At 47.2% G+C, this 72,089-nt stretch overlaps 2 protein-coding genes and 1 non-coding gene across 3 annotated transcripts in view; 2 read left to right on the top strand and 1 right to left on the bottom strand.

Moving 5' to 3' along the window:
* Positions 1-21,291: 21,291 nt before the first annotated feature.
* TRNAR-UCU (transfer RNA arginine (anticodon UCU)) lies at positions 21,292-21,382 on the top strand. Its single transcript is given in 2 exon segments — positions 21,292-21,328; positions 21,347-21,382. It is a non-coding gene; the product is annotated as a tRNA-Arg (tRNA).
* Positions 21,383-40,705: 19,323 nt separating this feature from the next.
* Positions 40,706-52,508, bottom strand: SWI5 (SWI5 homologous recombination repair protein). The gene is made up of 5 exons (XM_068249801.1): positions 52,305-52,508; positions 48,307-48,355; positions 46,481-46,602; positions 43,641-43,735; positions 40,706-41,059 (listed from the first exon to the last, which is right to left on the bottom strand). The coding sequence occupies exons 3-5, from the start codon at positions 46,555-46,557 to the stop codon at positions 40,995-40,997; spliced, it is 237 nt and encodes a 78-aa protein (XP_068105902.1). The 5' UTR covers positions 46,558-46,602; positions 48,307-48,355; positions 52,305-52,508; the 3' UTR covers positions 40,706-40,994.
* An 18,576-nt stretch (positions 52,509-71,084) lies between these two features.
* GOLGA2 (golgin A2) overlaps positions 71,085-72,089 on the top strand; it is an 81,210-nt gene continuing 80,205 nt past the window's right edge. Inside the window, exon 1 of the mRNA XM_068247961.1 lies at positions 71,085-71,186. Coding sequence (XP_068104062.1) covers positions 71,142-71,186 — 45 coding nt within the window. The 5' untranslated portion in view covers positions 71,085-71,141. The remainder of the gene's footprint in view (positions 71,187-72,089) is intronic.

Here is a 72,089-nt window from a genome sequence, read left to right as displayed (position 1 = left end):
ATCGAGATCAAGCCACATTTCCAGGTGACAAAGAGGGTGGGGAGAGCGGTCCCGGGGGAGGGAAAGCCCACACAGGGAACCCCATTCACACCACACGGGTCACAACAGGGGACGATATTACACAGTCCATATGCAACAGCTTATCCTCATGATAGTTGGGTAAGTGAAGAGGTACTCTTAATCGAACGATTGCAGAGAGTACAATCTTCCCGACCTCAGGTACATAGTGTGCCTCAGGAGATAAGGGGGGAAGAGGTCCAATCAGGACAGCTGGGGACATATTTTGTCAGCGAGAGATTGGACAAGGGGAGGTATATTAATTTTTCTGGAGAAGGATCTTTTGCATGGCAGCTTCGAGATGTTTGGGTGAACAAATGGAAACGGTGCAACATTCCTTTAGGCACCGCCACTTCCTTAGTTCCCACCTCAACCCGGGTCTTACACCAGGACCTGAGAGGTCAACCTTTTTTGGTGCTAGACGGGGAGGTGAAGCAAGTAGAGTTGTCCTCATGCGGGCAATTCTTGCAGAAGTACCTGTGTTGGCCGGGGCAAGTCAAATTTAGTGAAGAAGCCTGCAGGCTCAATAACGCAGAATGCGAGGCTACCATTCAAAAGATCCACCCTGAAGCCCAACCGATAGTTCCGGTGGCTGAAGGAAAGGTTTGGTTTTTTAACATAAGTTCTAATGATACATTCAAGGTATATTCTCATAATTGTTCCGATAAGGGGGAGTTTCCAAGGGGAACATATTGTGGGAGCGGAGATCCCATATGGATCCAGTCATCCAGGTTGGATGACGTTGTTTCTCAAATTGTTAAGAGAACTCTAAAGTGCAAAGTTTCACGGGTAGTTCCCGTCCTGAAAGAGAACATGACATGGGACAAAGGGGAACAGGTTTTGATCCAAGACGACCACATTTTGTTACAAAGGTTAAACAAACAGTACACCAAGTTAGAGGTAAGATTTCACCATGATCCCGGTGATCTTCACGAGGTAGAATACAAAAATGAGCAGGTGAGTTCCAGTCTGACCTGGTGGACAAAGGTTCCGGTGATGTTCCAGGGACACTCGGACTGGGCCTCTGCGGTTCCAAAGTTCTTTCTACACCCACTGGTCGTCTGGATGGGGATGACAACTTTAGGCATCATTATCCAGGTGAGGTTGCGTGTTAAAATTACGTAAAACAAATTAACCTGGTTCAGAGATTGGTGCCTCATAAACAATCTCCTGAACCAATAGTTTAAATTAAGGGATATACAGGGTTACGGGTATAGGTTTAGTAGTACCTGTGATGGAGCTGATTGTATAAAGGCGCTCTTTTAGAAGGCACCTGGCACTGCTCCGTTTTGTAACAACCAAACGAGTTTCACTTTTCTGTGGTCATGCAAGTTTGTGAGGGATACGTGAGTGACGCAAATGCTGAGCATGTGGTATAGAGGGACTTAGAAGTAGGGCCTCCCCAGAGAGCCTGGTTACAGGAAGACCAAGAGGTCTTGCTCTCTCTCTCTTCCAGGGGTAATCGCCTAGAGCAGAGAAGTTGTGTGAGCACGAACATCGAAAAGTGAAACATAAAAGAAAAGAAACCAGGTACTGGGAGGTTCAGACGCTGGGATCTGCGGGTCAAGCCGTTTTAGGGGGGATTGTTATAATTTAAGTAGGCCTCAGTTACTTGGCCTGAGTTTTATGTAAAAGGCTTGTCCGCAGTGTATGCCATTAAAATAAATAGAGGTTTTGTGATGCAGGCAGAGGCATCTCAGGGTCTGCGTGTAGCAGAGGATACACGCAGATACTGAGAACATGTTCCTAAAAGAAGGCCATCGGACTACTCTGACCTCAACCACAGGAACAGAAAACATTGGCCATGTTTACTAAACATCCACGGTCCTGCATATAGGCCAAATGCCTCATTGATTATTAATCAAGTAGGTGTGTATGATGACACCACGAGTGAGTCCACCAATAATCTGGTCTAGGGGGTGGTGAAGATGATGTCATATTTAACTCTTTCCTAGTCAGTATTAAAGGCTGAGGGAGCTATGATAGCTCACTTCTACTTCTGCTTCTTCCTTCTGCACTAGCTAGCAAGGCTGACTGGGACGACTTCTAAGCATGTTCTTCCTTTCTGTAATCTGATATAATGTATGCTGTACATAGGTAGTTTAGTGTAACGTAGTTAGGAAGAAGGTACCTGATAGACTCCAGCAGGGAGTCTAATCACGAGCTTGTAATGCAACATGAAGATTGGCATGGCTAGGATATGATGAATGTATCTATCTGTATTCCTGTTTCCTGAATAAATAACGTAAACATTGAAGAAGCCTGAGAAAGTCTATATCCTGTTTGCGGTGTGGAGAGTCAAGTGATCTCACAGTCTGTGAGACGATGGTGTCGAAGCAAGGTGATTAGAACAGTTTATAACATATAGTGTGGCTGAGCGAGGTACACAGAGTGGCAGTAAACACAATGCTATATAGTGTAGCTGAGTGAGCGGTGTACTACTATTCCCAGCAGACACAGAGTGGCAGTAAACAGAATGCTATATAGTGTGGCTGAGCGAGGTACACAGAGTGGCAGTAAACACAATGCTATATAGTGTGGCTGAGCGAGCGGTGTACTACTATTCCCAGCAGACACAGAGTGGCAGTAAACAGAATGCTATATAGTGTGGCTGAGCGAGGTACACAGAGTGGCAGTAAACACAATGCTATATAGTGTGGCTGAGCGAGCGGTGTACTACTATTCCCAGCAGACACAGAGTGGCAGTAAACAGAATGCTATATAGTGTGGCTGAGCGAGGTACACAGAGTGGCAGTAAACACAATGCTATATAGTGTGGCTGAGCGAGCGGTGTACTACTATTCCCAGCAGACACAGAGTGGCAGTAAACAGAATGCTATATAGTGTGGCTGAGCGAGGTACACAGAGTGGCAGTAAACACAATGCTCTATAGTGTGGCTGAGCGAGCGGTGTACTACTATTCCCAGCAGACACAGAGTGGCAGTAAACAGAATGCTATATAGTGTGGCTGAGCGAGGTACACAGAGTGGCAGTAAACACAATGCTATATAGTGTGGCTGAGCGAGCGGTGTACTACTATTCCCAGCAGACACAGAGTGGCAGTAAACAGAATGCTATATAGTGTGGCTGAGCGAGGTACACAGAGTGGCAGTAAACACAATGCTATATAGTGTGGCTGAGCGAGCGGTGTACTACTATTCCCAGCAGACACAGAACAGTAAACAGAATGTTATATAGTGTGGCTGAGCGAGGTACACAGAGTGGCAGTAAACAGAATGCTATATAGTGTGGCTGAGTGAGCGGTGTACTACTATTCCCAGCAGCGACACAATGACTGGGGGGACCCTGGCTAGCGTGGCTGGAGCACGAACTACCCTGCCTGCCTACCCAAAGCTAAACCCACAGACAAATGGCGGAGATATGACGTGGTTCGGGTATTTATTTACCCGAACCACGTGACAGTTCGGCCAATCAGAGCGCGTTCGGGTCCGAACCACGTGACCCGTTTGGCCAATCACAGCGCTAGCCGAACGTTCGGGGAACGTTCGGCCATGCGCTCTTAGTTCGGCATGTGGCCGAACGGTTTGGCCGAACACCATCAGGTGTTCGGCCGAACTCGAACATCACCCGAACAGGGTGATGTTCTGCAGAACCCGAACAGTGGCGAACACTGTTCGCCCAACACTACTGCCGGTCACCGGTAATTATTTGGCTAATCAGCCGAATAATAGCAGAGTATACTGCGGCTGCGAGCATCCTCGCTCCCGATCGAATCATCGGGATCTTACTGCGCAGGCGCTGTGCAAAAATCTTTGTACTGTGCCTGCGCAGTAAGCTCCCGATGACGTGATCGGGAGCGAGGACGCGTGGCGCAGCCGCAGTATCAATAACTACAGGTGACCGGCGGCGGCCAACAGAGGAAGGTAGAGGACGACGTGGACCCGTGACAGCTGCAGGGGGCGGTAGTAGTCCCAGGTAAGTGTCAGTTTTTATTTTTAAACAACCATCATTCTTCTTGAAGGAATGTACAGTGCAGGGAAAGTCGAGTCCTGCTAGTCACTCACTAGTAAGCTGCTTGTAATAAACTAGCTATGCTGTGCAAGGGAAGGGCGATTCTAGTAGTGTGGAGGGGGCGGGGAGAGGGGGGTGACAAAAACCCAACAGATTAGTGATGGGAAGTCCGGATCTTTTCAAGGAATCGGATCATTTGATTCGGTTCATTGGAAAGATCCGGATCTTGAATAAATCATTTTACTAAAATGAATCAAATGATTTATTCGAGATCCCCAGTAAAATGACAGTCCCCTGTAAAATGAATCAATTGATTTATTTAAGATCCGGATCTTTTCAATGAACCGAATCGAATTATCCGAATCCTTGAAAAGATCCGGACTTCCCATCACTAACCCCTCTCTCCTCACCCCCTCCACACTGTACTAGAATCGCCTATCCCTTGTGCAGCATAGCTAGTTTATTACAAGCAGCTTACTAGTGCCTCCCATCTGCAGTGACGGAGAGGATCGTCCCCGTGCGGGAGTAGCACAGCTCTACTGCAGGCTTAGGCCTCTTGCACACTGCAAGCAATTCCGATTCCGATTTTTAATCAGTTTTTATATCCGATTCCGATTTGCAGTTTGCTCCCTGCACACTGCAAATCGGAATCTGAATCGGATGTAAAAAACGATTAAAAAGCGGAATCTGAATCGGAATCGCTTGTAGTGTGCAAGAGGCCTTATAGTGAATGATGTATATCTGCAGTGGAGATGCGCACCCAACAAGAGGGAAACTTTAACCACAATAATATACACATGAATTCTGGAAACCATCAACCGTAGCTCACCGAAACTGCACTGCACAGCGCGCCACCTGACTGCATTCTAGTGTTGTCTGGATCATGAACGATTCGGATCTTTGATCAGAATCTCTTTTGTGAGTCGAATCATCCAAATCATCAAAATGAGTTATTCGGATCACAAAGGGGGCAGGGCCAGGAGCAGCACGCCCTCCTCTCAGCGGGCAGAGGGGTCCTGAAATCAGAGCAGAAATGGATCGCTCTGTTGGAGGGGAGCCAGCCTCGCAGGGACAGGTAGATGAGAGAGAGGGGACATCGGTGCCACTGCCAGCAGTGGCGGCTCCAGCTTCAGATTTTTGGGGGGGCTCAAGAGGGGCACAATGGCTGGCAGGCGGGGCTCATGGGGGGAATTTGCGGCGCGCAAAGCGCGCCGCGGCGACCATGTGGGCGTGGTCATGACATTATGTGGGAGGGGCTAACTAATGTATTTGTACCAGCTAATGTATTTGCATAAAAAAAAATATAAAGTAAATGCACATAATGACAGACAGCGTTTCCCCAGCAAATGCACGTAATGACAGACAGGGTTTTTCCAGTAAATGCATGTAATAAGAGACAGCGTTTCACCAGTAAATGCACGTAATGACAGACAGGGTTTTTCCAGTAAATGCATGTAATAAGAGACAGCGTTTCACCAGTAAATGCACGTAATGACAGACAGCCTTTCACCAGTAAATGCATGTAAGGAGGGACAGCGTTTCCCCAGACAGCATTTCACCAGTAAATGCACGTAATGAGAGACAGCGTTTCACCAGTAAATGCACATAAGAGACAGCTTTTCACCAGTAAATGTATGCTGAGGAAATCGAGGGACAGGGGTGTCATGCTGGGAGGACAGGGGGTATTGTGAGCTGGGGAGATCCCAAGCACATGACACCCATGTCCCCTCCAGCACAAAACCCCTGTACTCCCAGAAAATCACACCCCTGTCCTCTCCAGAACATGCCAATACTGTCCCTCTCAGCACATCACACCCCAGTCCCCTCCAGCACATCACACCCCAGTCCCCTCCAGCACCTCACTTCACTGTCCCCTCCAGCACATCACACACCTGTCCCCTCCAGTACATCACACATCTGTCCCCTCCAGTACATCACACACCTGTCCCCCCAAAAACATCACACTCCAGCCACCCCCCCCCCTCCCCCAGCATATCACACCCCTGTCCCTCTGTAACCCCTGCAGCACATCTCATTCCTCCCTCTAGCACTGACCCCATCCTTCAGCCCAGGACCCCAGAGCAGCTGGTACTTGAGTGGCAGCGAGAGAAGTATGTAGCTCCCATGGTCCTGGGTCCGTCTGGGGGTGTGGAGGAGGAAGAAGCCATCTACTGCTGTTGCATTTCTGCTTAAATATACCCCCCACCCTCATTCTCCCCTGTGGTGGTGCTGCTGCTGACGCTAACACACCTCAGATTGGCGGCGAGCAGGATATAAGAGTCAGCCAGAACAGCGCATTGCAGCCACGCGGTGAAATCAAATGCAGGAAGTTATATCATCGGTCACGTCCAGCATTTAAAGTCCACCGTGCGGCTGCTATGCGCTGGTCTGGCTGATTCCTATCTACTGCTCGCCGCCGATCTGAGGTGTGTTAGCGTCAGCAGCAGCACCACCACAGGGGAGAATAAGGGGCAGGTGCGTTGCCAGCATCCCAAAAGATTCGGGGCACTTCTGGGCACCAATAAAAAGAAACCGTGTGACATGCTGTGGTGTTTGTGGGCATGGCAATGACAGGTTATATGTCACCATAATAAAAAAGAATAAGGCTAGAAGTCTCAGAGCTAGTCTACTTTAGGAGACCCAGCAGGAAACCTCATAGGGAACAACTCTCCAATCACAGCACCCTTTACCGCACAGAGCATTGTGATTGGCTGAACAACGTGGGCGTAGTTTATTACAACCTATCTGAAACCTACAAGTTCAAGAGCATGCCATCCACCCAATCACGTTAGCTAGATTTCCTGCTGGGTCCCCTAAAGTAGATTAGCTCCGAAGTCTCCTATAGAATCTTCCCACATAACAGCCAAAATATCTCACACATAGCAATTTTTAGGCAGCAAATCCCCCATTTAGCAGCTAGGCACTACATCTACCACATAGTAATACAGCTGCATATGTCCCACATAGTACAGTAATTAGGCATCCATCACATAGCAATAGGACTGCATGTATCCCCCATTTATACCCCTGCATGGCAGTTAGGCAGCATAACCCTCTGCACAGTAGTAAGGTAGCAGATGGATAGTAGGAAGTAGGATAGTAGGAAGTAGAAAGGTAGCAGATGGATAGTAGGAAGTAGTAAGGTAGCAGAGCACACAGCAATTAGTGACACATACCACTTAATAAGTAGACGTTTCCCATATAGCAATTAGGCACCCTGATTTTGCACCATATCATTCATATAATAGGCAACAGGTTAGCTATTAAGCAGTCAGGTAAAGTGCATTATTTTCAGTGTATGGTGAAGATGTGTGACTCCCTTCCCTGCACAGCAGAGTAACATGCTAAGAGACATTCACTTGGTGATCTGTTATCCTAATGTATGCCCAGAATCCCTGCTTGCTTTCACAGTATCTATCCTGCTGCTGCTTTCCCCTAGACGTCATAGACTCACACTAGTCACTAGTAATCCCTCCATGTCTGCTTCTCTCCGTGGTGTCAGTTATCAGACATTCATGATCTGCCTTTTAGTTCACTGGTGGTGTGAGTGAAGTCGTGGGGGAGAAACACTCACAGACACCGCTGATTTCTGACTACTGCAGCATCAGACATTCCTCCAGCCTCCTGCTTCTCCTCCTCTCTTCTTCAATTCTTCTTAGCTTTTCAAACACCCGCACTTGCTGTCAGCTGAAACTGTATCCTTCCGCCCTGCAGCTGCAAAATCCTATATCCTTACGCCTTTGAGTCAGCTAGTGTAAATATGCAGCGATCGGGACTATTTTGAACAGTGGAAATGCCCGTTCGGGGCACAGTCGGGCTGATACCGGCACGTGCTACAAATAAATTGAGCTTAACAACGACACTGATGAGGGCAGAACATTTAAGCAGCAGCAGCATGAGGGAAAGGTTTTTTTTTTAAAGTACACTCAGCTCTGGGGGGGCTTTGGGGGAGGCTTACAGTTTGTCAGCTGGGGCTTCAGCCCCGGCAAGCCCCAGTGTAGCGCCGCCCCTGACTGCCAGATATGTGTAGAGCACACATACTGGCTGCAATGTGCTGTTCATTATAGGCTGTCTGTTTCTAGTTGTGCACAGTGAACAAATTGGAAACTTTTGGCTCAGCTCAGTAACTTTGCAGGCAGCGTGCTGGGCTAGAAGGGCAGGCACTGTGATTGCAGGGCAATATGATCCTCCTGCACTGCTCTAAACAGCTGCACTTTACTTCTGGGAATGCTTTGGGGAATGCTTTCTTTCACTGTGCTACTTTACATTCAAAGTATACAGATGAACATAGAGGTGAAATATATGTAAAGCATATGATTGCAGCATGTGGGTATTGTGTGCAAACAAACATTTCTGCTTTCTTCTCATCCCTCCTCCCTTCTCTGTCCACTCCCTGCCCGTCTGTCCATCTTCTCCCCTTCTCTGTGTGTCCACCCCCTCCCCTTCTCTGTCCACCGCAGGGAAAGTCCTGTCCTGCTAGTCATTTCACTCCCGAATGCTTCCCTAGTAAAATGATCCGAGATTCGGATCAAAGATCCGGATCTTTTCAATGATCCGATTCGAATCATCCAAATCATTGAAAAGATCCGAACTTCCTATCTCTACTGCATTCAATCAAGCCGAGCCGGCACAATACCAAGCTATGTATGGGTACAGCGGGTCATGTTGGCGCCTTTTTTTTTGGCGCGCTTTTTTTTTTTTTTTTTTTTTACAGTCATGTGACTGATCGGGCAAATTTTTACAATGTTTAAAATCACTTCTTAAGGTGGATGACTTCATTTATCTCTGTACATAAGCAGAGTTTTAATATGAAAGCCGTAAATTCAAGGGGGGGGGGGGGGGGAAGAAGTACGCTAGACCTCATGCCCCGCCCACGAAGCTTTAGCCAATCTCCAGCCACGGGACTCTCAGTGACCCAGCAGCACGGGAAGGCTTTGGAAATGTAATGTAAATGTACTGAGTGACCTCTGGCTGCATGGAAAATTACAGCACGGTGAAGCTGCTGGATTTGCTTTGCACAGAATGTAGTGAAATGCTAGGTACGCAAGATACAATTTTCTGGCAGATTTACCCGCCAGATTGATTGTTTGCAACATGTCCGATCTGATTTCTGATCAATTTTCCATAGAATTTAAAGGAAAATTGGTTGGAAAGTCGATAGGATTGGACATGTTGCAAATAATCGATCTGGCTGGTAAATCTGCTAGAAAACTGTATCATACAGTATATACCTTGCATAAAGGAACTGTCGTGTCCTGAATATAGCAGACCTGGGTAAAAGGCGGCCACCCAACCTCTGCAGGACATCACAAGATAACGTACATCGTGGTGCTCCTTTTTTTTTCCATTAGCGTGCTTTGATTTTTCCTGAATCTTGTTTTGTTTCTGATGGCTTTATGGCGCAATCGTGGTGAGTGGAAATTGCAGGTTGTGTGATCGGAGATGCAGTGCGCTTGCGATGGCGCTTTCAAGTGGTAAAGGACCGTCAGGCTGTTCAGGGAAGCTCTACTAGCTGTATATTCTTCATAGCACAGCAATAATGTTCTTTAGGGCTTGTTCACACTAGGCGGTTGTCATATTTTTTTTAAGCGCTGGCGATTTTCAAAATCGCTCTGAAAGCGCTTGTGCAATTATTCTCTATGAGAACGTTCACATCTGGATGGTTTGTTTCTGATCCGCTCAGATAAGCGGTACATGGGCCATTTTTGAGGCAATTCTGCCTCAAGGGAAGGTATAGAAAAACGCTCACAAAATCGCTTTGTGCAATGATTACGTTAGCGTTTTTAAGAATAAATACATTGTATTTATTCTTTTCCGAATCAAAGAGATCACTTCCTGACTAAAGTCAGGAAGTGAAAAACGCAATCGCTTTGCAAAAGTGCTTAGAAAAACGCTTAACAAAAATGTGCAGCGCACAGAAATAATAAAAAAAAGCCTCAAAACACGGCCAACGCGGACGGCCATGCGAACGGAACGCAATGTGAACAAGCCCTAAAGGACAACTGAAGGGAGAAGGATATGAAGGCTGCCAAATTGACTTCCGTGTAAGCAATGCCAGTTGCCTGGCTGTCCTGCTGATCCTCTGCCTTTAATACCTTTATTATTATTATTATTATTATTTATTGTATTTATATAGCGCCAACATATTACGCAGCGCTGCACAATAGATAAAAGGGGTAACATACAAGGTAGAACATACAGGAAACTCACAACAAAACAAGATCATGCAAATGATTTGATAATACAGTGTCATAGGTCAGAATAGAGACTGTTCTAGTCCACAAGAGGGGTGGTTGTCAGTAAGATTGCAGAATCAAGCTGGAAACACTAAGGGAGATGGCCCTGCCAGAGGCTTACAATCTAAAGGGTGGGGGTGGAGACAATAGGTGCATCTGTTGAGAGGGTGTCTAACAGAACATGTTATGGTGCTGGTGTAGGGGGGTATGTGAGCATGAAAGGGTGAGTCTTGAGAGCTTGTGTGAAGGTATTAAAAGTGGGGTGAGTCTGGTGGCTGGAGGGAGCGATTTCCAGAGAGCAGCTAATTGCGAGTGGACCTGGCATTCCAGAGGCCACAGGAAACACGGAGCGAATGCCTAGGGGTAGGATGGATAGGAATAAGGTTATGCCGAGGGGGTGTGTGGGTAGAGTTTGGGGGGGAGGGAAGGGAGGTGCATGGGGATTGAGGGCCAAAAGGGAGTCTAAGGACAAAAGGGGAGAGGGTGCGGGGAAACAGAAGGGGGACAAGGTGTAGAAGGAGGTGGAGGTAGAGCATGTGGTGATGGGGGAGAGCGAGATGGGGAGGGAGATGGCTAGGAAATGGTGGAGGGGTAAGGGAGTGAATAGGAGGAAATATTTTGTACTGATGGGATAAGGTAGGATGGGGTGTGGAGAGCGGAAGCATAGACAGGGGGACAGCAGTTAGACCAAAATGAGGTAAATGTCACCAATGATGTGGCTGAAGGGGTTCAGCAAAGTTGCATCAATAATCAATCTGGTAAGGAGCAGTCCGCAGGAGATCAGCAGGGAAGTTGGCAGAACATCAATGATGGCAAAAAAATCCAGCTGTGTGTGATTGGTAGATGGGGTGTCTGGATGGTAATGAAGTAGCTTGTCTGGAGGTAGGCGATGGATCAGTTGATGGGGAGTTCAGCAGTGGAGCAGCCAGCGAAGATCAGCAGTAGTGTGGTTGGTGAGGCACGGTGAAACCATCAGTAGTTTGGTAAGCGGGTGTGCAGTGCTTAACCACTTGAGGACCCACCCTTTACCCCCCCTTAAGGACCAGCGCTGTTGATGGGATCTGTGCTGGGTGGGCTCTGCAGCCCCCAGCACAGATCAGAGGGCCATAGACCCTGAACAAACATGCAGCAGATCAGTTGTTTCTGACATTATTGTCAGGCCCGACAAGGTTAGCTGCATGCTTGTTTCTGGTGTTATTCAAACCCTGATTCAGCCAGAAACAACAGAAGCGAGGTAAACATTTACCTACCATGATCCAGTACAGTAGCGGCTCTCCGTTCGAGCTCAGGCAGAAATAGCCTAGCCCAATGGGGTCTGCTCTACTTCGCAAGCACGAGTCGCCTGTACAGCAGAGAAGACCCGATCGAACTCGGCTATTTCTGCCTGCGCAGTACTTAGAGGAAGTTTTGGGTTTGCCAGCACTGGATCCCCCAGGCTACAGATGACTGGGAAGCCACATTGGGACTCTGAGGCTTCCCCCTCCCGAGGTAAGCATCTCCCAGAGGAGTTTTTTTTTTGTTACATAACCCCTTTAAAGGAGTCATCAGGCAATATAAACCAACCCCCGATCTACTTACCTGGGGCTTCCTCCAGCCCCTTGCAGCTGACGTCCAATGCCGCATCTCCGATCACAGCCGCCAGCCCGGGGTCCGCGCCATGTGCAGAGGCCGACCTCCTCTACTGCGCATGCTTGAGTGCCGCTGTCAGTCAACGTGGACTTGATTAACAGCGGCTTTTCACGCAGGCGCAGTAAGGACGACCTCTGCACCAGTGAGGACCCCGGGCCAGCGGCTGAGAGCGTAGCTGCGGCGTGGGACGTCAGCTGCAAGGGGCTGGAGGAAACCCCAGGTAAGGTCAGAGGGTAGTTTATATTGCTTGATGACTCCTTTAAAGGGAATATTAAAGGATCCCTGAGGCAAAGTCGCTTGTCCAAACCGAGGGAGCAGGCATGTATGGGCAGCAGTCCTCATGCCTTCCGCTCCCCCCATTCTCCTCCTCACCCTTCCATTTTCTCGTAAATACTATTGCATGGCTGGCTTAGCAAGTGCTGGCTTAGCGCTTCGCATCCTTGATTATGCTCCTGCGGCCGGGAGGTCTTTTAATGCACATGCACAAAGCTCTCCTGCCCAAGGGGGTGTGATCAAGGTTGCTCTCCACCGGACCAGTGCTTGCACAAAAGTGCATGATCTGGAGTGAGGTACAGGGGCATTTACGAGGTAACAATCGAGCGGTGGGCATAAGGACTGCTGCCCATAAATGCCTGCTTCCTACATTTGTAAAAATTAGTATGTCTTGGGTATTCTTTAGGTGAAAATGTTAGTGCCCAGTTACTCCTTCCAGCCCCCTGAAATCTTTCTAGTCCCTCGCTGTTATTCCACGCTGCTCTGTTGCCCCACTGTCCCCCTCTGTATGCTGCACGACCCAGTGAGTTGCTGGCCACTGCGCAGGAGCACACTGGTCGTGCGCCTCCTTGATCATGTTTCGTAGCAGTTTTTACTTAGAGTATATATGCAGTAAGCTCCCAGCGATGGGAGCAAAATGGAGAAGACGTGTTGCGTTTAGTGGGGGACAGCAGAGGAATGGAGAATCGAGGAACCAGGGGGCTGGAAGAAGCCCCAGGCAAGTAAGGGCCCATTTCCACTATCGCGAATTCGCATGCGATTTTTTACTGCGGCGATTCGCACCACACAAGTGGAAATGCAGCCTGACTGAGCACTAAAACTTTCACTTAAAATTCACTTTTAGTCTACGTTCACAGTGACCATTGCGTTACGTGTAGCAGCAGGCAACTGATCAGGAAGGTGGCACCGAACGTTATCCGTGCGTTGCGCCGGATACAGTGAAGCACCCAGTCAACGAAAAGTGTTCTTCACTTTTACTTAATGCACGTGCAACATCACAATGCACCAACCTCACTGTGACCGTCGCTATATATGGTGCATTGCAGTTTGGCAAGCCACTTTACAAGGCAGTCGTTATGCCTCACCACAGTGCACCAATGTTAACCTAGCCTTAAAAAAGTGTCCCTGTAGAGGGAAAAGTGCCCAGGGTAGGTATTTACCTCAGTAGAGAGCTTCTAGGTAATACAAAGGCTTCCACTGTCCTCTTAAAGAGACTCTGTAACAAAAATTTCATCCTGTTTTCTACCATCCTACAAGTTCCTAAACCTATTCTAATGTGCTCTGGCTTACTGCAGCACTTTCTACTATCACCATCTCTGTAATAAATCAATGTATCTTTCCCCGTCGGACTTGTCACCCTGTGTCTGGAAGGCTGCCAACTCTTCCGTGCTGATCTGTTATGCACACCCCTCTCCAGGCCCCTCTATGCACACTCCAGTGTGTGTGTTATTTACATAAGCCAGCAGTGTCTCTGCTCTTATCAGTGAAAGAGAGCTGGATAAAAATCCTCCTCTGTAAGGCTGTGAAAGGAGCTGGCTGACACATACTGAGGAATTACAGACAGGAAGAAACGTTCAGCCTCACAGCCTGTCACTAGTATTCAGTGGATGAGAGCTGCAGGGGGACAGAAGGTAAACACACAAGTGATCTCTTGAGATTGAAAAGGAAGGCTGTATACAGCCTGCTTGTGTATGGATGTATTTTCTAAGTGTGGACATACTGTACATCAACCTACTTCCTGTTTTGGTGGCCATTTTGTTTGTTTATAAACAAACTTTTTAAAACTGATTTTGACTACTTTTAATGCGGCGGGGAGCGGCGAAATTGTGACAGAGGGTAATAGGAGATGTCCCCTAACGCACTGGTATGTTTACTTTTGTTTGATTTTAACAATACAGATTCTCTTTAAGCATGCCATTACAGAGCTAGGAGCTTCTGAACTTATTCGACAAGGGCTTTTTGTATAGGTTCACGCAGTCGCACTCTGTCCGTGTAAAAGCGTGGCTACACAGCTCAGGCATACTGATGGCCTGCGCAGTAGCACAGAATTGCTGCTCTTCAGTATACTTGTGTAGTGTGGCTGCAGTTGTTCACTGACGAGAGCGCAGCCGGGAACTTTCAGAGGGTCCCAGTCGTGGTCTCAAGGAGGACATAGGAAAAAAAGTTAAATACCTAAGAATCCTATAAAGGAAAAAAGAGGCCTAACAAAGGATGCTTTTACCCTCTGATTTCGCATGTATTCTATTGTGGAAAATGCAGCATTTTTAATCTTAATGTAAATTGGCCCTAATAAAGATACCTTTGGGGTAGGCTACTTGATACCTATTGCCTATTCAGTTGGCAGGTAGAAACAGTGACAGCACATAGTAATAGGCAGGTAGCAGGCAAACACTAATGATTGGCAAAAATCAAGGACACATACTGTATACCACCACATAAAAACAAATACCAAGAGCAATGATCAAGGTGACATTAATTTTGCACAAGTGGTACAGCTCATCCAGTCAACCATGTCTAAACCACTCATAAATAAGCAGTGGTTGCTGAAACAAACCTATTGATAACACTATAAAAGTAACACAAAATAACAAAAAAAAAAATGTTCTTTACTGTACAATATACCTTAAAGGAATTGTCAGGCAAAACAAAAAAAGGAGTTTTACTTACCGGGGGCTTCTACCAGCCCCATGCAGCCATCCTGTGCCCTCGTAGTCACTCACTGCTGCTCCCGTCCCCCGCCGCCAGCTAGTTTTGTTTTTGCCGACCTCAGGGTCGGCGGGCCGCATTGCGTACATTTTTACGCATTCCCGCTAGTGCAGGAATATGAATGCATACATTTTTTTTTCACGTTAGCGGTGCAAAGCTAACAAATTTTCGCGTTGCAACGCTAACGCAAAAATTTGTTATCGTTGCACCGTTAACGCAAAAAATGTATGCGTTAATGTTCCTGCAGCAGCGGGAATGCGTAAAAATGTACGCAACGCGGCCCGCCGACCACGAGGACAGCAAAAACGAAACTAACTGGCACCGGGGGACTGGAGCAGCAGTGAATGACTTCGAGGGCACAGGATGGCTGCATGGGGCTGGTAGAAGCCCCAGGTAAGTGAAACACTTTTTTTCTTTTTTTGCTTTGCCTGACAATTCCCTTAAAGAGAACCTGTATAAAAAAGGCTTCCCCCATCCCTGTAGCTGCAGGCAATCCAGCGCTGGCTCCCCCGAAGCTTCCCGCAATCCTCCCCCGACAAGCCTGACAAGGCTTGATATATTTACCTCTCCAGGATCCAGCTCAGGTGCAGTATCGGCTCTTCCTTCGTGCTAGGCAGAAATAGCCGAGCCCAATCGTATCCGCCCTACTGCGCAGGTGCAAAAGGACTCGCGCCTGCGCAGTAGAGCGGATCGATCAGGCTCAACTATTTCCGCCTTACCCGAACGAAAAGCCACTAGTACGCCTGTGCTGGATCGCAGAGAGGTAAATATTTACATCTCTGCATTTCGGGGGACCCGGGCACTTAACAGAGGGACATCGGAGGACGGGGGAAGCCTCATTAGGATCCAGAGGCTTCCCCCTCACAAAGTATGTATCCCCCAGAGGGGTAATTTTTTATTACAGGATTTCTTTAAAGTCAATGGGAATTGATATTAAAAAAATAAGCCAGATACTTACCTAAGGAGAGGGAAGGCTCTGGGTCCTATAGAGCCTTCCCGCTCCTCTCCTGGTCGCCTCTGTTAATCGCTCAATCCCCTTTTGAACCCCCCACTGTGGGGGACTTTGAAAGTTTTCAGGAGCCAAGTTCTCCTGAAGACAGGTGGCTCCATCCTGCGCACACGCCAGTGCACAAGAGTGCGCTTGTTGAAAATATCTGCATGTCATGTGCCTGTTAGGGCCCGTTTCCACTAGAGCAAATCTGCATGCGTTTCCTGCATGCAGATTCGCATAGACAATACAAGTGGATGAGACTGTTTCCACTTGTCAGGATTTTTGAGTGTTTTTCTGTGCAGAAAAAAATTTGCACTGCAGAGCCATCAGAATTCGCATACCACTATGCAGTTTGCATGCAATGTATTTAATAGGAAATTTGCATGCGGTTTTGGTATGCGAATTTTCATGCAAATTCGCATACGATTTTGCATAGAAACAATGGAAAAGCACACAGGCACTGCCATGGTTAAATTCGCATAGTCATCTATGCGAAATCGTATGCGAATTCGCATGAAAATTCGCATACAACCTCATGCGAAATTCACATCTGCATGCAAATTTTTTCGCGGCGATTCCCACCCCACAAGTGGAAACGGGCCCTTATACATGTGCATCACTGGAATTTCTTCCAGTGTTTGCATTGTAAAGTATGTATTTTCATTGTTATTTTTTTCCATATAAATGTTTATAACTCTTTATAATTTTTTTTCTTAGGAGCGTGAGATATTTTTGCATGATAAGTCATCATACTTGTGATCCAGTAATGTGAACCCCTAACGTATGGGTGAAGGAAGTGCGTAATGGTGAGTACATTATGCAACCCTCTACTTGTGTACTTTTTGTATTTTGACAGAGAGTGGAGGTTTTTTTTGCTAGAGATGGTTAACGTGAACGGGAATTGATATAAAAAAATAAGCCAGATACTTACCTAAAGAGAGGGAAGACTCTGGGTCCTATGGAGCCTTCCTGTTGCTTTCCCAGTCCACTTCCGTTACGTGCTTGATCACCTTTTTTGACCTCCACCACCGCAGGGGACTTCGAAAGTTTTCAGAAGCCGAGTCCTCCAGAAGACAGGCGGCAGGACAGAGAGAGGAGCAGGAAGGCTCTATAGGGCCCAGCGCCAACTGCCAGGCTTTTCTGGCTACTTGCTATAGACTGTATGCTCATATGACTGACCTATAACCCAGCCCTAACACCTGCGTAAACTCCTGCCTATTAACAAACCACAATACCCTGCAGGTAGATGTAGCATACAACCTGGCAAATAGCATTCACCAAACACAGCAAGGTTATGCAAACACAGTACACTTGAACAGTCACCTGAGGCCTATGGGCTGAGGCAATCCAGACGAAAGTGTAATCACAATACAGATGCGTAGTCAAAACAGGCCGGGATCAGGGCAGGCAGCGTTCTTGCAAGGTCCTTTAAACAATCCGAGGTTGGCAACAGGAAGTCCAGTAAAGATGCAAGATCTAACTTCAGGTACAAGCCGGGTCAGTAACAGGTGATCAGAAGAAACATAGTCAGGTGCAATCTGGGTCGGCAACGGGAATCAAATCTGCAAGAAGCTTGGTCAAGAGACAGAAATCTGCAGCAAGACAAGGCACTTGGTGTGAGCGCAATCTCAGCTACAAGCCCACCATAGGCTATCACGGCCGAAGACTGAGGGCGCTCACCTTTCTGTCATACTAGGCCTAAACAATCAAAAGTAACGGAATCCAAAACAACCAATCATTCTGTGGCGTGTCAGCAAGTCAGCTGACATGCCGGTACGCATGATGCTTCTGTTTACAGCGGCGAAGCGCGTACTGAAGACGTGTCCGCTGCTTGGCCAATAGGGAAGTAGCGCCATGCGCTCCACTGACATCAGAGTTTCGCTGAGACCCAGAGGCTTGCACCTCAGTGTGGGTCTCAGCGTTCCGCCGCCATATGCGGCTAGGCTTTACACCTTCCCTCTCCATAGGTAAGTATCTGGTTTATTTTTATTTTTTTATATATCAGTTCTCATTTACTTAAAAAACTTGAGCACTCTGTGGAAGAGCACACAACTATCTGCCAACTTACACTCCTACACAACAATGGGCTCTACTCACATAGCATTACGGCATTCAGTAATGCTGAAAACAGCTGATTTTACCAATCTGCTTCTCAAGTTACAATTAAACTGCACAGAAAATCACAGTTCCGAACTAGTGAGGTAAATTGCAGACTTGTGCGGTAATTACCTCAGGAAGTGTCAAGAAATGTCAATTCACAAAGATTTCCATACGTGATTTACCGGCCAAAAGTGTTTGGTAATTTTCTCCAGCTCACAGCAGCCGATAATTGCCTCTCCCCATGCTGTCTCTGTGCGGTAGATTTGACAGTCCACTTTTGGGGAGAGCCAGGCAGCCAATAGGGAGAGCCACACAGCCTGTTTCTCGCTGTGATTGGATGCGACAAGGATGCCATGGGTCTTACAGTGTAACAAAGCAGAGAAAGCTGACAATCCTGCAGGCATCCCTGCATCCCTTTAGATGTGCATATTTGTATTGTAGCACAGAGAAGAGCTCCCCCTAGTGGCTGCAGCACATCTAAAGGTATGACAGGCTGCATTGGACTGAAAACCTCAGAGTCACAAACACAGCTACCTGCCTGCCTGCTGCCCTGCTAGAAGGCTGGTAAGTGACACTTACCGACCAGGGCTTAGTGAATTGAGGCATGTTTGTTCTGTAAATTACCAAACTTCTGCCTCATGAGGGAAAACTATAGTGAATGTGGAAGAAAAGTGTAAAATACCGCATGAGTTATTCTACCGTCCAAAATGATTTTACCGAACTGCTTATTATGTATAGAGCCCAATGCCGCCATCCTCCAAAACACTAGCTCAGACCATTTAGGCCTCAGTTCTATAGACAGTTGAACTGTGTGCTCAGCAAGCAGTTGCCAGGCAGCAGTGAGCAGTTACCGAGCAGCAGCAAGCAGTTGTGAGAATTTGAGAGGCATTTCACTGCCTATCAACTGCCCTTGGAAAAGAGGCCTTACGATGATAGACTGTCCGTCCGCTAGGGGCGTTGCTAGGATCCTAAGAGATCCGGGGCACTTTTGGGCACTTCAGCCAGCAAATGGGTAAGGCCATGAACCAGAATGTGGGTGTGGTCATGGGTGGGGCCAAATTTACATTAACTTAACAACAGTCTAAGTAGGCCTCCCAGCAAAAAGTTGGTTGAAGCCCCTCTCCATTAATACAGAAAAAAATAAAATGCAGCATACCACATAAATAGGCAGTGTCACTTAAAGAGTAACTGTCGGGAATAAAATAAAAAATCAATTCATTATTTTTATCTGGTAAACAATAAGGATGCTAACCAGACAATCCAAAAGTTAAAATCACTATTACTTTTCTTGTTGATAAATGCTCATTCCCCAGTTTACCTTATTTTACCAAATTTGGTACATGCAAAATTTGTTACACAAAAAGGAAGTTGCAGGGCATGCTGGGTTGTCCTTTTTTGCTTCTATACTTCGCCTCAGACTTAACTAATGCAGCCTGATTGGCTGAAGCCTCTTTCCCTCCTGTTTTCCCCTCCCACAACTCTGTTCCTCTCTGATTGGCCAATATTTCTCATGCTGAGACATTGCACTTTCTATAGTGAAGGGCAGGCAAATCAGACTGAGGATAGTAAGGGAGGAAATTACATCAGGATTGGCTTCAAAATAGCCACAGTTAAGATGAGAAATGCTAAGAAGGATTTTCTCTTTTTTCCACTGTAGAAAAGTCACTAAAATCAAAATGTGTACAGTACAATACATATGTTGTATAGGTAGAGCAAGCATTCATCTACCTGTATTTGTGTGTGTGTGTGTGTGTGTGTGTATGTGTGTGTGTGTGTTATGGTTCTGAGATAGTATGGCTGACAGCTCCTCTTTAAACATATGGGGCATATTGGGTGCTGTGTGGTGCCATGCTGAGCAGTTACCAGGCAGCACTAAGAAGTTGTGAGAGTTTGAGAGGCAATTCACTGTCTATCAACAGTCCCTGGTACACATGGACACAGCACACAGCTTAACAGTCCGTGGAAAAGAGGCCTTAGGCCCCTTTTCCACGAGCAGGTGATAGGCAGTGAAAAGCCTCAACACTTACAACTGCTTGCTGCTGCCTGGTAACTTACCAGGCAGCAGTGAGCAGTTGTGAGAGTTTGAGAGGCTTTTCACTGCCTGTCAACTGCTTGTGGAAAAGGAGTCTTAAGGTGGCCATACACTGGTCGATTTGCCATCAGATTCGACCAACAGACAGATCCCTATCTGATCGAATCTGATCAGAGAGGGATCGTATGGCTACCTTTACAGCAAACAGATTGTGAACCGATTTCAGCCTGAAACCGTTCACAATCTGTTGTGGTGGTGCTGCTGCCCCCGCCCGCCCGCATACATTACCTGCTCCGCCGGCGCGACTCCAGTCTCCCGGTCACCGCTGCTCTGTCTGCGCTCTGGTCTCCAGGTCCGGCATGCCTCACTTCTTCTAGCCCGGCAGGAAGTTTAAACAGTAGAGGGCGCTCTACTGTTTAAACTTCCTGCCGGGCTAGAAGAAGTGAGGCATGCCGGACCTGGAGACCAGAGCGCAGACAGAGCAGCGGTGACCGGGAGACTGGAGTCGCGCCGGCGGAGCAGGTAATGTATGCGGGCTCTATTGTGTCGGTCGTCGGGCACTCGAATGCCGCTAGCGATGCGCTCTTTACCCGCGGGCGATCGACTGTTATTTTCCGCACGGCGCGATCGACGGGATCGGACGAAATGGATCGAAATTCGGCGTGTAGCGTGAACGATTGGCAGCAGATTCGATCCCAGTGATCGAATCTGCTGTCAAAACGGGCGCAAATCGGGCCAGTGTATGGCCAGCTTTAGACCTCTTTTCCATGGACAGTTGATAGGCAGTGAAATGCCTCTCAAACTGCTGCTGCCTGATAACTGCCCACTGCTGCCTGGTAACTACTTGCTGAACACACAGTTCAACTGTCCATGCCTCTTTTTCATGGACTGTTGAGCTGTGTGCTCAGCAAGCAGTTACCAGGCAGCAGTGAGACGTGGTGAGATTTTGAGAGGCATTTCACTGCCTATCAACTGCCCATGGAAAAGAAGCTGAAAAAAATCTAGATTTCCAGCACGTGGTACGTGTATGCCTGGGGTTACTTCCCTGTAGATAAGTAAATTCAATGCCCACTGCTAAGCAAACATCAGTTATGAACCTCCCTGTAAGGGGAGATTCATTTTAAATCTTTCTCAGAAGAGATGTGCTCAGCCCACTTTAAACAGCCGCAATTCAGGCAAAGTTTGTAGCTTGGTGAGAAGTTTCCAACAGCTCAAGAGCTGTATTACAAAGCAAGAACTGAAAGCTCTATGTGGTTTAGTTACATCATACTGCTTTCATTAACAGCACTCTGAGTGGCTCTGTGGCGCAATGGATAGCGCATTGGACTTCTAGCATGAGTGATTGAAGACATTCAAAGGTTGTGGGTTCGAGTCCCACCAGAGTCGCATTTTACTAAGAGTGAATATTAATGCTTCTGAAGCTCCCCTAATTCTAGTACAGTCAGAAAATATAACACTGTATGCAGGGGTATGAATTAATCAGTGCTGTGCTAGAGTCCTGTTGCATCATAGAGCAAAGCTGGTAATTCCCCTCGGGTTCTTACAGCAAACTATCTACATGCATTTTCAGGTATGCATTTACATACTGCACGAAACGTTGAAACTATAAAACACAGTTTGCAGGTCATTCACATCTCCATAGCTATTTGTGGTTGTAAATGGGAAAGAACCCTACAGCTGGACACTGAGGTCAGCCCCAAATCAAACTGAATAGGAATGAACATTTCTGCAAGGATTCCCTTAGATGTCCTGCCAGATTTTTGCTGATTATGGGTATGAGAAGTATTCTTCACAAACAACTGTATGAATCCACGTGTTGACTTCATTGTATAAACGCTAGAAAAAAAATTCTCAAAGTTAGAGTGAATCGCTTTCTGTATGTAACACTGCCATCTAGTGGTCCAGCAAAGTTTCTCAAAAGTGCTAAAAAGTTTCTGGGAAATTTGTGTATACTGGTGGTGGCAAAGGTAAAACGCAACTCACTAATTAGGGCTCTTTCACATCGAGACCATTTTCTGCTTTTTAACGCAAAGTCAAAGCTTTGCGTTAACCAAGGTAAAATGAAAATCCATAGACTTTAATTTTAACTTTACATCTGACACTGCGTTTTGGTGCTTTGCGGTTCGACGCACCCGGGAGCTTTTAATCATCCGGCGCCGGTGTTTCCCGTCGGGTAAATGGATAACTACCGCCATTGACTGCGTTGCACCGCAACATCCCGATGACACGCCGCAGGCCATAACGCGTGCAGGATAACGGCTCCTGCGCGCGTTTTAGATGTGAAAGAAGCCTTAGGGCCTGGATACTGCTGAGCACAAACAATTTTTTACAATTGTTTTAATTGTGATTTGTGATTGGCTAAAAGTCCTTCAACAGGAAGTTGCAATGTCTCCTGGGATTTGACTTTGAAAAAACGAAATGCAGTCACATCACGTTTTTTTGTGTGTGATTTTTCAGACAGCACTCAAAAACTCTGCTGTCACTTAGATTGCAATTTTCAAAAATCGCATCGTGTACAGTTCATCATGGTTTTCATTCTTTTTAAAAAGGCTTTGCAATTGAAAAAACACATACGATTATAAAAAGGCAGCGCAACACAAGCACTGTGTACAGGTCCTTAGGCTGTATTCCCACTTGAGCTAAGAAACAGACACTTTTTGTCTGTTCTCTGCTTATTTTATAAATGGGAGCTGTTACATACATCACTCCACAACAGATCCCTGAGATCAGTTGTGGTAAGTGGGCTGCACTTTTGTGCAGACCTCGATAATACCGGGCAGGCATATGGCCTATGGATGTAGCCTCAGGCTACAGCTGGGACCATCAGAGTGGACACTACAATGTCTGCTCCCACTGGCTGCACGTGGTCTGGCTCAAGTGGGAACCGAGAAGGGTTCACAACTGTCCGTCTTTAGACAGACAGTCCGTACAAAAGAAGGCAATGATGGGCTGTCTGTACTTGCCCGTACCTTCTTCTGTGGGTGTCCATTCCTTTAAAGGAACTCTGAGGAGTGACGAATTTAAAAGAATACACTTACCTGGGGCTTCTTCCAGCTCACCTTAGGAGGAGAGGTCCTGCAGCGTCCTCCTGGCTCGTCACCTTCAGCCTCCCCCAGCCCCCCGTTATCGGCGTCACCCGGGCCTGGTGTCAGCCGGGTCTTCCTGGTTAATGATGCAATGCGTCATCACGGTGGCCGCGCATGCGCAGACCTGTCACGGCGGCCGCTGTGATGACGCGGAGCGGCCGGCGTGATGACGCATTGCGTCATTGACCATGAAGACCCGGCCGACACCAGGCCCAGGTGTCGCCAATAACGGGGGGCCGGCGGAGGCTGAAGGAGATGAGCCAGGAGGACGCTGTGGGACCTTGCCGCCTACCCTGAGCTGTAAGAAGCTCCAGGTAAGTGTATTCTTTTAAATTCGGGCACTCCTCGGGAGTCCCTTTAATGCAGGGATGTCAAACCGGTCCTTCAAGGGCAGAGGTCCTCACACATTTCTGATACAGCTCAAATTAACTGATGGGTCTGAATCAGGAAAGGTGTAGTCCATAAGGTCGAACACATTCCTCTTTCTCAGTCCATACTAATCACTAGCATGGATCTGGCTTTCCATGCCTGGAGTTTGACACCTGTGCTTTAATGATGAGACCTCAGCTCAGTCCAGAATCTCTAGTGTGTTGCCCATGTGTCACTTCACACAAGAAGCTTTTCAAGGCGTTTAAATAAAAGTAACACGCTGGAGCTGCATACACAGACTGTTCAGAAAGGTTGCTAATAGAAAACACCAGACAGGTATGAAATAACCAGCTGCAACCATTAACTTAGCTTTTAAAACAAAATGTGAAAACGTGACCATGCCCACAGATTAGCCTCATTCACAATACAGTACTTAAAAGTGCACTGCTGACTCCGCCCCATGCGTCCAAAAGTTTGAACAGATTGTGTAGGTAAGTTGTCATACTACATGAAAGTGGTAAAACTGGCCAATCAATATTGGACATGTGCATGCCTCCATATTGAGCAGCTCTAGTTATTATCCTTTGTAAGATCCACTCCACTGACTGGTCCGCAGACTGTATGCTTGTGGCACATGAGAAATTCAGTTTTATCTAAAAAAAAAAAATAAAAAAAATAAAATAAAATGAGATACTTCCCTTAGTAGTGGGATCCTCTTTACCTATGCAACTCAAAACTTAGGAAGCAGGCATGTATTGTGAAGCAGTCCTCATGCCCACCCTTAATCCCCTTAATTGTCCACCTCCCTCCACTGTCACCTGAAAGCCCCCCTCAGCCTTTTCTGATTTGAACAGTAGTGTGCAGGCGCTGATGCAGAGGTGTGCATCCTTGATTGCGCACCTGCAGCCGGGAGTGCTCTGTGTATGACGTCGCTTTTGACGTTGTGCGCATGCGCAGAGCACTCCCAGTTGCGTGATTAAGGACAAATATATAAAGTTGAAAAAGGATCAATCAAATCCTGCCTAGGTGGAATTTGGACCATTTTTAAGTTGCATAAACAAAAATTTTGCAAAGAAGGAAGTGCTAAAACGATGGCACTGCAGACAACAAACTTCTATTGGGATGGAGGGAGAGGGGGAGGCAGCTCATACCACACAGTCAGGTACAGTCTGGTGACACCATGCGTGCTCAGGCAACAGAAAGTCTGTATGTAGAAGGAGAGGGATGAAGCGCCGGCACTGCTGTAAGTCACGTTTATTTAGGTCAGCAAAACATCAAAGTGCGTATACATGCAGGCATGAAGACATAATGGTGAAGACACGTACCCCTTGGTGGATGATGGTGGCGTGCTGGTGGGTGCAGAGGGAGGAAGAGCCTGACGGCCGTTTCGCGCTATGCGCTTCTACGGAGGCTGCAAATGAGGATATGGGACAAGCAGCCTAAATACTTTTACTAGGCGGCGTGCGGCGTTCTACCGCTGAAGGTCCCGCCCCTCTACCATCACTGGTCCTTCCGCCTCGGCTGCGTACAGCAGAAGCGGCCCGAGGCGGATGACGTCAGGTATTCCCCAGCGACGGTGGCCTGTATGGGGAAACACTTAGATTAGGTTACCCAGGCAACAATTGCATCTCGGGCCACCCCGTCGTCTGGGAAGATGTGCTGCCATCTTGTGGCATATTTTGTAATTGCAGCTTCATAGGCGGCCATACGTGCAAAGTGTAACACTTAAACAGGGGGCATAATGTGATGAGCAAGTGTGTGCTAAAAACATATGTAAAATTTGGGACTCTGGATGGGCCCTGAAAAGTGCAAAATTAGTACATGGGTGGATATGTGAACAATTTGTAGCAACCACTAATTGTGTGTGTGGGATAAGGCCATGAAGCATGCAAAAACTGGGATCATGGCAAGGAGGTGCTAAAACCATCCATATTTGTGTGTGATGCACCCTGCACATATGACTGTAAACAAACCTGAAGTGATGATTAAAAACAGGGAGGGGGAAAAAGAGTTAAAAACAACCAATCTGGAACGGCTATTTAGAGGGAAACAGGAGGGGGAGGGGAGAGGGAGAGAAATTACATAGTACCCTGGACAATATATCCTCATCGTATTTATATCTTTAAATTATTTTTTAGGAGCAGAGAGTGGCCATATTTTATCAGGGAGTAGGCAGACATATATGTGACTCCTCTATAGGGGTATTATTAACATTCAGTATATTCAAGAAAAACAGAGATAGACTATAGCTAAGGGCTCATGAATGCACATGGCCCACAATTATCATATCTGTGGGTCCAAAAAACATGCAAGGTCAGTGTGATCATTCATGCCCAGGGGGCCCATCGCATCAGACTGTAATGTTATCCGTGCTTCTTCTCTCTTTAGAATTCTTTCCCTGTTGCCTCCGCGTCTCGGGGGCAACACATGTTTCAAACCGGCAAAAGTCAATTTTGTGGGGTCCCCCTGATGGACTTCTCTAATATGGGTAATGACCCGAGTGGAGCCTTTGCCTGATTCAATAGAATGGAAATGCTCACGATATCTCCTTGTAAGTGGCCTCGTGGTCTCTCCTATGTAAAATCTGCCACAGGGGCACCACAACGCATACACTACAAACGACGTTTGACACGTGATGAATTCCCGAGTGAAGCGCGAGAGGGGACCCACTTGATGTCGGGAGCCAGTGGCCATAAACTCGCACGACACGCACCTACCGCACCGGTGGTTTCCCTGTGGCAGATGGTCACTTAACCAGTTCCCATTCTTTTGCGAGATGAACTCGCTCCTAGTGACTCTGGATCCAATTGTTGGAGCCCTCCTATATGAGAAAAGAGGTCCATCTTTAACTAGGGGCCTCAAAAGGGGATCCCCAAGGAGAATGTCCCAGTTTTTCTTCGTAATTTCCTTCAATTTGTTGGTCATAGGGGAATACTGGAATGTGAATGGGACTTGGCCCTCATTGAGGGATCTTCCCTTACGTTTCTGTCTCATAAGGAGGTCCTTCCTATCAATCTTATGCACCGCCTTAAAGGCTTTCTGGATTGTTTCCTGTTCGTATCCCCTACTCAATAATCTACCTCCTAAATCCTCTGACTGCATGATGAAAGCGTTCTCCTCTGCATTGTTCCTCCGCAGCCTGAGGAACTGACTATATGGTATTGACTGAGTTACATATTGGGGATGGAAGCTTGATTTATGTAGGAGGGCGTTTGAGGCAGTGGGTTTCCGAAAACCTCTGGGGACCAAGATATCATTTTGGACGACCAGTTCCAGATCTAAAAAGGGCACTCTACACTCACTGATAGTGGCAGTAAAGGCCATATTCATTGGATTATTACTGATGTACGCCACAAAATCATGGAAAGCTGCACAAGTCCCGGACCAGAAAATGAGGATGTCGTCCACGTACCTGGACCACATCCTGAGTTGCCCGCGGAAAGGATTGGCATCTGTGTGGATGTATATTTCCTCAAACCATGCCAAAAAGATGTTGGCATAGGTGCAGGAGACCGCCGTACCCATGGCTGTTCCCGCCACCTGCCAGTACCAACTCCCGTCGAAAAGAAAAGCGTTGTGGGTCAAAACAAAGGTGAGACATTCACACAAGAAGTCCTTATATTCATTACTTATGTTAGTTCTGTCTAGGAACACTCTCACAGCCCGCACCCCCAAATGGCTTTCATTGAACAAGCCATTCGCTTGCAAGACATCGTCTTGGAGCGTACCAAACAAGAACATTCCAAAACAATTAAAGAGATAGAAACAACAAAGGCTCAGTATCAAGGTCTGGTGAGCCGGGAGCAATATATGAAAACATTAAAACGCATAGACAAGAAACTGACCGTGCTACAAGATACTATTAAAGAGAGGAAGTTGCGGAAGTTCCAAAGAGATAAAGAGGACTACTCACTGAAGCGTTTCTTCTCTTGGCAAAAGACCAGAACATCCAAGAGCCCAAGGAGGGGTAGAGGCCACTGGACAACCGACTCTGAGTCGAGTGACGAAGAGAGAGGGAAACCAAAAGGCCAACCCAGTGATTCCAACTCAGAGACCCGCCCTTTAGGCGGAGGACAAGGAGGGGGAGAGGCAGGAAGAAAACAACAACAAAAAAGGAAAGGGAGAAGGATCTCCTGGGAGGACAGGAGGAATCCAGCCCATCCGAAACGGAGAAAGAACTAACTCTACTGGATCAGACCAATGAACAGTTGGAGATTTTGAATTTAACAGACTGCCAGTTACCTGAAGGCACGATCTCCCTGCTGCAAAAAGGCCTCAATTTCAGTATTTCCACCAACTTTGATTATAGCCAGTTTAAAATTGATCTGTACAAGAATATAAGGCGTTTGAACATACAATTACAATTCCTGAAGAGGGATTCCATCACCAGGAAACAAGGAAATATGGGTCGACATTCCACAGTAATTAGTGCCTTGGGATTCAGCCCTGGAATAGAATGGGATCAACAAGATCTCCTAAATTTGGAAATCCTACGGGAATTAGAGGGAACAGATGTCCATCAGCCGGAACAACCTAATTTTAGGGCTTGTAGATCGACATCACCATTCCCTGTACAGCCGGGTTCAAGTCTGGATATTTTCCAAAAGATAATGGAGAAAGATATGAGAGCTGAGATATATCCACAACCCCCAGGGAACCTAACATCACAGGAAGAGAGAGCCCTAAAGTGGCTACAAAAGAGGCCTGACCTCCAGATTAAGAATGCAGATAAGGGAGGAAGCATTGTTATCATGACAGAACAGCAATATAAGCAAGAGGCCCTAAGGCAACTCCAGGATACTAGCACATATAGGCCCTTACATCAGGATCCCACAGTAGGCTACCAGGCTAGATTAAGATCCCTCCTAAGACGGGGCGCAGAGCAAGGTCTAATTAACACCAAATTGGCCAATGATCTGCTCCCCGATTTTCCCATTAGGCCAGTATGGTACCACGTACCGAAGGTGCACAAGTCCCGGACTAGTCCCCCGGGCCGGCCCATTGTCTCGGGCATTGGGTCGGTGACGGAACGGTTGTCCAGGTACTTGGACCACGTCCTGAGACCCCTTTTAGGTGAGATTCCATCTCACCTGGGGGACACACTGGATGTCCTCAGGGGGATTGAAGGTCTTACGTGGATTCGGGGCGACACCCTTGCCACTATTGACGTGGAGAGCCTATACAGCCGCATCCCCCATGATTTGGGGGTGCGGGCTGTGAGAGTGTTCCTAGACAGAACTGACATAAGTAATGAATATAAGGACTTCTTGTGTGAATGTCTCACCTTTGTTTTGACCCACAACGCTTTTCTTTTCGACGGGAGTTGGTACTGGCAGGTGGCGGGAACAGCCATGGGTACGGCGGTCTCCTGCACCTATGCCAACATCTTTTTGGCATGGTTTGAGGAAATATACATCCACACAGATGCCAATCCTTTCCGCGGGCAACTCAGGATGTGGTCCAGGTACGTGGACGACATCCTCATTTTCTGGTCCGGGACTTGTGCAGCTTTCCATGATTTTGTGGCGTACATCAGTAATAATCCAATGAATATGGCCTTTACTGCCACTATCAGTGAGTGTAGAGTGCCCTTTTTAGATCTGGAACTGGTCGTCCAAAATGATATCTTGGTCCCCAGAGGTTTTCGGAAACCCACTGCCTCAAACGCCCTCCTACATAAATCAAGCTTCCATCCCCAATATGTAACTCAGTCAATACCATATAGACAGTTCCTCAGGCTGCGGAGGAACAATGCAGAGGAGAACGCTTTCATCATGCAGTCAGAGGATTTAGGAGGTAGATTATTGAGTAGGGGATATGAACAGGAAACAATCCAGAAAGCCTTTAAGGCGGTGCATAAGATTGATAGGAAGGACCTCCTTATGAGACAGAAACGTAAGGGAAGATCCCTCAATGAGGGCCAAGTCCCATTCACATTCCAGTATTCCCCTATGACCAACAAATTGAAGGAAATTACGAAGAAAAACTGGGACATTCTCCTTGGGGATCCCCTTTTGAGGCCCCTAGTTAAAGATGGACCTCTTTTCTCATATAGGAGGGCTCCAACAATTGGATCCAGAGTCACTAGGAGCGAGTTCATCTCGCAAAAGAATGGGAACTGGTTAAGTGACCATCTGCCACAGGGAAACCACCGGTGCGGTAGGTGCGTGTCGTGCGAGTTTATGGCCACTGGCTCCCGACATCAAGTGGGTCCCCTCTCGCGCTTCACTCAGGAATTCATCACGTGTCAAACGTCGTTTGTAGTGTATGCGTTGTGGTGCCCCTGTGGCAGATTTTACATAGGAGGGACCACGAGGCCACTTACAAGGAGATATCGTGAGCATTTCCATTCTATTGAATCAGGCAAAGGCTCCACTCGGGTCATTACCCATATTAGAGAAGTCCATCAGGGGGACCCCACAAAATTGACTTTTGCCGGTTTGAAACATGTGTTGCCCCCGAGACGCGGAGGCAACAGGGAAAGAATTCTAAAGAGAAGAAGCACGGATAATATTACAGTCTGATGCGATGGGCCCCCTGGGCATGAATGATCACACTGACCTTGCATGTTTTTTGGACCCACAGATATGATAATTGTGGGCCATGTGCATTCATGAGCCCTTAGCTATAGTCTATCTCTGTTTTTCTTGAATATACTGAATGTTAATAATACCCCTATAGAGGAGTCACATATATGTCTGCCTACTCCCTGATAAAATATGGCCACTCTCTGCTCCTAAGATATAATTTAAAGATATAAATACGATGAGGATATATTGTCCAGGGTACTATGTAATTTCTCTCCCTCTCCCCTCCCCCTCCTGTTTCCCTCTAAATAGCCGTTCCAGATTGGTTGTTTTTAACTCTTTTTCCCCCTCCCTGTTTTTAATCATCACTTCAGGTTTGTTTACAGTCATATGTGCAGGGTGCATCACACACAAATATGGATGGTTTTAGCACCTCCTTGCCATGATCCCAGTTTTTGCATGCTTCATGGCCTTATCCCACACACACAATTAGTGGTTGCTACAAATTGTTCACATATCCACCCATGTACTAATTTTGCACTTTTCAGGGCCCATCCAGAGTCCCAAATTTTACATATGTTTTTAGCACACACTTGCTCATCACATTATGCCCCCTGTTTAAGTGTTACACTTTGCACGTATGGCCGCCTATGAAGCTGCAATTACAAAATATGCCACAAGATGGCAGCACATCTTCCCAGACGACGGGGTGGCCCGAGATGCAATTGTTGCCTGGGTAACCTAATCTAAGTGTTTCCCCATACAGGCCACCGTCGCTGGGGAATACCTGACGTCATCCGCCTCGGGCCGCTTCTGCTGTACGCAGCCGAGGCGGAAGGACCAGTGATGGTAGAGGGGCGGGACCTTCAGCGGTAGAACGCCGCACGCCGCCTAGTAAAAGTATTTAGGCTGCTTGTCCCATATCCTCATTTGCAGCCTCCGTAGAAGCGCATAGCGCGAAACGGCCGTCAGGCTCTTCCTCCCTCTGCACCCACCAGCACGCCACCATCATCCACCAAGGGGTACGTGTCTTCACCATTATGTCTTCATGCCTGCATGTATACGCACTTTGATGTTTTGCTGACCTAAATAAACGTGACTTACAGCAGTGCCGGCGCTTCATCCCTCTCCTTCTACATAAACAAAAATTTCCATAATCTGTATGACCTAAGAACATTTTGCATCTCATTAACCATCTCTACCAGTGTGGTGTGCAGAAGCTGTGGGGCAGCTAGCTGAAAATATTTCTTTCCACTCATGACTAGGCTCCTACATGCAGTCCCCCCAAGTGTCCCAGATCCTGCGGGGCTGTCCCGATTTGGGGGGGGGAGGGCCCTCCTGCTATCACGTACCACCCCCCGGGCTGGCATTACCTTCCTCCCTCCCTCTAAATAGGCCCCCCTAATTGTGTGTGACGTCATAGGAAACAGGAAGCAGAGAAGAGCCAGCTGTCGGTACACGAGGAAGGACAGTAAGATGACCGCCCGCTCTGCTGCGCAAACTTACTCTGCAAGCAGGGGGACACACACAGTTAGGGGGGTCTATTCAGAGGGAGGAATGTGATGCTGGCCCAGCATCCCGCATTGGCGCAGCTGTTGCCTCTATCATTTTTTTTGCCTCCTCTCTGCCCAGGGCATCTTTCTCCCCACCCAAAGTGGCACCCTCCATCCCACCCACAAGCAAACCCCTCCTACCCACTGACACCCACCTCCCCAAGCCAGGTAACCCCCTCCTACCCACTAGCAACCCCCTTCTACTCACTGGCACCTACCTCCCCACCCAAAGGCACCCTCCTCCCTACCCAGTGGCATCTTCCTCCCTACCCACTAGCACCTTCCTCCCCAGCCACTGGCAGCCCCCTTCTACCCACTGGCACCCACTCCCCTATCTAAAGGCACCATCCTTCTTCCCATTGACACCTTCCTCCCCCACCCAGTGGCACCCTCCTTTCCACCCAGTGTCACACACTCCCACCCACTGGCACTCTCCTCCCTCCCACTGTCACCCTCCTGCAAAATCTAGGGTGTGGCTTAAGGCTGCACAGAGGGAGTGGCTTAAGTGTCCCTCTTTTTACATTCAGTAAAAAAGCAGGCATTTTTATTCCTGAGAAACGTTTTCTTGTCAGTAGCAATCACACCATTGATTCGTATTGCTGGGTTCATACAAACATTATGATCAGATTTGCATCTGGGTGCAGGTTGAGTGTCGGTATAGGCATACACCATTTGCCAAAAACCTGCTCAGCACTGCACAATCACCATAAGCAATTGTGTCCAGAGGAAGGGGGAAGACAAAGTGTAAAGGTAGCCATACATCTAGCGTTGCATGGGCAGATTCTGATAAGAGAGAGATCTGTCAGCTGCCCATACACCACAGGCCCATTGCAGATCAATTTCAGCATGAAATCTCTCGGGAATTGGCCTTGTGCGCCATATACGTCCGCCTCGCCGCTGTCCCCTAATGTAAAATGTCCCCCCCTGCCCCGTGTATATATTACCTCTCCACTGCCTCTGCTTGTCCCCCGCTGGCTTCCGGGATTCCCCCACTGCAAACACGCGTGGTTTCCTAGTAAAGGCGCGCGTGTGATGTCATACTCACCATACTAGGAAACCACAAGGGGCGTGCGTGTATGGAGAGAGTAATGTGCCCAGTGCAGCGGAGGGACAAACGCAGGCCGCGGACAGGTAATGTATACACTTTACAAGTGGCACCGGGGGGGGGGGGGGGGGGACAGCACAGGGGGTTTTGTCACATTTGTCGATCATTAGGGAATTGCAAGCCGTTACTGCCGCGCACCCTATCGTGCAACATCTTGCAGCATGCACAATCTAGAATGCAATACATTTTCATCCCGAAATTGGTCGCATTGTTGGTCGGGCATTAACTTGGCGGCACAGATTTTCATCCAATTTGATTATATTAATCGAATTGGATGGTCAATCGGCCAAGTCGCCTGATGTATGGCCACCTTAATACTTTCAACAAGTAGGGTGCAGCTAGCCCAATGCCTGGTACACACTTTCGATTAGGATTGACCAATCACTGACCAATTTTACCAACCATGTAGTATAAGGGTTTACCTACACAATCTGTTCATAGTATTCAATATCTGTTGACCTTCATGTTATATGGTGGAGGCAAAATTGAACAGTGATTGGCCAATCATAATTGAAAGTGTGTACCAAGCTTAACATGTACACACATCCAATTTTGGTTGACCAATGAGTGCCCAATTTTACTACTCCCGTGTAATATCAGAGCTTACCTACAAAATTTGTTCATAGTATTCAAAATCTGTTAGCTCTGTGAAGTGGTGAAATTGGCTAATCAAAATTGAATGTGTGTTCACACATTAATACTAAGTTCACAATTGAGCTTATTACACACTTTCAAGGTTCACAGTGGTCAGTTCCATAATTATAATGAGTGTGAACTGCAATGGAGACTGGATATAGACTTTAATAGAAAGCCTGCATGCGAGTTAGAATAAAGTGATCAGTTACAATGCAGTGCTGTGAACCGGCCCATAGAATTGTATAGGCAGTGAGTTGACATGCAGAATGATTCTGCAATTATTCTACCACTGACCACTGTGAACAGGGCCTCAATTATGATTGGCCAATCACTGACCAATTTTACCACCTCCATGCAGTATGAGGGTCAGCAGATATTGAATATAATGAGCACATTATGTAGGTAAACCATCATACTATATGGAGGTGGTAAAATTGGTCAGTGATTGGCCAATCATAATTGAAAGTGTGTACCAGGCTTAAATCCGTTGGGATGCAAATCTTCACAACAGATTTCAAAACTGGCAGCTCTTGGCGATGCGCACATCGCAGCTCACAGTACTTTGTTGTCAGTCATTTACAACATAGTTAAAGGACTTGCGAGGCAAAAGTGGTAAAAAAAAAGTTAAATACCTGGCTGCAAGTTTTATCCACAGAGGACGCCATCTGCACCCTCTGTTTCATTCCGCCGTGGTGTCATTTTTCTTTTTAGCCTGAGGTCGGAACCAGACCCATCCTGCCGCACCTGCGCAGTTGTCAACAGGGCTGTGGAGTCGGAGTTGAGGAGTCAGGACAATTTTTGGGTACCTGGAGTCGGGAGAAAATGCACCTACTCTGACTCCTAATGAATTTAAACTGTAATTAAAATAGAAAATATGATAAAATGTTCTATTTCTCAGATAATAGTCACAAATAATTTAAATATACAGTAATAGTTGTGCTTAGTTCGCAAAAATTAAAATAAACCAATCAAAAAATAGTTACTTGTACTACCCCGTATTTTTAAAGTCAAATATACATATCTGATTGTTACAGTATAGTATATAAGTGTACCGAGGAATCATATATATATATATATATATATATATATATATATATATATATATATATATATATATATATATATATATATATATATATATATATATATATATATATATATATATATATATATATATATACTAAATAACATCTATGCTGTAAGAATAAAGCCTGATGTGTAGCTGTGTCACTAATAGAGATGGTCAATGAGATGGAAATAATTCTGCACTGATGCTGGTTTATGCAAATGTATGCACACCCTTTGCTCATGAAATCAAATAATTTGATATGTTAAAATTTGGTTTGGTAGCTACGAATTAAAGGGTACCTGAGACGGATGAAAAGAAAAGTTTTATACATACATGGTGCTTCCTCCAGCCCCCTTCGGGCTAATCCAGTCGCTGTCCTCCTCCGACACCTGGATCTTCTGCTATGATTCCCGGTATTTCAGCCAGTCAGCGCAATCTGGCCGCATGCCGCTCCCACAGCCAGGAACATTCTGCACCTGCGCAATAGTGCAGGTGTAGTACGCTCCCAGCGGTGGTGTGTGTGCATGCGCACTACTCCCGACTGGCTCAAGTACCTGGACCCATAGCAGAAGATCCAGGTGGCGGAGGAGGACAGCGAGGGACTGATTAGCCTGAAGTGGGCTGGAGGAAGCCCCATGTATGTCTACAACTTTAATTTCATCTGTCTCAGGTTTACTTTGTTACACAGTAGTACTACACCAGGGGTCAGGAACCTTTTTGGCTGAAAGAGCCATAAATGCCACATATTTTAAAATGTAATTCCTTGAGAGCCATACAATATGTTTTAAACTGGGACAGTAGGGCTCACTTCCTTGTTGCCATGGAGATGTATATACAATTGATCCGCCGGGCAGCGGAAGTGTCAGACATGTCTTCAGCTTCTCTTGGGTTTCAGCAACATCAGCAATTTCTCCGAGAGCCAGACAGGAGAAATACTGACTAACAGCTTGTACAATTATCTAGCTGACTTGGGAGGTTGATAAACTTTGTAGGACGTGATCCCCGCACTTTGGCCCAATAGGCTGCCTGTCAAGTGACAGGCAGCCTATTGGGCCAATCACAGTCTGGGGATCTCGTTCTACAAAGTCACAGGACCTGACAGGGTCCAGAGTGGGACAGTTGAAGCAGCTGTTCATTTTTGGGGTAGCGCAAGTAAGTTAGTAGTGCATGCTACAGCAGTAGTGTGCCTACTTTGAAAATTTTACTTGCACTGCCACACTAAGTTGTGCTGCTTGAGTAGTGTAGCTCAGTGAATAAACCTACTGAATCTACTGATTTGTATGTGAGCCAGATGTAGCCATCAAAAGAGCCACATCTGGCTCCCGAGCCATAGGTTCCCTACCTCTGTACTATACTCTACATATGCACTCCCCACAGAGCTGCAGGAAATCCACTGAGAATGTTGTGCACATTGAACACAGAGGTGTTGTCTATCACCCATAAACCTGGTTCAGATTGTACATGAAGAATGTGTAATAGAGGAGGAATAGCCTCATTCTCCTGCAGAGTACCTGCACATCACTCTTACATATACCCATAGTTATATTGCCCAGGGCCTGATCCATGTTCAGATTGTGCATGAAGAATTTATAATAGAATAATCCCCTGCCGAGTACCTACACATCACTCTTATGCTGGGCATACACGGTAGGATTGTTCCTTATCAATCGAGCCGCTGATGGTTCGATTGATCAATTTCCGACAGGTCCGATGACCCGCCGGATTGATTGCCCGCTTGATCCCCGCGGGCGGACAATAGCGGGGAATCGAGCGGAAGATAAGGAGTGCACGTGGGGACAAGCGGGATTTACTCCGGACGGCGGCGGGGTCGAGCGGGGACGCGGCAGGATTCGATCCGGCGGCTAATCGAGCCGCTGGGTCAACTCGTGTATGCCCAGCATTACATATACCCACAGTCACATTGCCTAGGGCCTGATAGATGTTCTTTGTTCCTGTCTTCTGCAAGTACTCTTACCAAGGACTAGTTTTAGACTAAGACTAAAAGTATTATAGGCAGAAGATCAGCCGGCTAGCCAGGTAACTGGTATTGTTTATAAGGGAATAAATATGGCAGCCTCCATATCCCTCTCACTTCAGTTGTATTTTATAATTCCTCAGCGTTGGCAGTTACGAGATGCATTTCATGTTACATACTTTCAGTCAACAAAATTGTAATATGCAAATTAGAGGAGCAGTCATCGGTGGAATCCTAACCTGAGGAGTCGGAGTCGGTGTATTTTTGTACCGACTCCACAGCCCTGGTTGTCATAGCCACGAGTGTGGCTGCGCAGCTCCGAGTCCTCCTCCAGCCCTGTCATGGCTCCCGGCAGTCTTGCGCGATTTACTTCCACGGGACTGTCGGGAGCCATGACGGGGCGGGAGGAGGACTCAGAGCTACGCAGCCGCACTCATGGCTATGACAACTGTGCATGCACGGCAGGACCTTGCGGCCATATGTATTGGGGCAAATGCAGACGGCCTGACGGATCCGGTCGGGTCCTGCCCTCAGGCTGAAAAGAAGAATGACACCACGGCAGAATAAAACAGAGGGAGCCGATGGCGTCCACTGTGGATAAAACTTGCAGCCAAGGTATTGAACTTTTTTTTACCACTCTCGTCTCGTAAGTCCTTTAAAATGTGCCCAGTATCCAGTAGTGCACATCTTGGCACGCGTTGTTACAATGTACCCATGCACTCTGCTAAGCCAACATGATGATGTAAATGCGCTGATTGTGGAATCATTGCAGCAGCGCATTTGAGTTCTACCGCATAGCATATAGTGTGAACATACCCCAAGAGGGAGAAGAGGGGATTTAAAAACTGCCTTAGGAACCACAGAGAGACTCCTTGGAGTGGAAAGTGTAAGTTCTATTATTTTATTCCTTTACCCAGAGATGGTTCTGGACATAAAGTGAAATGCACAAGGAGGCTGCCATATTTATTTCTTTTTAAACAATACTAGTTGCCGGTGTGTCCTGCTAGCATCAGTAGTGTCTGAATCACACACACACACAAACAATCTTTAGTAAGAGCACCTGATCTGCATGTTTGTTCAGGGTCTACGGCTAACAGTATCTGAAGCAAAGGATCAGCAGGATAGCCAGGCAATGTTTAAATGGAAATAAGTACACCAAGTCAGCCTCCATATCCCTCTCACTTCAGGTAATTATCACAACCAGCACAAAGTAGTGAAAGCTATTATTATTTAGGCTGTATTTACAGTGGGATGTTGCGTTTTAATGCGACGTTAAAGGCGCAACGTGTCCTGGTTCAGAGGTGACACTGCAAGCAATGAGTTACCACAACACAACCTTTTTTAACATGACTTTAACGTCGCACTGTGAACGGCCCATAGGATTAGCATTGCAGTGCGGTAAGCTGCGTTATAAGACTTTATAACGCGTGACCATAATGTCCCACTGTAAATGCGACCTTAGTATTTATATACTCACATCTTTTGCAGTGCTTTGCAAAGTATATTGACTCTTGTCATTCACCTTCCCTCCGAGAAGCTCACAATGCAATCCCTACCATAGTCATAAGTCTATCACATGAACAACGGACCCAGCACTGCAAGGCAAGAGTGCTATCCACCACGCCACATCAGGTGCTTTCTTTCTTAAGCCGGCCATACACTATATGATTGGCACTGCCAATCAACATTACATCACCAAGAACTGCCATTGTTGATTACCAAATACCCTTCACGGGTCAATCCCATTTGCAATGGAAAACACAATTTCTGCCCAACTAGACATTTTTGTCTAAATATCCAAAAAATAAATAAATTGAAAATTGTATAATGTATGGCCAGCTGTAAGTCCACCTTAAGGGTCCGTTCTCACTTGAGCAGGAATCGTGCGATTCTTGCTCAAGGCAAACCGCTTGCAGTTTTTAGAAACCGCTAGCACTTGTATCACTATGGCAGTGTTCTCACTGCCGCGTTTGCGGTTAGCGCTAGCCGCAAACGTGTTACATGCAGCGGTTTGCCGGCGAATCGCAATTAGCATGCATAGCATTAATTGCAGAAAAATCACTCCCGCAAAACGCTAGCGGTAATCACCAGCGTTTTGCGGTTGGCATGATGAGATAGACGTGTATGAATCTCGGCTCTATCTGTTCAGTAAGCCAGCACCTATTCAGTAGGAGACCTTGGGCAAGTCTCCCTAACACTGCTACTGCCTATAGAGCGTGTCCTAGTGGCTGCAGCTCTGTCGCTTTGAGTCCGCCAGGAGAAAAGCGCGATATAAATGTTCTGTGTTTGTTTGTTTTGTATGTGTAGTGCCAAGCACACAAATAACTATGCTGTGTTCCTTTTTTTTTTCCTTCTCTGCCTGTAAGATTTAAAAATCAGGTATGTAAGTGACGGTTCCTGTGTGCATCAGACTATAGCATAACCCTCAGTGATAAGTAATTACAACCATAAAACACTTTCCTTTCAGTAAATGGCTTCTGTGAGCAGGAAAAATATAAAAAGGTTCAGCAATTTATACATTTGAGCTCTAGCATACTTAAAGGGAACCTTGGAGACAAACAGAAACACAGCGACAACAAGAGCCCAATACTGTAGTATGTATTGGAGTAAGGCAAAATTAAAGAGGCAAGTATAGTAATACTCACAAACCAGGGTTACCCCCGTAGGCAACCACTGTTAAAGGGAACCTTAACTGTGGTGATAAAAAAAAAGTTTCACATACCTGGGGCTTCCCCAAGCCCCTGCAGCCGTCCTGTGCCCTCCCGTCCTAGACTAGCCTCCGGTCCCACGTCGCAGGTTAGTTTTGTTTTCGGGCGACTAAGTGTCAGCCTCTGGCCACGCGCATCCTTGTATGCGTTCCAGTCATCAATCGCGTCCTGTGCCGACACAGTACAAGGTTTCTCTTACTGCGCAGGACACGCTTGACAACAGGAACGCATACAAGCATACGCATGGCCAGGGGCCAACTCTCAGTCGGCCGAAGTGAAACTAACCCGCGGCGCGGGACAGGTCGAGGACCGGTGAGGGCACAGGACAGCTGCAGGGGGCTTGGGGAAGTGAAACTTTTTTTTTATTACGGTTAAGGTTCCTTTTAAATGAAGGTATCATTGAGGAGAGACAATGAGACAATAAAAACTTAAAAACTAGATTTAAATATAAAACTGTGGGATATCTAAAAAGTTATTTTTAGGAGGAGGAGGATATATACTATTGTTTATCTCATCAAGTTTATTTTCACCTTGGATGTCCTTTAAGGTGTACCTGAAATTAAAGAAGTGCAAGCATTTATACTTACCTGGGGCTTCCTCCAGCCCCCTGTAGGCCGCGGACTCCCTTGCCATCCACCCAGGCTGCTCCAGCGTAGCCTGGTAAATTCCCCGACTGGCCCAGTTGTGCTCCACAGCACTCCACCATTCCTGGGACCGTTCTGCGCATGCGCAGTTCATTGAGACTGTAACTGCGCAGGTGTGTTCTGCCCCCGGGTCTGTGACCAAGGACGTCTGTGGGAGACTAAAGCTGACTGCAGGAGAAAGGAGTAGCTCAGGAGGACGGCGAGAAAGCCCACAGCCTACAGGGGCCTGGAGGGAGCCCCAGGTAAGTATAAATACTTGCATTTCTTTCATGTCAGGTTTCTGTAGATTTCAGTCACGCCAGGTGACAACACTTATCTTTTAGCACCAGCAAGCTTCTCTAGACACCCCAGCCAACTAGTCTCATGCTGGGAATACACGGCTCGATTCTGAGCTGATAAGATGGTTAAATCGATAATTTCCGACATGTCCGATCACCATTTGATCGTTTTGCCACTCGATTTGTCATTAAAGTAAATTGAAAAAAGATAAGAAAAACGAGCGGAAAATAAGAGAATCGAGCGGGCAAAACTATCGGGTGCAGAATCGAGCGCCAGAATAGACCCGTGTATTCCCAGCATTAGAGGAAAGGTCTTTAGTCATGCTGTATGTTATTGCTTCAGAGCTCGTCTCCGCCCCGGACCTGAAATAAGTAGGCTCTGGGGAAGTGTATCTGCCTGCTGCAGTCTGTGGCACACTAGGCAGTGAGGAAGCAGCATGAGTATAAAGCCCCATCTACATGATACGATTCTTTGTGCGATTCGATTACGATTCTATTTACGATCCGATTAAATCCGACATGTCCGATCGGGATTCGATTCAATTCGACATTGTTTTGCAATGGAAAATCGGGTTGAATCGAATCCCGATCAGACATGTCGGATTTAATCGGATTGTAAATAGAATCGTAATCAAATCGTACAAAGAATCGTATCGTGTAGATTGAGCTTAATAGATAAGGAGCTCAAATCAAAAATCAGTAGTATAAGTGGTCATATTATACAGTATAATAAGAAATTCACCATATTCACTTTTTTTTTTTTTTACTATGAAATTTTATAACACTGGGAGAACATACACATTTGGAAATTAATCCTATGGCAGATTTTATAGTCATATGGTCCCATACTGTAGCAAACAAACTTTTTTTTTCCTTGTATAGCTTCTCAAACATCGCTGACCTGAGTCCTCTTATGAAAATTTTTTCCCAAAAGTCAACAATTTCTCATCTCTCTGGTGCAAAGAAAAATGGGCTGCATATCCCAATAAAATCCCTTTCTGGGAAAATCTGTACATCAAGCGTTAAAGTTAAAATCCTGAGGTCATTTTTAATCTTCGAAGTCCAGGCCGAACTCAGAATACAGGTCTTTTGTAGTGACACCACGGAGTATGGCTGAAGGAGAAAAGACAAAAACCACAATAAACTAAGTAGAACTAAGTAAAAGAGGCCAGGGCATTTGACACTCTGTGCTGGGTATTAAATGACACCCCTCTGACCCCCTCTCCAAAAAAAAGTGTGAGTGTGGCATTCTAAGCATGCCACGGTAGGCAATGCCAGGTATAGATGCCCCCAGTATAGGTAGCCTGGAATAGTTGCCAGTATAGGTAGCCTGGAATAGATGCCACCTCAGTATAGGTAGCCTAGAAGAGCTGACCCCAGTATAAGTAGCCTGGAATTGTTGCCCCAGTATCAGAAGCCTGGAATAGTTGCCACCAGTATAGTTAGCCATGCAGAGTACAGCGCAGCTGGAAGACATGCGGTTATCTTACCTGCTCCATCACAGAGTCCACCGATATCAAACTTCCTGTCACTGCTCAGCTCTACCCCACTGCCTGACGCCTCTTCCTGCATCACGTGATTATGCAAGTACAGGAAGAGGGGGAGAGCTTAGCGGTGACAAGAAGTCTTAGGCCCCAATCACACTGCACGCGTTTCCAGCCGCATTTTGGAAACGCGTGCGGGAGGCCGACACGCACGACATCAGACAGTGCATAGAGTGCACTGTCTGATGTTCACACTGCATGCGTTCCGGACCTGTGCGGTCCGGGAACGCATGCAGCACGCATTTTTTTGTAAAAACGCGTGGCTGTCCCATTCACTTTTCAGTGATGGGATCAGCCACGCAACGCACACAAACACGGATGGCGTGCGTTCGCATGCGTTGCGTTCTGCACACATGGCCATCCGCGTTTGTGATGTGAACGGGGCCTAACATCAATGGACTCTGAGGAGCAGGTGAGATAGTGGCAGTGCACGTCTTTTAGCTGCGCGCTGTACTCTGCACGGCGGCCACCGCGGCTTCAGGGGGGCCGCTCCCTGCACTACCCCATTTGTACGCCACTGCAGGTGAAACTCGAAGTATTAGAATATTGTGCAAAAAGAGTCTGAAGAAAAAAAAAAAAAGATGCTCTTTTTACTAGGCAGTTTACTGTTACAGGGCCAGAGTTAGGACACCTATGTTCACCTGGGTACTTCTGCGCAGTATAGGTGACTAAGCATAAGAATGCATTCTTCTGTGAACTAAAACCCCGGCTTTTAACTTAGCTGTAGGGATAACAGTGGTGCCTGGATGAGTGAATCTGTGAATGCATTTGTTTGAACATTTGCATGCAAGAGTGCGAAGGGTTAATAGATTTCTGCTGTTTTCTAGCCACTCCCCCTTCAGCACCTCCCTTTCCTTAATAACTTATTTAATGTCCTAACTAGAGGCGATGTGCCTGGATATATGTATTTTTTTTCCTGTTCAGCAATAAGGCCATAGCTTAAACGCTGCATTACCATCAATTAATACCCCAGAAATCCCTGGGGCAAAATTCAGGGTTCCTTCCGGGTAGAGGCAGAGCTTTGTGCAGTAGCTCTGCCTCTGCTTGCGTCAATCTGCGCGTATCTCCGCCTTCTTCTTTCACTGAGAGGGGCAGGGAGAGGCAGAGACTGACGCGACAGAGATTTGCACTGCAGCTCTGCCTCCCCCGGGCAGCAAAATCCACAACCTGAAAAGACGTGGAATTTTGCCCCGGGATTTAGGGGGTATATTAACTGATTGTTCTGCCGCAGGGATGCGGCGCTTCAGCTATGGCCTTTTTGCTGAACAGGATTGCCTAGTAAAAAGGAGGTATTTTTTTAGGCTTCAGACTCTCTTTAAAAAGGTGAAAATAATATATGAAATAAGAACACTTTGCAGGTGTTTTGGATTAATTAACGGATTACAGTCTGACACTTTTAGCCTAGAATATTGAAATTTTCACAATATTCTAATGGTCTGAGATTTTGATTTGACGTCAAGCCAGAAATGATCGTTCAGCTGAAAAGACTGGTTTCGACCGATCCGCCAAGCTCTTGCTAATGTAATGCTATGGGTGGGATCCCACTAGGCATGTGATTTTATAACATTCACCAGTAGCATTGCATTAGCAAGAGCTTTTTGAAATCACTAGTGCTTAGAAAAGGCTTCTAGTGGGTTTGAGCCCTAACCAAAGCCAATAGACCACTGCAAATCAGTTCATACATAAATAGCTGGAGAATCAACACACGTTCCCCAGTCTCCCCCTGTATATTGTGATTGTGATACAACTTTAGGCTGGTTTCACAGCAGAAACCAGCGTCAGTGATGTGTCGCGGCCGATGCACCACATCATCAAAAACAGGCCTTCAGGCAACACCGCGCTATATGTCGGTGTCCCGTCTGGCCGCCTGTCAAACAGGAAGTGACCCGCATGTGACGCGTGCTTTGGGTATGCAGAAAATCACAGAAGCTACGAGTCGATTTTTTCAGGCCAACGCAGATCGCAGCATTAACATAGTTCTTGACCTGCATCGGGGATGCAGAATTCTGTTGCACCGTACCGCGGAAGTATAAAAGTCTCTATAGACTTTCATTGCCCGGCGGTGGGGTGCGGTAAAAATACTGCATCGCTCCACCTCGGTGTGAAAGGTCCCTCAGAAGGAACACTCGGTAGAAGAAGTGACTACTTACCTAAACGGCCTAATAACATCTGCCCGGTATCTTTCAACTCATTGTATTCATGAAGAAGAGAGATGTGTTCCTCCAATTCCGCTAGACTGTAGCCCCTGTAGGGGGGATAAAAAGCAGGGGGGGGAGGGGCAGGGAGTTTAGTTTTGTCCATAATAAGTGGGACATCTGGTGCAGTTTGGTAAGGTGAACTTAAAGTGTACATGTAGTGAAAAAAAATTGCCCCCAAATGAATACTCAGCTCCAGAGGCTTCCCCATCCTCCTTCACCAGCCTGTTTCAGCACTGTGTCCTCCATAATAGCTTGTATATGCGCAGTAGCTATAGCCCCGATCCAGCTCGGCTTTTTCTACCAATGCCTGAGCGGGTCTGTGCTACTTGCTTTAAAGTAAACTAAAGCAAGCCTGAAAAAAACATAGATCCTCACTTATGGAGAGGGAAGGTTCTGGATCCCTTAGAGCCTTCCCGGTCCTATCTCCGTGCCCTCGGTCCACCACTGTCCCCCATGAAACAACTGGTAGAAAAGCCTTTGGGAGTCCTCTTAAACGCTTCAGAAGTATTTGTGTCCCCCCAGTACTAGTGGAGATGATCAAGGCCCTGCATGCTTGCGCATGCGCAGTATGGATACTCTGATCTGTGGAGGCACTATGGGATGCGAGGGCTTCAGAAGCTTTCCAAGGGCTCCCAAAGTCGTGGACTTTCACAAAGGGACAGCAGTGGACCAAGGTGACAGAGGGGTGACTGGAAGGGCTACATGGGATCCAGAGCTTTTTGGCTCCATAGGCGAGTATCTAACATTTTTTTTTCAGGTTTGCCTTAAAGGACTTCCGAGGCCAAAACTAAGAAAATTACACTGTACCTTTTTCTTAGCCAGATCCACGGAGGACGCCCTGTGCGTCCTCCGCTCCGTTCTGCCGTCAGTGTCGGCCTATTCGTTCCCCCAGGGCAAGCCCCGACCCCACCGAACGGGTCGCATCGATGTCACCCCTAAGATGGCCGCCGCCTTGATCCGCGGCTGCGCAGTACGCTTTGCCACGATTGCGACTGCGCAGCCTTTAGCCCGCCTCTCGCCGCGTATGGGTCCCGGCATCCTCCTGAAGCGTGCGGCAGGAGGCGGGCTAAAGGCTGCGCAGTCGCAATTGCGGCAAAGCGTACTGCGCAGCCGTGGATCAAGGCGGCGGCCATCTTAGGGGTGGCATCGATGCGACCCGTTCGGTGGGGTCGGGGCTTGCCCTGGGGGAACGAATAGGCCGACACTGACGGTCTAATTATGCGTCCAATTACTGCACAGTAAGCTCCCGATAACGCACATGGGAGCGACTTGCAGGACCGGCGGCGGGGAACCGAGGATCGTAGGAGGACAACAGGGGACATGACAGCTGCAGGGAGCCTATAGAAGCCCCAGGTAAGCGACGGTTTTTGTTTTTTTAACACCACCAAAGAACCCCTTTAAAGCCTCGTACATACAGTAGAGGGTTCTCTAGTGTCTCTGCAGAGAATCTAGCATGTGTAGAGCTGCCTAATGCATCGCTGAGAAATTCCTAGTACCACAGTTGAGTCCACTGTTCCCCTACTCACCCTTCCCACTGGAGGCCACCCTATCGTTCTTCCCTCCCATAGAAACCAAACATGTCAGGGGGCTATAGCTTCGTAACATGTCTGTACAACACTCAACCCCAAACTGTTGCCAAAAGAATAGAATACCGATCCTTGCGGGCAACATTGTTTGTGCATGTGTTTGCACCTTAAAGTGGACCTGAACTCTTGCACAGGACAGAAGGAAAACAGAGAAATGCACCCTTCATGTATTTAGAGATTTTAGCCTGTCTAATTCCACCTTATCTGTGACTAATAACTGTAATTTGATCTCTCAGCTGTGTTTGCTGGCTGCCTCAGCAGAGCAGCTAATTTGTATACACAAGATGTTAACCCTATGTCTGCTTCCACGAAAGCAGGAAGTAGACACACTGCAGATTTGTATAAGCTGTAACAAATAAATGTTTTTCTTTAAAAAATGATATGCTGTTTCTTATCTTTTAGAGCAAAGAGGAGGTTCTGAGTTCAGGTCCGCTTTAAGGTTATTTAAGGTTTGTCTAACCTCTTGAAGACCACAGGTTTACACCCCCCTGGTGATTCAGCACCGCACAGCTTTAATGGTTGATTACACGGCTATACCACTTAGCACCCAAATTAATTGTACCTCCTTTTCTTGCTACTAACAGTGCTTTCTTTTGGTAGTCTCTAATCGCTGCTGCGATCTATAGTTTTTTTAATTAATAAAACATGATCCTTTTTGAAAAAAAAAACCAAAAAAAAACCCTATTTCCTTTATTTCCCCCAACTAAATTGGCCCTAGATTGCGATCCGTACACTAGACTATGCTTACATGGCATAGGACTATGGCAGGGATTAGATTGTGAGTCCATCCGAGGGATAGTTAAGTGTTAGTGACACTCTCAGTACAGCGCTGTGTTAGATCGCAGCACTGTACACATGTACATTACCTTTTTTTCGTTTATGCAGCCTGCCAGCTCTGATCGCGGCTGGTAGGCTGTTCACGCTGGCCCCATGTTGTCTGCAGGGTAGACACGCTTGAGCCAGCACTCGTTCCCTGCTAATCTCACAAGGACGCCAATCTGCGTGGTCCCAGGAGAGCCACTCTGCGACCGCCCATCGGCGTGAGGCTGTTGCAGAATGGTTAAAAGTTGCCAAATATGCATCCTATACCATGTGCAGCAGGGGCAAGGCAGCAGATAATCTCGGATGTCATCCATACATTTCAATGGCGTAAGAAATAAAAAATGCAGTTAGAGCAAAGAGTCATTAAACGGTACACAGACATACTCCGCCTCCAGCTGTGCTATTTCCTTATCTAGAGAAGCCTCCTTTTCCTTGAGCCGGGCAACGTCCTGTTCCAGCATGGCATCTCGGTTTGCAGGTGACTGACCAACATTAAGAGACCGGACCTGTTAAAAAAAATAAGCACTGAAACAGAACAGTAAAAAAAAAAAAAAAGGGGGGGGGGGGAAATAAAAAGAATGAATAAAAGAAAAAGAAATAAGATAGCTCACATCAACCAAAGTCAGCTTTTCTTTAAGCTTGCTAAATGTAAATGTGCCTTCTTATCAGGCAGGTCGCTAAGGCTAAACATCCGGAGCACATGCCCCGGATCCCAGCCCACTGTGCCCCAAACTGTAGGGCACATGGTGCCCATGACACAAAGCGCTGGCAAGCAATCGTTCAAGAGATGGCATCCCAGCCACCCCCTTGCCCCACCTCCTCTGGGCTGGTCACAGAGTCTTTTTCCCCGCTCTGGATCCCTGCTATGTCCAGTGGCAGTACTTCAGTTTGCAGACAAGCGGTGACCCTCGCACTGAACGCAGGAGAGCTGTGTCACTGCCCGCTACCACGCATACAGTAACTTCCTTCATGGCCAGCCCAGGGAAAGTGAGGGAGCGGAGGTGGGGACAGGCAGCTGGCTATACTGGGGACACCTATGCCAGGCTAACTATACTGTGGACACTAACACCTGGCTACCTATACTGGGAGCACACTATAGATGGCTACCTATACTGGGGGTATCTATGCCTGGCTACCTATACTGGGGACACCTATACTGGAGACACCTATGCCTGGCTACCTATACTGGAGACACCTATGCCTGGCTACCTATACTGGAGACACCTATGCCTGGCTACCTATACTGGAGACACCTATGCCTGGCTACCTATACTGGAGACACCTATGCCTGGCTACCTATACTGGAGACACCTATGCCTGGCTACCTATACTGGAGACACCTATGCCTGGCTACCTATACTGGAGACACCTATGCCTGGCTACCTATACTGGAGACACCTATGCCTGGCTACCTATACTGGAGACACCTATGCCTGGCTACCTATACTGCAGACACCTATGCCTGGCTACCTATACTGCAGACACCTATGCCTGGCAACCTATACTGCAGACACCTATGCCTGGCTACCTATACTGCAGACACCTATGCCTGGCTACCTATACTGCAGACACATATGCCTGGCTACCTATACTGCAGACACATATGCCTGGCTACCTATACTGCAGACACATATGCCTGGCTACCTATACTGCAGACACATATGCCTGGCTACCTATACTGCAGACACATATGCCTGGCTACCTATACTGGAGACACATATGCCTGGCTACCTATACTGGAGACACATATGCCTGGCTACCTATACTGGAGACACATATGCCTGGCTACCTATACTGGAGACACCTATGTCTGGCTACCTATACTGGAGACACCTATGTCTGGCTACCTATACTGGGGGCACCTATGCCTGGCTACAGGTGTGTCGCTAGGGCTGAGGATCTGGGCTTGTGGTCCGCCAGCAAGAACAGTATCAACCCCTGCCAGCACAGTATCATGGCCGGCCAGCCTACACAGCATCACAGCTTTACCAGGCCAGTCTGCCCACACAGCATCACCAGGCCAGCCAGCTGTCACAGTATCACAAGGCCTGCTGAGCAGAACACCCAGGCCAGCCAACCACGGACAACACAGAAGTCAGTTGAGAGGACTCTACCTAGAAAATGTTAAAGGGGCTCTCTGCCTTGTCTGCATATATGATAAGAAAAACAAAATTAGGATACAGTTTTTGCCAGTTTAACATTCTACTTACTGGTGATTTAAATCCAGTGTTGCAGTTTCTTCGAATTCCCAAAGGTGTCCTATATAAAGATGACATATATGATGTAAGGGATTTGTTAGGTCATTGTCAACAAGTTTCTGTTTGTGATGTATTTGTCAAATATTCAAGAACCTGAAGCAATGGCCGCTAGTCTATTTGAGGTGACCCAGCGAGAAACCTCACAGGAAAAAGTTTGCCAATCACAGCACCCACTACAACTTGAAGCGTTGTAATTGGCCGAATGGTGTGGGAGCAGTTTTTACTACAACCTATCCAAAACCTAAAACTTCAAGAGGGTGCTGTCCACCCAATCACATTAACCAGCCGGGCGGTATGGACGAGCTCAGCTCGTCCATCACCGCCGGAGGCTGCCGCTCAGGCCCTGCTGGGCCGATTTTCATCAAATAAAGAGCAGCACACGCAGCCGGCACTTTGCCAGCCGCGTGTGCTGCCTGATCGCCGCCGCTCTGCGGCGATCCGCCGCGAGCAGCGGCGAAAGAGGGTCCCCCCAGCCGCCTGAGCCCAGCGTAGCCGGAACAAAAAGTTCCGGCCAGCGCTAAGGGCTGGATCGGAGGCGGCTGACGTCAGGACGTCGGCTGACGTCCATGACGTCACTCCGCTCGTCGCTATGGCGACGATGTAAGCAAAACAAGGAAGGCCGCTCATTGCGGCCTTCCTTGTTTATTCTGGGCGCCGGAGGCGATCGGAAGAACGCCTCCGGAGCGCCCTCTAGTGGGCTTTCATGCAGCCAACTGAAAGTAGTTTTTTTTTTATTTAAAAAAAACCCTCCCGCAGCCGCCCTGGCGATCTTAATAGAACGCCAGGGTGGTTAATGGAATTTCTCAATGAAGTTTCCCACGGGGTTACCTCAAGTAGGCCGCAATAGCAGCATAGGGGGCGATACACAGGCTGGGAACGCGAACAATCACTCGCGCTCCCATGCCTGTCGGCCGGTGACGGCCAAACCGGAAGTGTTCGCCGGCGGTTCCTGAACCATCGGAGCGGGGCTGCGAGGGCACCAATTGTCTGCAAGGGGCTGAGGGCAGTATTGCCAACTCATCCCTTTAATTTCTGACACATCTAAGTTATACAGGTTCTGGGGCTACTTACACATAATCAGTGCCTTAACTGTATCTACCGAGCCACGAAACCTGTATAATTCATATGTGTTAGTAATTAAAGGGATGAGTTGGCAACACTGGCTGAGGGAAGCCCAGGTGAGTTGATCTCATTTTTTTGGATGACTTTAGGTTCTCTTTAAGGACTGCAGTCATAAAACTAGGACCAGACACTTTTTTTCCATTCAGACCACTGCATCTTAAATGGTTTATTGCTCGGTCATACAACCTCCTATCTAAATGAATTTTACCGCCTTTTCTTGTCACTAATACAGCTTTCTTTTGGTGATTATACTCCCTCTCCTGAGTACGGCGATACCACGTGACACTTTTTTGCAGCCTAGGTGCGCTGAGGGGCCCAAAGTCCTATGAGAAGATTTTATTTTTTGTCACAAGTTAGCGGAAATTGATTTTTATTGTTTTTTTTCACAAAGTGTAATTTTCCACTAACTTGTGACAAAAAAAATCTTTTATGAACTCACCATACACCTAACGGAATACCTTGGGGTGTCTTATTTGTAAAATGGGGTCACTTGTGGGGTTCCTATACTGCCCTGGCATTTTAGGGGCCCTAAACCGTGAGGAGTAGTCTAGAAACCAAATGCCTCAAAATGACCTGTGAAATCCTAAAGGTATTCATAGGACTTCCTAAAGGTACTCATAGGAGGTTGCTTAAAAAACACAATAATTCGGCCTCCAGCAATCGCTGGAAGCCGAATTATTTCATTCCCCCACTATCCATGGCGGCCTGGAGGGGGAATAGTAATTAAAACGGCCCGGACTTGTGCCAAAGCAGGATCAGCCATATACCGCTGTATCCTGCGCCCAAGTCTACCGGCGCCGATTTCAAATGTACTCGGTCTGAGGGGTGCTGTGGGCGATCAGGGGGCAGGGCACAATCAGTGTTTGGGCGCTCACTAGATGGGCTGCAGCCTGCCCTGGTGGTCCCTCGATCACTGGGACCACCAGGGCAGGAGGCAGCCTGTATAATACGCTTTGTATACATTACAAAGCGTATTATACATGTTCCATGCGGCAGATCGGGGGTTAACAACGTCGCGGGTGGGCGGAGCCTATTGCTGGCGGATGCGCGCACATTCAAGCACGCGATCCCCGGCCAGCTAGTGTTCCAGGACCCGACGCCAACTGGCATTACGCGGTCCTGGGCCGCCAATTGGCTATGGGCGGTCGGCAAGAGGTTAAGCTCAGCAGAGGCCACTAACAGCGTAAGAAGTTGGCCTTCACCAACTAGTGGCGGAAATTTGTGAACCTTGGTCTGTGGGCTGCAACAACGCAGATAGGGGTGGCCAGAGCCTTGGCAGAAGTTTAAAAAAAAACCTGCCACATTTCTGAAGGGAGAGGAGCACTCACCTGAATGAATGAAATACAGCCTATCAGGTAAGAAATCGGCAGCCTTGAGCCCGTGCTCCATGCTTGTCTCCTATGTGCGGTCACAAGGCTAATGACCTCTTCAGTAAATGCTTCTGCACCAATGGAATTGGATGTGCAGGTATCAACTTTAGAGTAACAAGTGATTGCAGACACTCCACATGATCCGCACCATCAAAATTCCATCTTTATTAATCAATCTATAAAATTCAGGATAAAAACAGCATCGGTAAGTATAGGATAACACACAGGCATTTCGGACTATTCCAGTCCTTTTTCGTGATGATTTGACAAAGCACTGGAATAATCCTAAACGCCTGTGTGTCATCCTAAACTTACCCATGCTGTTTTTATCCTGTATCTTATGTATTAATAAAGATGGACTTTTGATGGTGCGGATCATGTAGACAAGGCTAATGACCCGACATACTGCACATGCACAAAGAAGTTTGTCTGGATCAGAGGGCACAGACCTGGCCGACTCACCGGACTGAACAGGAGCTTTTATAACGAAAAGGAGTGAGACGTTGGCACTTCCCTACACACAGACACATATATATGTACCAGAAGCCAACAGAAATCCGGTAAATAGTTGAAACTTTACACACACACAAAAAAAATCAGAAGCACTGTACAATTGCCGGCAGAAGATTGTACAAGGCTTAAGATTGTAGTACAAATGGAGCCAGAGATCGCATTAGCAGATGCTAGCAAAAATGCTGAGCGTTTGCTACAACGATTAGCAATCTGTAGTGGCCCTCTGGCCTCAGAGTCAATCAATAACAATTCCGCCAGCAATTCACACTTTCCCAATTAGCAAAGCGCTGCTGCAGAAGTGTACTTGCAATCACTAATCGATTTTGCTTTCCTGAGTGTGAACAGGGCCTAATGCTAGGTACACACCACACAATTTTGTGTTAGGTAGATGGTTTGATAGATAATTTTCAACATGTCCTATCTTATTTTCGATCATTTTTCTGATCGATTTCTCATAGAAATCAATGGAAATAGATAAGTAAAGATAACAGGATCGAATCAGGTGTACCCAGCATAATGCTGGATACACACAGTGCGTTTCCGCACTCGATGCGCCTGTCGATTCGCGACAACTCGATTATTTCCGACATGTCCAATTCACATTTCGATGGATCATTAGGTCGATTTGGCATACTTTACATGTAAATCGACCTAACAATCATCAAAATGCGATCGGAAATAATCGAGTCAACGCAAATCGACGGGTGCATCAAGTGCAGAAACGCACCGTGTGTATCAAGTATAACAAGATACGTTTGGTGAGTTTTTGTGTTTTTTTAAAGGGGGGGGGGGGGGGGACCCGGGGGAGGGAGTGTGTGTGTGTAGAAATCTCTGAAATGCAATTTCTGATTACATTCAAATGAGTATACAAAGCGTTTATATTTGTGCGAATGTACTTTCTATACTGGGCATTGGAGTAAACTGAGGTACAGTCACAGCTCTCACCTGCGAAGACTGGGCCGGGGTCTGGGGGTGAGAGAGCAGCTCTGGCTGGGGGTCACAACAGGATTCTCTGTCCGAGACAGCCCTGTGTTCCTGGGGGACTCCAGTGTGCCGCTGTCTATGCTGCTGGGACACTGTTATCAGCACGTATAATCACTCAGCTCTCCTGATCACACACTGGCGCCCTGGCCTGCACAGCTCTGTCAGCTGACACCTCACATGATCAGACTCATGTGCTCAGCCTGGCAGTGACGTCAAGCAGCTGTTTTTCTGAATGGGATCAGTAGTTTGCCAGCTTGTGGACTGTCTGCCTACTTAGATTTATATATTGACAGACAAGATATTGGAGATAATAGCAGAAGTCCACTAACGAGACTTGTTCTATACAACCTGGAGTCTCAATAGAAGTATTTTTAGCATATATTGTGACATGCTTTATCTACAGATGCATGCATACAGAGATTAGTGGAATATGCAAGATCAGAACTGAATAAGGGCCCCTTTCCTTCTGGGAAACAAGTTTGCATGCGCAAGGCCATCAAGTTTCTTTTCATTTTCACTACCGTTATTCGGCCGTGATCCGTCAGACTCGGGTGTATGGCGTGATTGCGATTTCCGTCAGGAGAAAAAAAAAACTTGACGGGAAAACAATTTGAATCATGAGGAAAAATCCCATTGCGGCGCACTTGCTATTTAATTTTCCTGTGGTCTCATACAAAGTTTAGAGGCGCAAACACACAAAAATGTGCAGGCCAGCGACTACGATTTGTGGAAAGACGAATCGCACAAGTGGAAAACAGCACTGCAATTTCGATGTTACAGCTCTTTTCCACTATGGAATGCGATCGCGATTCCGATCCCGATCGCAATCGCGTTTCAATTTCCACCATGCGATTGCGATTGAGCTACTATACTCATTATAGTCCAGCTCAATCGCATACAAATCGCGGCAGGACGACGATTGCGCTTTGACCAAAATCGCATCGCAATCGGATCGCACTAATGGAAATTGCTGCTGCAGTTTCCATTAGTTTAATGCACCTTGCGATTTGCGATCAGAAGCAAATCGCAAATCGCAGGCTAGTGGAAAAAGGCCCTTAACCGTGGTGCCGCTGTGATCAGCAAAACTGGCATGGTCTGATTTTCAGATCTAATCGGGCCTAGAGGGAAAGGACCCTGAAAGCCACATCCTGCCAATAGGTTAACTGGCAACTAATAAACTTGCAAGGCTGCTCGTGGAAGATCATATCTGCATTGTTTTTCCCATTCTCTCTAACCCCACCTATTACCAAAGCTACATTCTCAATGAATTATAATTTTGTGCGGTAGTCTAGTGCGAATGCACAGGTTCCCCAACACTGCTGGCGTGTCAGCCGTCTGCAAGTGTGTTATACCATACACATCAATCAAAAGCTTGCATGCAGCGAGTTAGAATAACGTGATCCGTAACAACGCAGTACTGTGAACAGGCCCATAGAATTGTATAGGTAGTGAGTTGACCAGCAGAACTATTCTGCAACACAATTGATGCAGTGTGCAGGGGCCATTTTCTTCTTGACGACTGATATGGAGCATCGAAACCTGCCAAGGACAAAAAGGTTTTTGCTGCCTGAATAAAGACCAAATACACGCCCCTTCCCTTAGGTAAAAAATACAACCAGAATCTAGTTTGATCCTAGTCCTGCCTTGTCACCCATATGTAAAAAGGCAGCTAGATCCTGTGATTCTTCTGTCTAGAATAGATTCTAAAGCTCCGTAGATACGTCAGATGATTCTTGTCAGAGGCGGACAATAACCATTCAGCCAGCAATCCATCCTGGTGCCTAACATTCACACTTGCCGATTTTTTCGCGTTCGCGTTTAGCGCTTCTATAGCACTAAACACGATCGCCGGAAAATCACTCGAAAATGGTGCAGGCTACACGTTTGTGTTTGGCGATTACGCAAATTGCCCAAGTGAGAATGGGCACATAGGGTATTATTGCACTAGCGCTTTAAAAAGCGATGACGCTTGAGCGTTTTGCTGAAATCGCCGGCAAAACGCTCTGGTGTGAATGGGCCCTAAAGGGGGCTAGAGGAAGCCCTGTATAAAACTTCTTTTATCCTTTAATACCTATACAGACTGTTATGCTGACTTGCTTTATGCTGCTTATGTTGTTTATGCTGCTCCATTGACGTGCATGCTGCCTTGACTGCTGCTGCTGCTTTAAAGGAGACGTTACCTCTTGCAGTTGACACCTTTGCTTTTTCTCCGCTGTCAACGGATTATCATATGTTGAACTGCACACAATATCTTCTGGCCTATGAGGAGTCTACAATTGATTACATGGAATATGGCGATCGCCCGCAGTGAACAACATCCTAGTGTGTATGGTGCATGACTGGTGTGGTATGTAGTTTAGGACCAGCTTAATTTACCTCGTGGGTGTACACCTTTTAAAGTCTTATTTTATATATATTTTTGATGTGTTCTTGCAGTACTTTAATAAAATTTATATTTTTATAGCAAGAAGGTTTATAAATTTTTTGGAGTGTACTCCTCCTCCCACTTACCCATACACATTTTTTGCATATTCTTTTATCCTTAGTCTCAGGTACACTTTAAAAAGTGCCCAGGACTCTCTCTACCCCCCCCCCCCCCCGCCCATCCCCCATCTAAATAGTAGAATAGCACAACCTCTGCATTCCCTATTGCTATGCCACTGGATGGAAGACCTGGCTATGGCACAGGGTGATGTTGGTTGTATGCGGTTGCGGGTTATGGCATAGGGTATCTTATTCTGTATATAGTTCAGTGGCTTGCGGGACAGAACAGGACTGGCCTGCGACTCAACCTGCATCATATTTTTATATATGATAGAGGAACCATGAGAAGTCGATGGACTTGCACATCTTATAGAAATTGGTGGGTGCTGGAGCCAAATGTAAAGTAATCCAAGTGGTAATGATAAGGTTCTGCACACTAGATACAGGATCAATAAGTTTATTGTCCCAATGTAAAAATATAATCTTCGTCAACTGCCAATCGTGTTGGGGCCATGCAGGGTGGTATTCAGACACATACCTTGACAATGAGGGGCCCTGGGAGGCTGCAAAACAATCAGTTGACAAAGATTGTAATTCTACTTTGGGACAATTAACTGATTCTGTATCTAGTGCGCAGAACCTCATCATTGCCACTTGATAGATGAACAGAGGAAATACCCAGACTCCAGGAAGTCAATACCGTTGCAAGGTGAAACAGAGTGTTTTGCACTGGAGGGGTCACATGAGCCCTGAATTTTAGGACCAATCACTTTATTTTAAAAAAAAAAATCCAGTTCATGTTTGTTGAATTACATTTGCTCTCCAATTTATGTAAATATTGTCAGGACTCGCTGATATAGGATTCAGGTACCCACTGTATGCAAATGCAGTCGACTAGCTAACACTTCCAAAGAGTGACCTAACCACACACACTGACTCTTTGTAAGTCGATTTTGCATACAATGTGAGACCTGAATATATACCAGCAATCCTCTGCAAGACAGGTAACAAGGCACAGATACTATATGAGTAAAGGTGGCCATACACTGGTCGATTCGCCATCAGATCGACCAACAGATATGGCTGTCTTTACTGCAAACAGATTGTGAATTGATTTCAGCATTAAACCGATCACAGTCTGTTGAGCTGCTGCCGCCGCCCACCCGCCCGCATACATTACCTGATCCGGCCGGCGCGAGTCCCCCGGTCTCCGCTGTCTTCTTCTCCGCACTCGGCTCCAGCTTCACTGAACTTCCTGTCCGGGGAAGTTTAAACAGTAGAGGGCGCGCTACTGTTTAAACTTCCTGCCGGGACAGGAAGAAGTGAAGCCTGCCGGACTCGGAGCCCAGCGGGGTCGCGCGCCGGCGGAACAGGTAATGTATTGCGTCGGTCGTTGGGCATTCGAAAGCCGTTATCGACGCACTCCTGACCCGCCGGCGATCGAGCGAAATCTTCCGCACTGACAGGAACGACAGGAATCGACGGGAGCGATCGATTTCGGTCGGAAATCGATCATTCGGCCAATGTTTGCGCAACGATTTCACAGCAGATTTGATCACAGTGATCGAATCTGCTGTATATCGACGGGAATATCGTTAGGTGTATGGGCCCCTTTAAACTGGTAATAGTCACCTGAATCTTAAGGTGCGTACACACGCACTACCGCCGGCAACGACGGGTCCCCCGGACCCTCCCGCTGGGCGGACGTTCAGCCGACAGTAGTGCGTGTGTACGCGCTGTCGGCGGACTGATAAGGTTGTTTCTGAACGATCTGCTGAGCGGACCGTTCAGAAACAGCCTCATCAGTCCTCCGACAGCGCGTACACACGTGCATACTGTCAGCTAAAGGCCGCCCAGCGGGAGGGTCCAGCGGACCCGTCGTTGCATTTAGTAGTGCGTGTGTACACACCTTTAGTGGCAACAGCAATTTAGAAGATAGCAGGAGATGTTGATAACACGGAAGGTTAGAAACAATAGCTTATGGGAATGCAGGTTCCAGGACCAGGAGAATAGACCAGGAGGTTGTTTGTCCTATAATGATGTGCTTATGGGCATGCAGATTCCAGTGCAGTCCAGAACACAGGAGTACTATATAAATGTCACGGTACAGAAGAGCTAGGCATAAATCAAGGTCAGGCAATCCAATGGTCAGGGCAGGCAGCAAACAGACAGGCAATCCAATGGTCAGGGCAGGCAGCAAACAGACAGAGTCCAATAGCAAGCAATAGACCAGTTCAGGCAGCAAACAGGCAGAATCCAATAACAGGCAGTTGGTCAGGGCAGGCAGCAAACAGGCAGACTCTAGTAACAAGCAGTAAGTCAAAGTCCAGAAAGGCAATCCACAAGTTTTCAAAGAGCACCCAGCAGCAGTGGCGTCCCTACCATGGGGCGGCCAGGAGCGCTCCGCTCCGGGTGTCAGCTCCAGGGGGGGTGTCATCAAGGCCTCCCCAGAAGCCTTGATGACACAGGAGGGGAAGCAGCGCTGAAGGAGGGGTGGCAGCGTCGGCGGGGAGGGGGGAAATACCCCCCACATCTCCCTCACCTGGGTCCCCTCCTTCGGCGCTTCCCCTCCACGGGCGCCGGCAACGGGCACTGACAGGGCGGCTGATAGCCGCCCTCAGTTTACCCGAGCAGGGCTACGGGAAGATGGCCGCCGAAGCCCGCACTGGAGACAAAAATAGACGGCAAGATGGCCGCCGACGCCATCTTGCCGTCTATTTTTGTCTCCAGTGTGGGCTTCGGCGGCCATCTTCCCGTAGCCCTGCACTGATGACGCAGCAGGAGACGGCGCGGGACATTCAAGAGGAGCTGCGGAGGCTGCCTGGGACTCGGAAGACATCTGCAGGTAAGGTTTTTTTCTTTTACAGGTGCACCGGCCACCCACCGCTGCTGCCCACCTACCCACCGCTGCTGCCCACCTACCCACCACTGCTGCCCACCTACCCACCAGGCTACCCACCACTACTGCCCACCTACCCACCACTGCTGCCCACCTACCCACCGCTGCTGCCCACCTACCCACCACTGCTGCCCACCTACCACCACTGCTGCCCACCTACCCACCACTGCTACCCAGCAGGCTGCCCACCTACCCACCAGGCTACCCAGCAGGCTGCCCACCTACCCACCACTGCTGCCCACCTACCCACCACTGCTACCCAGCAGGCTGCCCACCTACCCACCAGGCTACCCAGCAGGCTGGCCACCTACCCACCACTGCTGCCCCCCTACCCACCATGCTACCCACCTACCCACCACTGCTGCCCACCTACCCACCAGGCTACCCAGCAGGCTACCCACCACTGCTGCCCCCCTACCCACCACTGCTACCCAGCAGGCTGCCCACCTACCCACTAGGCAATCAGGCTGCTCACCCTTCACCACCTACCCACCAGGCTATCAGCTTGCCAACACTCAAATCTGCTACCGATATTGTGTATTTTGTGGTCAGATCTGCTACCGACATTGTGTATTTTGTGGTCAGTTTAACTACCGTCATTATGTATTTTGTGGTCAGTTTAACTACCGTTGTGTATTTTGTGGTCAGTTTAACTACCGTCATTGTGTATTTTGTGGTCAGTTTAACTACTGATATTGTGTATTTTGTGGTGAAATCTGGTGCTGACATTGTGTATGTTCTGGTCAAATCTACCGCAAGATTGAATGATTTTTTTCTGGTCAAATCTGCCGACATGATTGAATGTATTTTCTTGTGAAATCTGCTCACATAACGTGTAATGTCTGGTGAAATGTTCTCGCATTACGTGTATTTTATGTTGAAAGCTTCTGACATTTTGTGTATTTTCTGGAGAAAAGCTGCGCAATGATGTGAATTTTCTGGAGAAAAGTTGACTAAAACTTGGGTGCACTTTTAAATTAGCTCCGCCCCATCCGGTCATAGCCACGCCCATTTTTTCGCCGCGGCGCGCGAAAGGTGGTGTACCGTGGGGGGGGGGTGTCTTTCAATACCTAGCACCGGGTGTCAAATGCCCTAGGTACGCCACTGCCCAGCAGTAAGCAGAAGCATACGCTAACACGGGTAAAGTCAAAGTACACTCAGTAACCTTAAATATATCAGGCAACCAATCTGTGGCCGGCCACATTCACACAACAGCCAATCACACACAGGCATTAATCTAGTTTAAGTACCAGCTGAGAGAGAGATCAGCTGACACGGGTGGCAATACATGTCAACTAGTAACCAATACTAACCAGTAAAACATCCTGACAGTGTGTCCGCTATAGCACAGTGGCAAGAGCACTGCCTCCGACGTGAGAGACCAGGGCTCAATCCCAGGCAGGGTCAGCATCCACGTTTTATTATTTATTACATAAACCCCTGCCTAATTGTCAGCTGACTCTACCTCTGTCTCCGCCTCAGACCATACTGTGGCCGAGAGGAGCGATCCCTTACAAATATAATCTGCATGCTGATTCATGGTCTACGGGTGGAGACTATAACTGCCTCAGGCACCTAACGCACTGCTTAGGAGCCCGATTACAAGTACTTTCCATTGGCGTCTATTAGATGCCTACTGATCCCAGAGTCCAAACTACCTGATCCATCTCTCCTATTCCCTGACCCTGATCCTCTTGTTTGACTAGCTGTGTAAGTTGAATAGCCTACCAGAATCTTCTCTCAGTGGCTGTGAGAGGATCGAAAATGTGAATGTGTTACTTCTGAACCGCGCATGCGCAGCAAAAGGAAGCGCTTGTGCACATGTGCTTTCTTTCACTGCGCATGTGAAACTTGTTTATGCACAGTGCAGAATTGCTTATTGCTGCTCGGGGAAACTTTCAGGAGGCTGGCGAGAGAAGAGCACCGGAAACGGGGTATGGGAGGGACCCCAAAGACGATGAGCAGAATCAGGCTTCTAAGAATAATCTAGCCTTCCATGGGCTTAAAGAGAATCTGCACTCTAAAATTCTTACAATAAAAAGCATACCATTCTATTTATTATGTTCTCCTGGGCCCCTCTGTGCTGTTCCCGCCACTCCCTGCTGTGATCCTGGCTTGTAATTGCCAGTTTTAGGCAGTGCCAACAAACAAAAGACATGGCTGCTAACCAGAGTGTGATAGGCTAAGAGGAGCTCAGTCTGTGGCTCACACAGAGCCTGCAGGGGGCGTGGAGAAGGTGTGTGTATAGCTTCTATCCTATCACAAGCAGACCAGCACATTCCTGCCTGAGTGTCTGAGCCCGACAAAGCCGTCAGAGGAAAGATTAGATTACATAACAGAGATAATACAGCCACTGTGCAACTAGGAAAGGCTGCTGTCAGACTGACCACATTAGAACAGTTATAGGAACTTATAGAAGAAATAAGGCTGAAAATGTTGTTACAGAGTCTCTTTAAAGAGAAACCATAACCAATAATTGAACTTCATTCCAATCAGTAGCTGATACCCCCTTTCCCATGTTAAGAACTCTTTTACCGCTGTCCTAAACGATGAGATGGATGAAGATTGCGAAGATGTGGGCAGCACAGTGGCGTAGTGGTTAGCTCTCTCGCCTTGCAGCGCTGGGTCCCTGGTTCGAATCCCAGCCAGGGCACTATCTGCAAAGAGTTTGTATGTTCTCTCCGTGTCTGCGTGGGTTTCCTCCGGGCACTCTGGTTTCCTCCCACATTCCAAAAACATACGGATAAGTAAATTGGCTCCCCCTAAAAAAATTGGCCCTAGACTACAGTACTTACACTACATAATATAGACATATGGCAATGGTAGGGATTAGATTGTGAGCTCCTTTGAGGGACAGTTAGTGACAAGATATATATATACACTGTACAGCGCTGCGTAATATGTCGGCGCTATATAAATACTAAATAATAATAATAATAATAAAGATGTGGAGTCCGTTTGGGTAAATATTCATGGTGGAAATATAGGTTGCCAAGTGCTTATTGGGGTATGCTACAGGCCACCACATATTCATGAAGCTGCAGAACTGCAATTACTACCGCGGATTGAAAAAGCTGCAAATAAAAATGAGGCCATAGTTATGGGTGACTTCAACTTTCCAGACATTGACTGGAGTATTGAAGCTACCCATTCTGGTAAAAGCAGCAGATTTCTGGCATCACTACAGGACAGTCACCTGACTCAAATGGTAACGGAACTGTCACGGACGGTTGCGGGGCCGCAGGCGCGTCCTGGAACCGCCCGTGAAGAAAAGAACGATCGCACTCGATTCCCTGCATCGATTGCGCTTTAGATCAATAGAACCAAGATTCGATGTGTAGTATCCCTCTGCCTAGGAACAGCTGGGGGATCTGTCTTAGCTGAGTGGAAGCCTGGGGGGGGGGAGGTGTTAATTAGCTTGAACATCTTCCCTGTGGAAGGCACAATTTCCCTTTCTGGTCTGGGAACCAGGTGACACCTAGCTGATCTCATTTAGATGTTAATTAACCAAAGGGTGATCAGGATGCCTAGGTGCAGCCAGGCAGGCTACGAATCTCCGGGAGGTCTTGACACCTTGCTCACTGGTAAAGATCAAAGGGAAGTCAGCTGTTAGCAGCTAGAACACATCCTGAATAAACCTGAGTCTCATAGCATAATCCATAACTTCCCAGATCTGTCATATTTCTGGGGTTCCTGAGATGGCAGCTTCGCCAAACGTGGGGGAAGTGTAGCATGAGCCCCGGTGCTGGTTCTGAGGAAGTTTCAGAACATTCTGAGGTAAGGACTTCCAGTTAGGCAGTTTGAAAGTGCCCTGATGATACCACAGGGGTCCCACCCCTCATGTCTGGTATCAGGGCGCTGGGTAAATCGAGACAGACCTGAAAATGTTAATAAATCTGCCCTGACCTGTACGGTTCTGTGAGATAGAGCCCATATATGGGTAGATATGATTTCTGGTCCCAAGGACAAGGGGAGGGCTCATCTCATCTTCTAAGGGGGTGTGTGGCTCCCCGCCCTCACTCCCTCCTACTGACTCAGGGGCATAAGAATGGCAGAGGACCCAAACTCAGTGTCCTCCACCCTGAAAACATCTTGAACTCATCGGTGCCAGCTTGAGGATATGCTGGCATCCACCTGGTCTGAATTCTGAACTTTGATTGAAACCCAGGACTCTGTTTTTCCCACAAAAAGGACATCTTTCCAGGAACTAAGTATTTTTCTCCCTTCTTTTTTTTTTTATACTGGCTATTACTGTCTTAATAATTGTGATTTTAATAATTGTCTGTATATATTAATTATTTATATTGCGTGAATAAACGACTTTCTCCAAGTCATTCACTGTCCGCTACCCTGCTTATCAGCACACACAGAACTGATCCCGGGTCTCTGAAGATACGCTACTGTTTGTTTGTTGTTGGCTAGACAGAATATCGTGTGTTTAACCGTTTTATTCGCAGGACTAGTCAGTTAGTGGGCTCCACGGTCCCATGGTAACCGCGGTGGTGGCAGTTTACTCTGAACCAGTGGGTGAAGTTGTAATCACCCGTGTCTCACAGGCTCCCTTCTGAGTTGTCTGCGGCTAATTCTTAACGGTTCCTGCGCATTGACTGCGACCAGAGTTCACACGATCTGTGCGCTGGCACCGTTTAGAAGGCTAAGTGCGGTCAGCCACTAGGGCTCCTGTGACAGGAACCAACTAGGGGGAATGCGTTACTGGATTTGATCCTTTCAAATAGACCAGATAATGTATCAAATGTGCAGGTTCAAGAACATTTGGGAAATAGTGATCACAACATGATAACGTTTGATCTGGTCACCGATAGGCCGCGGGGCAGCGGAACTACTAAAACTATGTATTTTAGAAAAGCAAAGTTCAATCAAATCAGACAGGCACTAACTTTGGTGAACTGGGATAATGTACTACAAGGAGAGAACACTGAAGGGAAATGGCAAACTTTTAAACTTATTCTCAATGAATATTGTAGTAGGTATATCCCATATGGAGAAAAAAAACGTCTAGGAATAAAAAAAGGCCTGTATGGATGAATAGAAAGGTTAGAGATAAAATGAAGGGGAAAAAGAATGCCTATAAGGTCCTAAAACAGGAGGGGACTGAGGCTGCATTAAGCAATTATAAGGAGTGCAATAAAAGTTGTAAAAAAGAAATTAGGCTGGTAAAGATTGAAGCAGAAAATCGCTAGGGATATCAAATATAACCCAAAGAAGTTTTACAAGTACATCAACTCTAAAAAAAAAAGAAAGGTTGACTATATTGGACTCCTAAAGGATGAGGGTGGGAACTCAATGGTGGATGACCAAGGTAAGGCAGAGTTATTAAATGTTTTCTTTGCTTTTGTCTTTACAAGGGAAACATCTCTGTTGCAAATTACAGATGCAGAAAAGTCTCAATCTTGGAATTGTAATATTAAATACTTAACGCCAGAAGAAGTGAAGGCAAGACTAAATAATTTAAAAATAGACAAGGCACCTGGCCTGGATGGCATGCATCCTCGGGTCCTAAGGGAATTAAGTTCAGCTATAGATAAACCCCTTTATCTTATCTTTTGTGACTCTCTTTCAGCTGGCAGAGTCCTAGTGGATTGGCGTACAGCCAGGGTCGGACTGGGACACTAAGGGCCCACCAAGGAAGTTTCAGCCTCTGGCGGCAGATATCCCCACAAAATGCAATTAGATTGGTGGCAGATATCCCCACAAAATGCAATCAAATTGGCAGCAGATATCCCCACAAAATGCAAATAGATTGGCGGCAGATATCCCCACAAAATGCAATCAAATTGACGGCAAATTTCTCAACAAAATACAATCAGATTGGTGGCAGATATCCCCACAAAATGCAATTAGATTAGCGGCAGATATCCCCACAAAATGCAATTAGATTGGCGGCAGATATCCCCACAAAATGCAATCAAACTGGCAGCAGATATCCCCACAAAATCCAAATAGATCGGCGACAGCTATCCCCACAAAATGCAATTAGATTGGCGGCAGATATCCCCACAAAATGCAATTAGATTGGCGGCAGATATCTCCACAAAATGCAATCAAATTGGCAGCAGATATCCCCACAAAATGCAAATAGATTGGCGGCAGATATCCCCACAAAATGCAATCAAATTGGTGGCAGATTTCTCATCAAAATACAATCAGATTGGCGGCAGATATCCCCACAAAATGCAATTAGATTGGCGGCAGATATCCCCACAAAATGCAAATAGATTGGCGGCAGATATTCCCACAAAATGCAATCAAATTGGCGGCAGATTTCCAAACAAAATACAATCAGATTGGTGGCAGATATCCCCACAAAATGCAATTAGATTGGTGGCAGATATCCCCACAAAATGCAACTAGATTGGCAGCAGATATCCCCACAAAATACAATCTGTTTGGCAGCAGATATCCCCACAAAATACAATTAGATTGGCGGCAGATATCCCCACAAAGGCAGGTCCCCAGTTAGTGGGGGCCCCCGTGCTGAAAGGGGATGCAGTGGGCACAGAGGGACCCCCCTCCCTCACCTGGAGCCCCCCCCTCCTAGTTTAGGTAGGCAGGTCACAGGTGTCCCCAGTTAGGTAGGCAGCAGCCAGGTCTAAGTCCCCCCCCCCCAGCTTGGAAGGGGGGGCAGTAAGCACACAGCGGCAGGGAGGGGGGAAGCTTCCCCCCCTCCCTCACCTAGGGGCCCCCCTTCCGCGCTCCCCCTTCCGCACTCCCCCTTCCGCACTCCCCCTTCCGCACTCCCCCTCCCTCCAAAATTGCAGCCAGCGGCAGCGAGCGGGGAGTAGCTTACCGGCATGATGAGGTGAGAAGATCCATCGCTCTGCGAGCCGCTGGCTGGTCTGGTCTCCTGCAATGCACTGTGTCCAATCACGCTCTCACAGGAAGTACTGCGAGACCGTGATTGGACAGTGCATTGCAGGAGACCAGACCAGCCAGTGGCACGCAGAGCGATGGATCTTCTCATCTCATCATGCCGGTAAAGCTATTCCTCGCTCGCTGCCGCTGGCTGCAGTTTTGGAGGGAGGGGGAGTGCGGAAGGGGGGCCCCTAGGTGAGGGAGGGGGGGAAGCTTCCCCCCTCCCCGCCGCTCTGTGTGCCCAATTTCCCCCCTTCCTGCGCTGTGCCCGCTCTGGGGCCCCCAGGAGGCGTGGGCCCACCGATGTTTCCATCGGCAGTTCGGAGGGTCAGTACGAGCCTGCGTACAGCTCACGTTTTTCCATTATTTAAGAAGGGCATAAAATCAGATCCAGGAAATTATAGACCTGTAAGCTTAACATCAGTTGTATGCAAACTATTTGAAGGGTTACTAAAGGTCCATACACATGTTGGATTTTTTGAAAACGACCCGTCGTTTGGACGTCCCGTCGTTCAGTCGTCCGGACGTCAAATTGGGCGTGTGTACAGTCCGTCGTTCAGCTGATAAGACTGGTCTTGAGCAATCCGCGTCCAAACGACGGGTCGTTTAAAAAAATCTGACGTGTGTATGGACCTTAAGAGGTACTATACATGACTTCATAGTAGAAAATAATCTTATTTCTCAGCATCAGCATGGGTTTACTAAAGACAGGTCCTGTTTGACTTACATGCTCAGCTTTTATGAGGTAGTGAATGCTAATTTGGATATTGGGAATGCTGTCGATGTGATATACTTGGACTTTGCAAAGGCCTTCAACACTGTTTCCCACAAAAGTCTTGTGCAAAAGTTGAGGATGCAAGGACTGGGGAAGCGTCTGTGTGCATGGATAGGGAACTGGCTAATGGACAGAAAACAAAGAGTTGTGGTCAATGGATCGTACTCAAAATGGGAGACTGTTAGCAGTGGGGTCCCACAGGGGTCTGTACTGGGTCCAGTGCTCTTCAATTTATTTATTAATGACCTAGTAGATGCAGTAGAAAGCAATGTTGCTATTTTTGCAGATGATACAAAATTGTGCCGAATCATCAACTCTCAGGAAGATAGTGACATATTACAACAGGATCTGGATAGGATGGCTATATGGGCACATAAATGGCAGATGAAATTCAATGTTGAAAAATGTAAAGTCATGCATTTTGGTCATACCAATGGGCTAGCACCATACGAAATAAATGGGATACAGTTGGGGACATCTAACTTGAAAAAGGACTTAGGCGTACTCATCGACAACAAGTTAAATAATTATATTCACTGCCAAGCCGCTGCAGCTAAAGCTAATAAAATTTTGGGATGCATTAAAAGGGAAATAAAAACTCGCGATGCTAGCATTATATTGCCCCTGTTTAAATCTCTAGTAAGGCCACATCTGGAATATGGAATTCAGTTCTGGGCACCACATTACAGGAAAGATATTGCAGTTTTAGAGCAGGTGCAGAGACGAGCAACAAAATTGATACGTGGGACGGAAGGTCTCACTTACCAAGAAAGGTTAGATAAACTGGGTTTATTTAGTCTAGAGAAAAGATGCCTTAAGGTGCCCATACACGATACAATAAAAACTTTTGATTTTCCAGTTTATTCGATCTAAGTGATCGAATTGAATGAAAGTTGAAACTGAATGCTGACAAAACTGAGGTCCTGTTTGTCCAAAGCCAGTGCTCGCCATCAAAACAGCTCTATCCTAAAGCAACACCAATCAGGATTGGGAATTCAGACATAAACAGCTCCAACCTTGTGCGCAGCCTTGGCGTACTAATCGATGGGGAATTGAGTTTCAGAAACCAAATTTCATCTGTAGTTAAATCTTCCTTCTTTCATCTGAAGAACATTGCAAAGATTAAACATCTGATTCCCCCAGAGGATCTTCCAACCCTAGTCCACGCCTTCATCACATCACGTCTGGACTACTGCAATGCCCTTTATGTTGGCCTCCCCAAAAAGGACCTGCGTCGCCTGCAATTAGTGCAGAATGCTGCTGCCAGATTGCTAACAAACCAGCCTCGCCACTGTCACATTACACCGATCCTTCGCTCACTGCACTGGCTACCAGTAGAATGGAGAATACTCTTCAAGATTGGACTGCTGACATTCAAATCCCTGCACAATCTAGGCCCTGGATACATGAAGGACTTGCTGAAGCTGCACCACACCTCTCACAACCTCAGATCAGCAAGTTCTATAAACTTGGTCACTCCCAGAGTGCACCTCAAAAAATCTGGAGACAGAGCCTTCTGTCATGCTGCCCCTACTCTTTGGAACTCCCTACCACACCCAGTAAAGACAGCACCATCCCTGGAGCTATTCAAATCCAGACTGAAAAGCCACCTGTTTAGCCTGGCATTTCCAGATTTATAAAATTCTTCCTCTGTACCACGATGGTCGGAGCCATGCTTATGCGCTTTGAGTCCCACGGGAGAAAAGCGCTTTACAAATGTTATTTGTTGTTGTTGTTGTTGTTGTTGAAAGTTAAAAATATATTTTTTTTTCGATGAAGAAATTCGAACGATTATCCCGTTTTTTCGAGAAAAATCGGATCGGACATTCGGTGTTGATCAGCCTCCCTAGTGGCATACAGAATCTTATTTCCACTACTTAGGTCAGCACAGACAGAATTTTCTGGACATCCCTACTGAGTGATGGATTCCATTAAGGCTCTCTACAGCTGTGATGTGACCAGTGCAGTGCAGCATACAGGCTGTAGACTTTCTGTTGTGCCGTAACGGCCATAGTCACAGGAGCCTTAGAAGACCATTTCCACTTACTAGAATCTGAGCCGATCAAACCCAACAGCTTAACATCAGTGGTTACAGGTACAAAAAATGTAGAAAAATAAATTGGCACTAGACGTTGATGGGAGGCTGACTGGCCACACACTGGATTGTGTACCAGTAATGCTCTATTAACGAAGGTCATGCACATATAGAAGAAAAGGGTTAAGGCACTGTAAATTGGAAAAAGGTACCTAAATCAACAGTGTACAGACAGTGGGGGGTGATGGAGTGTACACTCTATTGGCCTCTGAGGAAGCCTATTGTTAAGTGAAACGGCTGTCAGGCCTCCATCACCTCCACTTCATACCTGATGTCTGTACACTGTTGATTAAAAGATACCTTTTTTGCAATTTACAGTGCCTCAACCCTTTTCTTCTATATGTGCAATGTTTACAGGTTTTAGTTGACTGGATTCAGCGGCGCAAAAGGGGATGCAGAGGTTGTAACCGCACCAGGGGCCTTGGACCAGAAGGGCTCACTGGGGGCTGTCCCTCAACTGCAGTATTAGCTCTTCAATGGTGCTGTGCTGGTAATGATCACTTCTATAAAGGCTTCCAATAGTGGCAATCATTAATAAGCTGTCCTCCCCTCCTGCTTACACCTCTCATACTTTGGATGTCCTTAGCAGGTTTTGTTGTGCCATATGAATTATTACGTATAGAATGCTTGGGGGCCCAATGTAAAGCTTGCACTTGGGCCCAAAGCTCCGCCACTAGCTGGATTTAAAGGACACCTGAAGAATAAAAAAAAAGATTTTCACTTATCTGGGGCCTCTGCCAGCACCCTGCAGCCGCCCTTTGCCTGTGACATTATCAAACGATCCTCCGTTCCACCACTACAGCTCAGTTTTGGTTCTGGCAGTAGCTGTCCACTGCGCCTGCGTGGTCCAGGCCACGCGCATCCTCGTTCGCGCTCCCGTCGCCAGGCTGCTCTTAGCCACAGGAGTGTGTGTGAGAACAGTGGGCGTCAACTTGCAAGTCGGCGTGAACGAAAGTGAGCACAGTGGGGGAACAGAAGATTGTTTGGTAACGTTGCGCGCACAAGGCAGCTGCAAGGGGTTGGTAGAAGCCTCAGGTAAGTGAAACTTTTTTTTTATCTTCAGGTCTGCTTTAACCCCTCCATGAAATACGAATTTGCATATTAGTGATTATCATTCTTTTTTTTTTATTTATATTGCGCCAACATCTTCTGTAGCAATGTACATAGTACAAAACAAATATTTGGGAGCATAGATACATGAGTACTTTAATACACTGTACAATCGGGACATCCAGCAGCACAAATACATACATAGCTGATGACTTAGGCCACACTAAAAGCACGCGTAATTTCACACAAGGGAAAATCGAATGCAATGCTTTTCAATGGCGATTGATTCCCCACAACATAAAATCGCAACATGTGTGCGATTGCCATAGACCGCTAGCAAGTGGGGACAGTCTATGGTAGCCGACACATGCTCAAAAAACACGCATAGAATGTGAAGAATTGTCAGTGTAAAACTACCGGCGTTTAAAGTGTATCAAAACCGATTATACATAAAAGATTTATACATACCTGGGGCTTCCTCCAGGCCCAGCCGCACTTCCCACGTCGCCGCCCTCAGTCTTCTCCGTCTTCTGTACCGGGTCCTATAACTTCAGCCAGACGCAGCAAGTCTGACGCAAGAGAACTGCACTGTTTATGTATCTCTCCAGCAGCTACTGGAGAGATATGTAGAGGGCGTACTTCTCTCGCGCAGACTGGTCGCGACTGACAGAAGTGACGGGACCCGGTACCAGAGCTGGAGAAGGCTGAGGATGGCGGCGTGGAAGCAATCCGTGCGGCTGGGCCTGGAGGAAGCCCCAGGTATGTATAAAACACACACACGCAAGACTGAGGCAGCCGATAATGACCGCCTCGGCCAATAATATGTGTGCGGCAACCCCCGACAAACGACTGCTGCTTAGCTAGCGATCCACCCGCCGGACAACTCAGCCAAGTGACGGCTGATTCCTATGCTCACGCCGCTTGCCCGCCCTCCCGCCACTCCATGCCCGTTCATCCTTCACCCTATAATCTCCACACGGTCATGCCATCCCTCACCCTATAATCCCCGCACCACGTCCTGTCATCCCTCATCCTATAATCTCCACACTGTCATGTCATCCCTCACACTATAATCCCCACACCATGTTCTGTCATCCCTCACCACATTCCAACACCATGTCCCATCATCCTTCAACCCTATAACCCCCACACCATGTCCTGTCATCCCTCACACCTGTAGTCCCTACATCACATCCTGTCATCCCTCACACCTGTAATCCCCAAACCATGTCCTGTCATTCCTCACTCTATGATCCCTACCCATGGCTTGTCATCCTTCACCCTATAATTCCCACACCAAATCCTATCATCCCTCACCCTATAATCATCACACCATGTCCTGTCGTCCCTCACCCTAAAATCCCCACACCAAATCATATCATCCCTTACCCTATAATCCCCACACCATGTCCTGTCATCCCTCACCCTATAACCCCCACACCATGCCCTGTCACTCCTCACCCTATAACCCCCACACCATGCCCTGTTATTCCTCACCCTATAATCCCCACACCATGCCCTATCATTCCTCACCCTAAAATCCCCACACCATGCCCTGTCATTCCTCACCTTAAAATCCCCACACCATGCCCTGTCATTCCTCACCCTCACGCCGCTTGGCCGCCCTCCCTCCGCCTTCCCGCATAGCAACAGAATGCGTCGTCAGCTTAAGGGCCCATTTCCACTAGAGCGAATCTGCATGCCCCAACCAATATAAGTGGATGGGGCTGTTTCCACTTGTAAGGAATTCTGTGCGGTTTGCTGTGCAGAAAAAATCTGCACGGCAGACCCTTCAGAATTCGCATGCTGCACACCCGCACGCGAAACGCCGGTAATGTAATTTAATAGGAGAACCGCAAGCGTTTTTGTCTTGCGGTTTTCCATGCGTTTTCGCGTGCGTTGTCGCTTAAAAACCCATTTTAATGCTTACTGGCATTGACATGGTTAAAATCGCATAGAGCAAACCGTGAGCGAAATCGCGTGAAAAAACGCATGGAAACGCGAACGAATCCGCACCCCCATGCAGATTCGTTGACGCGTTTTCCGCGGTGGAATCACAACGCACAAGTGGAAACAGGCCCTTATAGTCCACCCCACGGGCAACATCAGTCAGCTTATGCAGGCACAAGTGTGACCTCACGCCTAAAATACATCAGCGATACAGCAAGTTGCTAAATATTACAGGTCGCAATATCTTTCATTACAGTACAACAGAAACAAGAAACACTAGGGGGAGGTTCCTGCCCTTGCGAGTTTACAATGTAAAGGATTGTAGTTCATTTCCAGTCCCTAGCTTTGCTGCATGTAATTTAATCAGCTCTTGTACTAAATATGTAGAGGAATCTGTTAGGGCATGCTGGGAGTTTCAGTTTTCCCAGCGATGGGAAGAGAATAGGGTTCCATCTGAATAATGACAGCTGAAGATCAACACCGCCTCCCAGGCTAGCACCTCCCACGGCCCGCCTCCTAGGACAATCCACCCCAGTCAAGAGCCGAGTATAGCCCCGCCTCCTGACATAGCCCCTCCCCTCCCGCCTTGTGGACGGTCCAGCTGGCAGTGACGTGCTTGTGAGCGCAGTGCATTGTGGGGCGGCGGTGACGTGTTCCCCGGCCGGAGCTAGGATGGCTGACGGTAGACAGCACAAGCTGGCGGCGGCCCGGAGAAGGGTAAAGAATACCTGCGCTGCTGTTATTTACTATAGACGTCCGAACCCGGGCAGGGTAGCGAGGGGGCAGAGAGAGCTGCCAGCAAAGGTTGCTGTGTGAGGGGAGACCGGGGCCCTGAGCCGTACTACCTCTATGTGCCTGCTGGGAGACTGGGCAGGCTTCCGGGGTTACAGGGTGAGGGGTGACGGGGATGTGCTGCATGGATTACAGGTGTGAGGGATGACAGGACATGGTGTGGGGGTTATAGGGTAAGGAATGACAGGACATGGTGTGGGTGTTATAGGGTGAGGCACAGACTAACCAGCAAGCTCATGGTGACCCAGAACTCATTGGGGTGTGTAATGAGTTCTGGGTCACCATGAGCTTGCTGGTTAGTCTGTGCCTCTCGGATTTACAAGCCCTACTCCATAGAGCCAAATTAATCCATGCCATGCACTGATGAGGATCAAACAATCTGAAACAGTCTGTATGCATGTTGGATTATTTTGGCTCTGTACATATTAACGCGTACGTACAAAAAGGGCGCCTGGACAAAAAGGGCGCGGGGTGTAAACTCTAAATAATAATTAATCATTAATAGGGTTTATAAATATAGTGTGCTATATTTCGTTTACAAATAATGTTTAACAAAATTATAAATCATTAAATAATGTTTATTAAATCGGAAATTGTGAAACCGTTAATCTTCCCTGTTTCAAAAGTTAAACTTATTACGTTTATAAAAAAACCAATAATATGTTTAATTGTTATAATTGTATATTATTGTGAATAACCGTCATTTATGGTTTGTTCTTATAATAAAATCTGAAAATATTGTTTATAAAGATGATATAAATATAACTACGTTCGTAATAAGTGTTGTAATACATTAGTAATTATTACTAAAATTATACTAAAACTATA

Source organism: Hyperolius riggenbachi, chromosome 8, assembly GCF_040937935.1.
Source record: "Hyperolius riggenbachi isolate aHypRig1 chromosome 8, aHypRig1.pri, whole genome shotgun sequence".
Classification (NCBI taxonomy): Eukaryota; Metazoa; Chordata; class Amphibia; order Anura; family Hyperoliidae; genus Hyperolius; species Hyperolius riggenbachi.
This window is presented reverse-complemented; position numbering and strand designations above follow the sequence as displayed.

Coding starts and splice junctions, on each gene's coding strand:
- SWI5 (XM_068249801.1), bottom strand. CDS start 46,557: ATGCTGGAACAGGACGTTGCCCGGCTCAAGGAAAAGGAGGCTTCTCTA. Junction 43,736..46,480: donor ATAGCACAGCTGGAGGCGGA/GTATGTCTGTGT, acceptor TCCCCCCTACAG/GGGCTACAGTCTAGCGGAAT. Junction 41,060..43,640: donor GATGTTATTAGGCCGTTTAG/GTAAGTAGTCAC, acceptor TTTCTCCTTCAG/CCATACTCCGTGGTGTCACT.